At 46.6% G+C, this 70,795-nt stretch overlaps 4 protein-coding genes and 1 long non-coding RNA gene across 6 annotated transcripts; 2 read left to right on the forward strand and 3 right to left on the reverse strand.

The window, feature by feature from the left end:
- Positions 1-4,386: 4,386 nt before the first annotated feature.
- Positions 4,387-7,246, reverse strand: CCL11 (chemokine (C-C motif) ligand 11). Its single transcript, NM_001322432.1, is given in 3 exon segments — positions 4,387-5,232; positions 5,627-5,735; positions 6,865-7,246. Coding segments are annotated over 3 exon segments (291 nt in total). The 5' UTR covers positions 6,941-7,246; the 3' UTR covers positions 4,387-5,126.
- A 5,099-nt stretch (positions 7,247-12,345) lies between these two features.
- CCL7 (chemokine (C-C motif) ligand 7) lies at positions 12,346-14,142 on the reverse strand. Its single transcript, NM_001297482.1, is given in 3 exon segments — positions 12,346-12,656; positions 13,055-13,172; positions 14,012-14,142. Coding segments are annotated over 3 exon segments (300 nt in total). The 5' UTR covers positions 14,088-14,142; the 3' UTR covers positions 12,346-12,550.
- Positions 14,143-23,575: 9,433 nt separating this feature from the next.
- CCL2 (chemokine (C-C motif) ligand 2) lies at positions 23,576-26,596 on the reverse strand. 2 transcript variants are annotated; one of them, XM_070059924.1, is made up of 4 exons: positions 26,325-26,596; positions 25,245-25,685; positions 24,424-24,541; positions 23,576-24,073 (listed from the first exon to the last, which is right to left on the reverse strand). In XM_070059924.1, exons 2-4 carry the CDS (start codon positions 25,318-25,320, stop codon positions 23,890-23,892), a joined length of 378 nt encoding a protein of 125 aa, XP_069916025.1. In that variant the 5' UTR covers positions 25,321-25,685; positions 26,325-26,596; the 3' UTR covers positions 23,576-23,889.
- Positions 26,597-28,785: 2,189 nt separating this feature from the next.
- On the forward strand, positions 28,786-53,268 carry LOC127484462 (uncharacterized). The gene is made up of 3 exons (XR_007911469.2): positions 28,786-29,088; positions 29,398-29,505; positions 52,746-53,268. It is a non-coding gene; the product is annotated as an uncharacterized lncRNA (long non-coding RNA).
- Positions 53,269-58,684: 5,416 nt separating this feature from the next.
- LOC127484461 (large ribosomal subunit protein eL33-like) lies at positions 58,685-59,117 on the forward strand. Its single transcript, XM_070061072.1, has one exon. The coding sequence runs from the start codon at positions 58,766-58,768 to the stop codon at positions 59,096-59,098; it is 333 nt and encodes a 110-aa protein (XP_069917173.1). The 5' UTR covers positions 58,685-58,765; the 3' UTR covers positions 59,099-59,117.
- The last annotated feature ends 11,678 nt before the right edge of the window (positions 59,118-70,795 follow it).

The raw sequence follows: 70,795 nt of genomic DNA on the forward strand, positions 1-70,795 counted from the left end.
TTGATATTTTCATTTTCTCCCATGAGTCATGACTGTTCTTAATGACATCTAGAATGGTGACTCCTTTCTAGAAGGTTTTCAATTTGCTTTGTGCAGATCCATCAGAAAAATCACTATCTTGGCAGTAATATCCTCACACAATGTCCTTCTTAAATAATAAGACTTGAAAGTTGAAATTGCTCCTCAATCCATGGCTGCAGAATGGATGCTGTGTTAGCAGGCATGTACACCACGTTAACCTCATTCTACATCTCCATCAGAGCTCTTGGGTGACCAGGTGCACTGTCAATGGGCAGCGATAGTATGAATGGGATCTTTTTTTAAGCAGTGGGTCTCAACAGTGGGGCTGAAACTATTCAGTAAATCATATTATGAATGGATGTTGCATCAACCAGGCTTTGTTTTTTTCCCATTTACAGAGCACAGGCAGAGTAGGTTTAGTTTTTCTTAGGTCCCTAGAGTTTTCTGAATGGTAAATGGCATTGGATTTACCTTCAAGTCACCTGCTGCGTTAGTCCCTAACCCTCAGAGAGTCAGCCTGTCCTTGGCTGCTTGGAAGCCTGGCATTGGTTTCTTTCTTGCTCTGAAAGTCTGGATAGCATCTTCCCGAATATAAGTCTATTGCATCTACATTGCAAATTTCTTGCTTAGTGCACTGATGGTCTCAGCCAGCCCTTCCAGATAACTTGCTGCCTCACCTTGCTCTTTCATGTTTAGAGGTGGCTTCTTAAGCCTCGTGTCTTCTGCTACTTCCTCACCTTTTGCAGCCTTCATAGGATTGGAGACAGCTCGTGGCTTGCTCATATGAGGTATTTCTTAAGGGAATGTTGTGGCTGGTTTCATCTCTTCAGACCACTAAGACTTTCCTCATCAATAAGGATATTTCATTTTTTGGCCATTCATATGTCTGCTGGAGGATCATTTTAAATTTCCTTCAATAACTTTGCCTTTGAATCACAACTTGGCTGTTTGACACAAGAGACCCAGCTTTGGGCCTCAATCAGCTTTTCATATTCCTTCATCATTAAACTTAATCATGTCCAGCCTTTGATTTAAAGTGAGAGATGTGTACCTCTTCCTTTCACTGGAACAGTTAGAGGCCATTGTAGGGTTATAACTTGGCCTACCTTTAAGAGAATTTTCAGAGAATAAGAATGCCAGAGAAGGAGAGAGATGGGCAAAGGGATAGTTGGTAGAACAGTCAAAATATACACATTCATTCAGTTCGTTGACTCATAGAGCCTCAGAACAATTCCAATTGTAACATCAAAGATGACAAATAATAATACAAAGGTGTGCAAAATTATGACACTAGCCACTCAGCGACAGGAAGTGAGTACGTGCTGTTGGACAAATGGTGCCCATAGACTTGCTATGCCAGGATCGTCACAAATCGTTTCCAGAAGGGGTTGATGACAGCATTGATGTCCTCAAGTTCATCTGTAGGAGCTGGGGGAGGGGTGTTATTCACTCCAGTGACTTTCTCCTTGCAATTTCCGGATCACAGAGCTCAACAGAGTCTGAGAGGCTTTCTCTTAGACGCATTCTCTGGATCTCATTACGTAAACACGTGAATTCAAGCGGCACAACGGGTGGGTTTGGTGGAATTTGGAATGCTGCCAAGATTTCTCCCTTTCAGGACTCCAGGACTCCAGGACTCCTTCACCAACTGCTGACAGTGGCTGTGTCATCATACAGTGCTGATAGGCAGCCAAGAACTCTGTGCTGAATTTTCTCTGTGGGACATGCCCTGGACAGAAGTCTCCTGCCTTAGCCAGAGTCAAGTCCTGCTCCAGGGGCAGTCTGCAGTCATGATAGGGTGAGATGAGGGATTAAAAGCATGGCCCTTCATTCCCATTTGGGTTATCCAGTTCTAAAGCTCCCAGTGGGATTGGCTGAGACCTAGGCTGCAACTGTATCACAATACAGGTTCCGCCTCTGCTCAGCCCTGCCTTCCACACTCTCCACTACACTGCCCACAAACATTTCCACTTCAGGGTTTGCTTACCAGAGAGATAAGTTGGTGACATCCATGGTTCCTGGTTGGGATATGTGTGCCATCAGAAAGATTAAATATCTTCAGTGCTGTGTGCCCACAGTTTCATGCTCCAAGGCATTTAAGTTACCAGTTGGAGGTAATTTGAGTTCCAGATGTCTTGAAAAGGAAGAGAGAATATTTGACAAAGGGGATGTGAACAAATTCTGCTCAGACTTTCTTTCTTTCTTCTTCTTTTTTTTTTTTTTTTTTTATAGGCAGAGTGGACTGTGAGAGAGAGAGACAGAGAGAAAGGTCTTCCTTTTTCTATTGGTTCACCCCTCAATGGCTGCTATGGCCGGTGCACTGTGGCTGGGGCACCGTGCTGATCTGAAACCAGGAGCCAGGTACTTATCCTGGTCTCCCATGTGGGTGCAGGGCCCAAGCACTTGGGCCATCCTCCACTGCACTCCTGGGCCACAGCAGAGAGCTGGACTAGAAGAGGAGCAACCAGGACAGAATCCAGCGCCCCAACCAGGCCTAGAACCCCGTGAGCCAGCGCCGCAGGTGGAGGATTAGCCTATTGAGCCACGGAGCCGGCCTGCTTAGACTTTCATAAATGAAAGATTCCTCACTCCTCTACTCTCCTTCACTGACCTCTTCTCCAGGATTTTCCTGGAATCAGAGTCTTGTGATCTCCATGAGCTAGCTGTCCTGAGACCACCCCACAACTGGTACCTGTCCCATATCAGTACCTGGGACCACCCCACAACTGGTACCTGTCCCATATCGGTACCTGGGACCACCCCACAACTGGTACCTGTCCCATATCAGTGCTCTTTCTAATGCTTCATGCTACCAATTATTTGCCTTGTGACATGACCAACACATATTGTGGACCAAAGAGAGTTTAGTATGAATGAATCCTCTTGGAGACCTGCTATGCAATGACCCTGCTGGACATAGAGTGGCACAGTAGGACATCAGCCCTCCAGATAGGCAGATTCAGACTTTCTACAGTTATACCAGTATGGCATCTAGGACCCTTGTCTGCCCCTTGGAGACATAGTTGTTCTCTGTTTCTGGGTACAGGGCTCACAAGGTTGACAGAAGTTCAAGTTGATTTCATCTGCTGAAGGGTGCTGCTTTTAGAGGCTTGGAGGATCCTGTGTATTTTATGGCAGCTCTCAAGCTTGTAAAGATAGGGTATAAGGGGAGAGTGGTAGAGGAAGTGAGTTTTCTGGGATGAGGCAGCTACCTTGTAATTGCAGCCTTGTGGAGTTTGGGTACCCATCTTACTTGTCCCCATCCACAATCGTCACCATTTCACCATGCCGGGGCCTGCTTTTCTTACCATTACCCTTTCCCCTTCCCACCCACCAGTGCTCTAGTTCCATCCCCTGGTGCCTCTTGTGTACACTGTGACAATGCCTAATGGCTTCTCTCTTCCCCTCCCAACCCAGGCACAGCCACCTGGCTACTCTTCCTGCAGAACTTCTAGTCACAGCACTTCTCTTCCCCACTGAATTGAAACTTTCGGTGCCTGTTATTACTGGCGTGACCACACACTCCAGTTTGCCTGGGGCAGTGTTAATTTGATCTGTAGTTCCAAAAATAATTATCAACCATGCCATCTGTTACTTTGCAAAACTTTCTAATTTGGGTGATAAAGAGTTATAGGTTCACCTCTTCCTATTGCTATGTAATAGAGCACTAAATCCACTGACCTTGACAGCTGGCCTTGACCTTCCTCCTGCAAGTCCCTACCACTTGCAACATAAAGGCTATAATTTCCACACATGCCTTGACCCTGACATATCTGAATATGGCTTCCATCCATTTGGTAAGTACATCAAGATCATCACCACAGATAGGCATTTTTCTCAAGCAAGCCCTATCCTCTGCCTCCAACAGGGGCCCTCCACCTGTACATTCACCATGACCAAGTTTACGTTCCACCTTGCTGGAGTCTAAAGCCTTTATATAACCATCTTGCTGAGGGTCCTCTAGCCCTCCTCCGATTGATTATTCAGTGTTAGGTTGGAAGACAAAGAAGTAAGGTCTGGGAGAGGAAGAAGGCCCCGAAGCTGTTGCAAGAGGTCATGGGAGAGACTCGGGATGAGCATGAGGCTGGTGAGGAAAGGAACGGCAGTGAGTCTCCTGCTGGTTGAGTGACCCCAATATGTGGAGTCTTGGGAAGCACAGCTGGGAGCGGGACTCAGAAGGCTGCAGTAGATTTTCTGGTCCTGTCAGTTTCACCCTGAGCCCTGGGGAAGGTCAGCAAAGCCAAAGGGCCATTTCTGAGGAACACAGTCAGTTCCCTGGGACTCTCATTCCCACTGACATTTTTCTCCCTCCCTTATTTGGATCCACCCCCCCCCCCAACACACACACACAAATTACTGATTGTAATAAAATGTGCATTTATTTTATGTATTCCAAAAATATTTACTTCCATTTAACATTAGGAATCACATCTTAGGTTCATAAGAACAAAGCTTTCCTAAAAAGACAAGACATCATAATGTGATTTTCTTCCCCAGGACCCTTAAAGATTCCAGGGAGATGGTGGAGAGGTGCTGCATTGCCCACATTTGGCAGGGGGTTGAAGTGGGGCTCAGACAAGACAAGTCACATACTCAAAGCTTTATATTTTAAAGACAACTAATATTCATGGAAGATGCATTTAAGAACTTCAATAACTTAAAAATAATATTTAAAAATATTAAGTCATTTTCCTTTTGGAATGATAATGGAGTCATCTCAGAATGCATCTTTTCTTTTAAAAATATTTTATTTATTTATTTGAGAGGCAGAATTACAGAAAGAGAGGGAGAGACAGAGAGAAAGGTCGTCCATTTGATGTCTGCAATGGCTGGAGCTGGGTCAGTCCGAAGCCAGGAACTTCTTCCAGGTCTCCCACATGGGTGCAGGAGCCCAAGCACTTGGGACATCTTCCATTGCTTTCCCAGCCCATAAGCAGAGAGCTGGATGGAAAGAGGAGCAGCCGGGACATGAACTGGCACCCATATTGGATGCCACAGGTGAGGCTTAGCTCACTGTGCTGCAGCTCCAGCCCCTCAGAACGCATCTTGAGAAGGAAAATAAGTGAAGCATTTCTCAAACTTCAGTTTGGTCTCAGAATAGGTGACTATGGCTTTGAAGTTTTGGATTTTTGGTCCAGGTATTTTATAGAATCTTGGACCCACTTCTCCTTGGGGTCAGCACAGATCTCCTTGGCCAACTTGGTCTTGAAGCTGTCAGGGAGAGAGAAAGAAAGCAATTAGGAGGATCCTGGTTGAAAATTCTGTCCATTTAACCCCAAATCTTCCAGAACCATTTGCCATGGGGGAAGAGGCTGCTATGGGAGAGAAGGGATTGGAGAGGGGATGGGAACGGACTGCTGCTCCTGATGTCCCAGAAAAGTCATCATTGCTCTTGCCTCAGTGGAACTGGTATGATCTGAACACACTACCAGTCATACCAGACAGGCAGCTGAGAGTGAACATTTCCTATTGTGAGTGTTCATGAATTAGATTATTGAGGTCAAAGTGAGTGAGCCTATGACTCCAAGTAATTCTGACATGCTTCTTCACTTGGCATCCTAGAAATGACTCTTGGGTCTGGAGAGGGTGAGCTTTGTCTACTTACATCACAGCTTTCTGGGGGCATTTGCTGCCACTGATTCTTCTGTAGCTCTCCAGCCGCTGGAGGGGCATCTTCTTGGCCATAGAGAAACAGCAAGTGGTTGGGACAAAAGCTGGATTTGGGGGAAAAAGTTGCAGAAAGGGTGAGCTACTAATGATACACAGATATTTCAAACTCAGCTTTGGAAGGGAGGAAGGAAGTTTGGAGAAAATGAGGATGTGTCAGAGGTAGAGGTAGAATCCATCCAATGAGATGTCTGGGCCTTTGCTTCTGACCTGGCATGCTCCCTGGTGCAGGGGGAACCCATCACCATCGGTGAGGGTAGGGAAGAAGCTTGGCTGATGTGATTACGAGCAGCTATGTGTCCCTGCGATAACCACGGCACTGTTCTCTGCTTCCTGGACACACAGTAAACTAATTCCTCTTGACTACTTTTGTTTGGTTCAGGCAGCTAACTACTACTGAGCAATAAGTGAGGAGACAGAGAGACATGTGTCATTTTTGAGCGAGAGTGTGTTGCCTATGCAAGACCCTCAAGAGCTTTCTCTTCCTTAGTTGCAGTAACTGGCAGTGCTCCTGTGGGCAATAGCTGCGTCAGAACAGAATTCTGAGTATGTGAAGCAGAAACCCAAGCCTAGACATGACCATCATTTGGCACAAGTGAGAAATTAACATGTGTTAATTTCATTTCTTGTGTGAAGCCACTGATCATTTAGGATTGTTTGTAACACAGCATGCTGTAGCATCTTGGGCAGACACACTCCCTAGGCAGAAGGAAGCAAAGGCTGGAAAATGAGTTATAGTACAAATACTTAGATATTTTTTCCTAAGCAGAATCAAAATAAATCACCTCCAGAGATTCCTGTAGGATCCAATCACCTTCTCCTAATCACTGTCTCTGAAAGATGTCCCTGAGGCCAACAGGTTTTTCCTTTTCTCCCCATCTCACAGTAAGAGGAGGGCATTCATTTCTGTGCCCCATCCCCAAACTCTACCCACGAATGCACCCAGCATCTCTCTCAATACTCATGTCAGAGCAAGCGCATGGGGACCCACTGAGATGGCCCAGGCTTCTGGTCCTGGCTTCTCCACTGACTGGATGCAAGATCAGGCCATTTCTCCACCTGCCGCATCTGCTTGCCCCCTTCCCAGTGCGGAGTTTGCAGTGAGTCTCTGAAGACACTTGCTGACCTGAGAGTTTTAGAGGTGGTTGGGTTTCTCTTAGGGAGACAAGGCCTTACCTGGCTGAGCAAGCACCTGGGAGCTGAAAACAGCCGCCGTGACCAGCATGCAGAGAAGTGCTGCAGAGACCTTCATGCTGAGGGCAAGCAGATGAGCGTGGAGCACAAGTTGGAGGCTTCTGGATTGATCTCTGTCTCTGTCACTTTTGATCACTCTGCCTGCCTTTATAGGGAGCAGAGAGGGTGGGCTCTTCCAGGGAAGTCTTTCCTAAGTAAAGTCACTATCAAATCAGATTGGGATGTGGAGAGTGGAGAGCGTATTGAATTGCTGACCAAATTCCAGTTCTTGGGAAGAGATATGAATTAAGGAAGCCAGATGGTGGGTGGGACTTGGCGTCTCTCTCATCTATTCTGGGACTTGGAGTAGGAATGATGGTGGTAGCTTGTGATGAAATGAAATAAAACAAAACATCTGCTGTGGGGAGGGAAGCAAGCGAAGCTCAGGGCATGTTGAGGTGAGCTGATCTAGAGACCTTCCTCAGCGGCAGTGCCCAGAATTGGGAGGCCAGGCAGGGGCCCTGAACCTTCTGCAAGGCTCTCACCCAGAGGCAGAGAGCTCAGCCACTCATCACTGCTTTTCAACTCTGAGAACCAGGAAGGGGAGCAAAGAGGGGCTTACCCCTCTGATTTAACCTTAGTGTCCTGGGAACCTAAGCATCCCAGGATGTCAGAACTGGAGAATTTCTACTGACCTTGACTTCCTGTGCACTTTTAAACTATTTGCTTAACTTCTAACACCCTTTTACAATTAGAATCCAAACAAGCTCCTATACATTGATGACACGTAGGGGAGTGGGTTTGTTTGTAGCAGAACAAGTGGCTCCCTGTGTCCTCACACCCCAAGGATCCAAGGAGAACTCTTGGAAAATCAGCCATCTGGCTTATCCTCAGCTCCTGGACCACATGGCAAAGTGTCTGATAGCTAAAAACATCAAGAGATAGGGCCACCACAACCAACAGGTATCGCCTTGTGCATAGTACTTAAGCCCCCTAGGAGGAGAGAGTGCAAGAGGAGATAAAACCTTCACTTAACTCACTAGGGTGAGTTACAACATTGGTTACTGCTGTGGAAGCATTACATAGTTGTTTCCTGGCTCTTCCTGCACACTCCTACATCAAACTCATGGATTGGCACAGTTTCACAGACAGGTGTGTTAAGAGGGACTCTGAGGACTTAGTTGAAGGCAGTGTCATGGTTGACTGGTCATGTCTCATGGGCACAGGATTAAAGAGTGCCCTTGCTGGCCTGCAAGGTCTCTGAGTGTTCATCCAGAATAATCACCTTCAAAGGGACCAAGTAGGGCCAGGCACCTGTGCCTTCCCTGTTCTTTGCTGCTCAGCTCTAGGTAAGGTGGGCCGATGGAGACTCTAGGCCTAGAATGCCTGAATTTGGGTGATGGCTGTGCCACTGACCAGCTCTGCTACCACAGACAACTTTCTTACCATGCTTTCTCACTAACTTTCTTATCCCATGTTAGGTTAAGATGTGGATGATCATCATGCCTGTCTTAGAGGCTCATGGTGTGAATTAAATGAGTTAATAATATATACAGTGGGGGCCGGCGCTGTGGTGCAGTGGTCTAACACCCTGGCCTGAAGTGCCGACATTCCATATGGGCGCCGGTTTGAGACCCAGTGGCTCCACTTCTGATCCAGCTCTCTGCTGTGGCCTGGGAAAGCAGTGGAAGTTGGCCCAAGTCCTTGGGCCTCTGCACCCGCGTGGGAGACCTGGAAGAAGCTCCTGGCTCCTGGCTTCGGATTGGCACAGCTCCAGCCATTGTGGCCAACTGGGGAGTGAATCAGCGGATGGAAGATTCTCTCTTCGTCTCCTCTCTCTGTGTAACTCTTTCTAATAAATAATTAAGTCTTAAAAAATAATATATACAGTGCTTAGAAGAGTGACCAGATCTCCGTATGTACACAGCAAATGGAAGATAATACTTGTCATTATTAGGAAATGTGGCACATTTCTGTGGACCAGGAGATGCTAGAAAGACACCCCACATCTGGGCAGATGACTTCCTCTGCCGATCCTCCCAAATTCCCCATGATTCCAAGTAAAGATCGGCTACTCTGGAGACAGTTTCCAGGAATTCTCTGGTTACACACATGGGAGAGGTGAAATCTCAGAGACCTTGACAATGCAAGACATTTGGAAGGAATGCTCTTGACCTCAAGGTGCCTTGGCTGCCTTAGTTGAGTGATGTTTCCTGCATAGGAAATACTCTGACAGTCCTGCAGGAAGTTGAGTGGGCCCTATTAGCTAATGACTACATTTATTGTGTTGCCTCCCTCACTTCACAATTATTTCAAACCCAGTAAATCTCAGCAGGGACAAATAAAATAAATCTTCAGACATTCAAGAGAAGCAACGGTTCTATCCATCCAGTTGTTGGCTCTCTCGGGCGAGTGAGGGAATCCTGCTGGCTCACTTTTCCTGTTTTCCTTGGAAGCTCACATCCCAGCATGACCTAAAGCAGCCTGTGATTTGACACCTGATGAATGGGGAGACTTCGTAGGAAGGACCCTGAAAGATGGGCAGAAAATGAGTCCTCTATTATGAAAACAAAATCTTGGCTTCTTAAACATTTTCCAAGGAACAGTGAGGGGTCGGTAGGACAGATGCCAGGGGTCAGGGCTCCTGGCTTTATTTTCTAACTCTGCGCCAGATTTTTTATAAAGCTGTAGAGCATTAGAGAGGCTTTATTTTTTTTTAAAGATTTATTTATTTTACTTGAAAGTCAGAGTTACACAGAGATAGAAGGCAAGACAGAGAGAGAGAGAGAGAGGTCTTCCATCCAATGGTTCATTCCCAATTGGTTGCAACAGCCAGAGCTGTGCCAATCCAAAGCCTGTGGAGCCAGGAGCTTCTTCCAGGTCTCCCATGTGGGTACAGGGGCCCAAGGACTTGGGCCACTTCTACTGCTTTCCCAGGCCACAGCAGAGAGCTGGATAGGAAGTGGAGCAGCTGGGACTCAAACCGGTGCCCATATGGGATGCCGGCACTGCAGGCGGCAGCTTTACCCACTACGCCACAGTACCGGCCCCTAGATAGGCTTTAAAGAGACATGGACACAGTGACATTTATTTTATCCCAACTCTCTCTCTCTCTCTATTTCTCTTTTTTTTTAAGATTGTTTTATTTATTTGAACGTCAGAGTTACACAGAGAGAGGAGAGGCAGAGAGAGAGGTCTTCCATTCGCTAGTTCACTCCCCAACTGGCCGCAACAGCCAGAGCTATGCCGATCTGAAACCAGGAGCAGGAGCTTCTTCCCGGTTTCCCACGTGGGTGCAGGGGCCTGAGGACTTGGGTCATCTTCTATTGCTATCCCAGGCCACAGCAGAGAGCTGGATCAGAAGTGGAGCAGCCTGGACTTGAACCGGTGCCCATATGGGATGTGGCGCTTCAGGCCATGGTGTTAACCCACTGTGCCACAGCACTGGCCCCTCTTCTGGTTTTTAATGGTAGCAATGATTATGGTATCAATCCTTCTATTAATTGGGATTAAACTGGGCTCCAAGCATCAGTGGCTTAACACAACAGACTTATTTATCTCTGTCACAGTTGAAGACAGACCAGATAGCTGTCCTCCAAGTAGTGACCACTGACTTCAGGATATGGACTGCTTCCACCTTGAAGTTGAGCTTTATAGAAGAGTGTCCCCAAAGTTACTGTTAGTGGAAGAAAAGATTGGAAGTGTGAGTTATTTATAGGTGTCAGGGCTGGAAGAGGCTTTCATTACTTCAAACTTCACCTTCACCTAATTGGTTAGTATTCAGCCACATGGCCCCCAGAAAATGCAATTTAGTCTGGGGAATGTAGAGGGGCTCATGGCTATGTGATGGACATTTACGGTTTGTGCTACTTCAGGGCTAGTGCATGTCCAACAGCCAAGCTTCAGAGACGAGAAAGTTTAAACAGAAGTCACTCTTTGTGTGCAAGCCAGAGGGCCCAGGCCAAGTTAAAAAACTACACTAGTCCGCAGGCGAGAAAATCAGGGTGCCTCTAAGTCTATCCTGTGACTGGTCCCAGACACAGCTGAGGACCAGTGAAAAAGGAGGAAGGGGCCTCTCCCCACACAATACTCCCTATCAGAACCTTTGGAAGGGAACGTGTTGGGTCACCTGCCAGTCCTCTACCTAACTTCTCCACGCAGGTAGTGTTTGTATTATTCTGGACATCTGTGGGGTTTTTTGGTGTTTGGGTGATGTTGGCACTAGTATGAGAGCTGCTGGTCTACCGCGCAGGCCCAGTCAGCTGAAGTCACTTGCCCAAGTTTACCAGGCACATTAGTGGTGTTCCTGGCTAATCTGTGAATCCCATTGAACTTGGTGCCCAGTACTCCTGTTGTGGTTTGGGATTTCTCTTTAATTCTCCATGCCTATAGGGGACTAAGGGTCCTAGGCCTGCCTAAGGACGAATAAGTTTAAAATTCCTTGAGAACAAAGAGACACAGCTTGACAAAGATAACTGGAGCCAATTCTGTTGGTGCTTAGGCACATGGAGCTCTTCTCTCCTTCTTGTCCTACTCTGATACTCTGCTTGATACTGGCCTGCATCAGTGGGCTTGCTGCATCTCATTAAGATGCAGCGTGTACTCATATCCCCTACTACTACTCCTGGCATGTCTGCTTCCCATTTGTTCTCTCTGTAATCTGAGATTAAGCTCTTCACTGGTGTTTGAGGACAGACCAAAGGCAGAAGCAGGGGCAGAAAATACTGTTGGACACAGCCTGGGCACTAAATGATCACCAGTAAATTGTCTGCTTGCCACAAACGTGTCTGATTCCTCTTGACATCTGGAGAAGTCTACCTAGGGCTTTGATGGAAATTCTGTCTCTAAGAAGATAGCCTGAAGCTATATCAACGGTTTGTCAGGGTCGCACATTGAGTGCAGGATCCACACCTTCCTCCTTCTTCCCTAACTTGTCAAGATGGACATTTTTTTTAAAGACTCCTGGTTTTCTGCTCCGTAAGGGAGTTGCAGAATCATCTGTGGGTTCTTTCCTGGTTTCTCAGTGCAGATGGTATTTGCATTACTCTGGATTAGAGGATTGATGAAGAGAAACACTAACCAGCCATGAGGTTGACATAATAGATGAAGGCAGACACTTTGGGGTAGGGTATGTGATGGTGATGAATAACTTTGCAAAGAAAGAGAGGTCCTTGCACAAGTGTCTGCAGCTCATGTCGCACGTGGGGCCGCGCAGCGGGCTCAGCTTGGCACCGGCCTGCCTGGGACGAAGCCCAGGGTCTGTCTTATGCTTGTCCCTCCTCAATACCAGCCGCACACTCTGCAACTATGCCCCTCTCCCAGCCACTCTGGGGACCCTTCAGTTCCGTTTCATCTTTTAAAAAGTCATCAAAGTCAAGTTTTTTACAAAAATATATTTTATGTAAAAATGCAAGAATAACACATATAAAATAATCAATTCTATAATAAAATGGCACAGTATGTACAAGGCTTTACAGTTCAAACTCCTCCCCCATGCCAGTGCAAGTTAAATTAAGGTGCTAATAACTTAAAAATATTTAAGGAAAACTGTGATTCACACGACTACACAAAGCTCCTATTTCTTAGAATTACAACAAGATAATCTCTGCACAACTCTTGAGTTGAAGCGAGTGGACACAGGTTACTTGCTTCTCAAATCCAGGCTTGGATTTAATGCAGGCAAGACTGCTCAAGGCTTTGAAGTCTGAGTTTTCTTGTTCAGGTAGGCAATGGCATTTTGGGCCCATGGCCACTTGGGGTCAGCACAGACCTCTCGGTGCTGTTTGGTCTTGAAGCTGTGGGGAGAAAGGACGGTTAGACAATGTGCTTAAGAGGATTTAACCGAGGGGTGTAACCTATGCTACGGGAAACCTGTCTGGGCTGGTGGGGCTACCCCAGTGGAGGAGGAGGAAGACAAGACAAAGGAAGAGCCTCAGGGGAAGCAGCGCTCTCGTCGGCCTGGGTGAAGTCTCCTGGGCTCTGGGATGAAGGAACTGAGCTCTGAACTGAAGACCAGCAAGGAAGCTGGAAGCAGGAAGCAGGAAGCCATGTTTTTGCTTGGCTTCAGCTTTCCCACCGGAAAGCTTCCGGGGCTGAGAGTGTCTCTACCCAGGCTGGGCACCGTGGTCCTCTCTGTTACCCTAGAGGAGAGCTCAGGACTGCGGGCTGAGGGTGCTGGCCATGGTCCACTCACATCACAGCTTCCCGGGGACAGTAGCTGATGCTGATGAGTGTGTAGCTCCTCAGCTTCTGCGGGTCCATCCTCCTGTTGTGGAATCTGTAGCAGCAGGTTTTGCCGCTGTTAGTCCCTTCTGCAATGAAACAAGCAGTCTCTTCAGGGTGTTCTCTGGGTCTCCTTATTTGTCAAGGAGGGAATAGTTGGAAGGCAGAACGGGAGAGAAAGGGAGACGGAGGGGGAGAAGCTGCCCACCCCAAGTTCAATGTCTCTGCTCTTTGAGATCTTTCCTTAAACCCTCACTCTCATGGACTATAAGTGGGGCATGAAGCATCACCAGCTGATAGAGGAAGGGTCGTCCAATAATGCAATGCCCTGGGGGCAGGGAGACCCCAGTTACATGCCTCTTTTAGGCTCCAAAAATCCATTGTCTCTGCAGAGCTACTTTGCTGGAGGCTGGGCTAGAAGAAGGTTCTGTTCAAACAAGGTGATTCTGAAGAGGTCATAGGAGGGGCACATGAGCCAATGATCAGGGCCAGAGAATAGCAGCTGGGGACCCCTGTGCCCACTGCCTCTGCAGAAGCTGGGCCAACTAAAGCACAGAGCATTCTGGGTCTCCTCTCCTCCCTTCCATATCTTGGAAGTGCCCTGCACACCCACCACCTGCGGTCCCCTCTTAGATCACCCCCAACTCTGAACCCTACTGACAGCAGCTAGGTGGTGACTGCCTGAGGGTGTTTCCAGTGTTGGAAACCTAGAGGAGCCAGATGTGGGGTTCACCGCTGGAATTGGAGCTCAGGCTCTGCCCGGAGCTGCGGTGTGACTGGGCTCCCTCCTGGCCCATGAGCTACCTTAGCTTGGAAAAGCAGCTGTTCAAGTGAGACTGTGGGGACGCCTCCCGCTGTGGCAGTCCCTGAACACCTGGAGAGGAGATGGAGAGATCTGTGTCTCACGGGGAGGAGGGGGGGACCTCACCTGGCTGGGCAAGCACCTGGGAGCTGAAGGCAGCCACTGTGAGCAGCAGGCACAGAAGTGCTGCAGAGATTTGCATGCTGGAGCGCGAGGAGGCGAGCTTGGAGGGAGAGCTGCAGGTTCCTGTGCTGGCCTCAGCCTCTCTGCTCCTGGGGAGGCTATGCCTCTGCCTATTATATGCAAAAGAATGAGGGGTGGGGCAAGAGAGCTTTGTAAATTCTGAATGAATCACAGGATACAGTCCTAAATCTGCTGAGCCAGAGCCTGGCCCCCTGCCTAGAAAAGAGAAGGAAAGTGTGGGTGTGAATGGAGTGAGCTGTTTTCCCTCTGAGACCAGAACAGGCTGGTGAGGCAGGGGCAGTGTCCGGGCAGAGCACAGCGCTCCACGGCTGTGTTATGAGCTCAACTTCTTTGAAATGGAACACTTTCTTTAGAAAAGCGGAAGGAAGCAGGGACACTGAAGCCAAGGAGACGTCAGAGATGTCCTCACTTTTCCTTGCGGGCAATATCCCCAGGACCCCAGAGTGCAGAAGGAGGCACTGAAATCCAACTGATCTCTAAAGTGCATCGAGAGAGGCTTCACGCTCTTTAAGTCCCGGCAGCTGTCTCAAATCGAGAAAAATAGAGTAACAGAACGTGAGCAGAATGACAGGATTCGGCACTAGAATAATACTACCTGGAACTGTAGGGTCTTTTCTATTCATCTATTTCTGCATAACAACCCATTAGAAACAGGTGTCTTGCATCAATAGCGACCGTTTACTTTGCTCTGAATTACGAGGGTTGACTGGCTTCAGCTAGATGGCATTTGCTCAAGGTCTTTCCTATCTTTGCAGTTGGATGATGGTTAAGATTGGGATCATCGCAAAGCCTTTGCTTAATGTCTGATGTCTGGGCTGAGGACAGGAACAGCAAGGGGTCGGACCAGATGAAGCTCTCCTCTCTCTCTCTCTCTCTCTCTCTCTCTCTCTCTCCTGGCCTCATCACCAACCTCTTCAGGGGTTCATCCACATGGTTAGTTTTTTAAATTAATTATTTAGTTTTAAAGTGATACTTCCCACCCTACCCTCCCTCCCGCCCATGCTGCCACTCTCCTTCCTTTCTTATTCTTTTAATTTTTGCAATCATCTACTTTCAGTTTAGTTTATACTCATAAGATTACCCTTACACTAAGTAAAGGATTCAGCAGCAAATAGTAAGCAGAAATAACACTGTTCCTCAACAGTAGAGACAAGGGCTGTAAACCAATCAGTGAATCTTAAAATGTCAATTTTGTTCATACACTTTGCATTTATTTGTACTCTATTATGTTAGATAATTTACACTGGCTGGCTTCCAGCCCCCCAGGAGCAAGGCTAAGGCATACAGAGCACATCGCTGTGGCACAGCTAGTTAAGTCAGGGCTTGTGATATCGGCATTCCATATTGCAGAGCTGCTTCAAGTCACAGTTGCTCCGCTTCTGATCCAGGTTCCTGCTAATGTGCCTGGGAAGCAGTAGATGATGGCTCAAGTATGACAGTCCCCGCCACCCATGTGGGAAACCAGGATGGATTCCTGTCTCTTGGTTTCAGTCTACTCCAGCCCTGGCCATTGCAGCCATTTGGAGAGTGAACCAGCAGATGGAAGATCTCTCCCTCTCTTTCTGTTACTCTGTCTTTCAAATAAATAAACCTTTTAAAAACAAAAAAGTTGAGTAGTGGACAAACTGGGGAGGGACTCAGGTTGATGCTGGTACCCTTCTGAACAAGTGATTCTAAGTCTGTCCTGTTTGTTCAAAACAGACATCGAAGTGGGGGGCTTCCAGGAAGTACTACGCTGGACATAAAGGTGGAAGGTTAGTATCTCAGTAATGGAGGAGAGAAGAGTTTCTAGAAGTTCTGGGAGATCTCCAGATGTGAAGTATTTTGGGGCTTGATGGAATTTTGACCACTCAGCCCAGGGAGAACATTCTCTGTGTCACCAGCACTCTAGCTTTGGACAATCAGATGTGAGATACAGTGACAAGTGCTGTCTCTGAACAGAAACTAGTAGCCTCTCACCATGGCTGCCCTTCCTCTTAACTATAGGATGGCAGGACCCAGATGAGAGTGCTCTTTCAGCTTGGGTCTTATAATGGAGGAGACCCATGGGCAAGAGACACAGCACAGTTCCAGGACATGGAGCAAGTAGGATTCTAACATTAGAGGAGCTGAGTGAAATATATATGGATTCTCACTGTACTATTTTTGCAACTTTTCTGTGAGATTAAAATTTGCCCAAAAATAAAAATCTGAAAAACACACCACTCCAAAACCCTGGGATGTAGAGAAAGCAATGTGAAGAGGGAAGTTGATAGGGATAAATGTTTAATTAAAAAAGAAGAAAGATCTCAAATCAGCACTTTAATATAACACTTGAGAAACTAGAAAAAGAACAAACTAAGTAAACCCAAAACTAGCTGTAGAAGGAAGAAAACAAAACTAGAGCAGAGATCAATTAAGCAGGGCATTTTTAAAAATAGAAAAAGCAATCAATGACATTGAGAGTTGGTTTGTTGAAATCATCAACAAACTCTTAGATTAACTGAAGAGAAAAAGGAGAAGGCTCAAATCACTAAAATATGAAATAAAAGAGGGGACATTACAATTAATGTCACAGAAGAAAGGATTATAAGACAGTACTCTGAATAATTACATGTGAGTATACTGGATAACCTAAGGGGAAAACAAGTAAAATCCTAGTAATACACAATCATGAAGAAACAGAAAATCTGAACAGATCTATAGCTAGTGAGGAAATTATATTCCTAGTCAAAAGCCTCCCAACAAGAGTAGGCGCTTGGTGCAGCAGTTAAGATACCAATTGGTTAGTTCGTATCCTATATGGAGTGCTTGGGTTGGCACCTTTGCTCTGTTTCTGATTCTGGCTTCCTGCTAATGTGCACCCTGGGAGGCAGCAGGTGATGGCTAACATAGATGGGTCCCTGCCACCCTTGTAGGAGATCTGGCTTGAATTCAAGGCTCCTGGCTTCAACCCGGCCCAATTTTGCCTTTTGTAGACATTTGGGGAATGAACCAGTAGATTGATGAAAAATCTCTCTTTGTCCATCTTGGTCTCAGTCTCCATCTCTCTGTCTTTCAAGTAAATAAAAATTTAAAACAAATGTCTCCCAACAGAGAAAAGCCCAGTATCAGATGGCTTTACTGGAGAATTTTATCAGACATCTAAAGAAGAATTAACACTGACCCTCCTCAAATTCTTCCAAGTATTGAAGAGGGGTAAAGACTTTCAAACTCACTCTATGAGACTAGGATCAGCCTGATATCAAAGCCATTCAAAGACACTACAAAAAAGGAAACTATAGACAAATATTCATAATGAATATTGATGCAAAAACCCTCAACAAAATATTAGCAAACTGAATTCAACAGCACATTTAAAGGATTATGTACTTGTATTAAGTAGATTTATTCCTGGAATATAAGGATGGTTGAACACACAGGAATCAGTAAATATAATCAACCACATTGACAGGTGAGGGACAAAAGTCACACTATTATCTCAATTGATGCTAAAAAAGCATTTGAAAAAATTCAACATCTTTTCATGATAAGAATACTCAACAAATGAGAAAAGTATTTTTGGAAATAGAAGGACACTATCTCAATTTAATAAAGACGATGTTTGAGAAACCCACAGCTGACAGCCTACTCAACTGGGCAAGACTAAAGGCACTATTTCTAAGACAAGAATGCCTGCTCTTGCCATTTCTAGTCAACCCAGTCCTAAAAGTCCTAGCTGCAACAAACAAGGAGGAATAAATAAAAACCACCCACATCAAAGAGGAAGGCATAAAACTATCTCTTTCTGTAAGTGATGTGTCCTTATTTGTAGGAAACCCTGAAGATTGTACCCCTAAAATACCTGTTACAACTAATAAAAGAATGTAGCAAAATAACAGTATACAAAATCAATAATTGTATTTCTATACACTTACAGTGAAAAAATCTGAAAAGAAAATGTTTATGGATTGGATGGCTTAATACTGGTAAGTTGTTAATAGTACTTAAAGCAATCTTCAGGGACAGGCATTTAGCCTAGAAGTCAAGATGCTGGTTAAGATGTCTGATTCCCGTATCAGAATACCTGGATTTGGTCACTGGCTCTGGTTCCTGACTCCAGCTTCCTGCAAGTACAGGCTTTGGGAGGCAGTGAGATGGCTCAAGTAATTCAGTTGGTACCTCCCATGTGGGAGACCTAGACTGAATACCCAGCTACCAGCTTCAGCTCAGCCTGCCCTCAGCTGTTGCATTTGAGGAGTCACCCAGAAGATCTCTGTCTCTCGCTCCCTCTTCCTCTCTCTTCTTCTCCCTCTCCCTGTCCCTCTCCCTTCTTCTCTGTCTCACTGTCTTTCTCTATCTCTGCCTCTTCAAAATATAAAAATTTTAAAAGTGATCTATAGAGTCAGTGCAATCCTTATATAAAAATTCCAATGACGAGCCGGCGCCGTGGCTCAATAGGCTAATCCTCCACCTTGCGGCGCCGGCACACCGGGTTCTAGTCCCGGTCGGGGCACCGGATTCTGTCCCGGTTGCCCCTCTTCCAGGCCAGCTCTCTGCTATGGCCAGGGAGTGCAGTGGAGGATGGCCCAGGTGCTTGGGCCCTGCACCCCATGGGAGACCAGGAAAAGCACCTGGATCCTGGCTCCTGCCATCGGATCAGCGCGGTGCACCGGCTGCAGCGGCGGCCATTGGAGGGTGAACCAACGGCAAAAGGAAGACCTTTCTCTCTCTGTCTCTCTCTCTCACTGTCCACTCTGCCCATCAAAAAAAAAAAAAAAATTCCAATGACAACTTTTGCAGAAGTAAAAAGATTCCATCTTAAAATTTGTCTAGAATATCAAGGTACCCCAAATAGTCAAAATAATCTTGATAAAGCTTAAGCTAGAAGGTCTCACACTTCCTGATTTGAAAATAGATTACAAATATATGGTAATCAAGCTACTATGCTATTAGTATAAAGATAGGTTAATAGGATAGAAAGGAAAGATAGAATAGGAGAGCCAAAAGATAAAAAAAACCGTTATACGTATGGTCAAACAATCTTTGAAAAGACAGTATCTTCCACAAATTATGTTGGAAAGACTGGATATCCAAGTGCAAAGATTGAAACTGTACCTTTATCTTACACCAGATACGAAATTTAACTCAAAATTGGTCAAAGATCTAAATGCAAGATCTTAAACTATAACTCCCAAGAAGAAACATAGGGAAAAACCTTCATAACATTAGATTTGGTAATGTATATTTGTACATGATACAAAAAGCACATGCAACAAAAGCAAAACTAGGGACCAGTGTTGTGGCATAACATGTTAAGTCGCTGTCTGTGACACTAGCATCTCATATGGGCTCTGGTTCGTGTCCCTGCTGCTCCACTTCCAATCTAGCTCCCTGCTAATGTAACTAGGAAAGCAGCAGAAGATGACCCAACTGCTTGGGCCCCTGCACCCACTTAGGGGATCCAAATGAAACTGATAGAACAAAGAAAACAGAAGAGTGGGTTTCCAGGGGTTTGGCAAAGCAGGAAATGGAGAATCGTTTGATGGGTACAGGGTTTTGCAAGATGAAGAGGTTCTGGAGACCCAATGCACAAGAATGTGAAGTTTATTAACACCAGAACTCCAGAGTTACACCTTAAAAAGATAGATATAGTCAATTTTATGTTCTTTTTTTAGCCACAATCTTTAAAAATTGAAAAGCTTTAAAAAGATAATGAAGGCTTATAAAAGTGAATTTTATATCTTTTGAATAAAAGACTGATGATAGCTTAAAAAAAAAGTCTGCTCCTGACACACCCATCCACAAGGTGAAACAGCAATTAGGCAATTGCAGTAAACGCTGTCACTGGCAAAGGCCAGACTGGGAACCAGCAGCAGCGACCAATGCACAGCTGTCCTGATACAGACCTGGGTAGGTTTAGGGAGAGCCCTTTTCTGGAAAGGGGTTTTATTCTGCTCTGGGTGCGGGGGAGCTTCCTTTCCCAGAGCCCCTGGGCCCCCTCTGGGGGACTCTTGCTTCACCATTTCTTCGCCTTGGCTGCCCTGGAAGTGGAATTGCGGACTTGCTGTCCCTGGCCTCCCTCATCACCACCTCTGGCTTATGGGAGATTCGGAAGTTGTTTTATAGCCAGAACGACCAAAGCCTTTCTCTTGGCTTCTGACTTTCTTGGCAGCATAGCTCCTTCAGAAGCTAGTCGCATTTTCCTGGTCTACCAGAAATGCTATGTCAAAACCCTCCCTAAATGTAGCTCCTGACTAATTTCTCTGCCTCTTCTACATCTGACTCACAGCTGGCTCTGAGACAGAGGCTCTCTGGCTTCAGTGGTTTGAATGCCATGTTTTTTACCTGTCCACCTAAAATGTTTTATGGATACTCTATCATTCAAAGCCTTTATAAAAAATTCCTTGGGATGATAAAACATCTGGCATTTTGTACTCCATAAGGTCCTAAATTTCTGAACTCTTTCATTCCTGATTCCAAATTGGCCAAGTCTAGGTCACAGCAAAAGACAACATGAAAACCGAAGCCAGAGATTGCAGGACTGGCTGTGAACTCCAATAAGAAGAACATGAGAGAAACACAGAGCACAGGGTCCCAAATTCATCTGTGTACCAGGATCTTCTGGGGATCTCATACAAGATACCAATGGGAAGGGGACCTTCCCCCATTCTAAAATCCTACATTAGAATTGCTGGGATGTTCTGGTGTTTTATAGGCACCTCTGGTGATTTTGATGCACAATGCAAGTCTGTAAGTTATGGAGCTGCAAATGAAAGGTGACTTGCACAGGATCATCAGAATTAAGTCACCAAACCAGATCCAGATTTCAAAGGCAAGGCTGCAGTGCCCAGATAACTAACATAAGATTTTGGCTTGTCTCTAGCTGTAGTCTGAATAATGCACCCTCCCAAAGATGTCCACATTGTAACACACAGTCCCTGGAATGTGTGCATTTTACATAATATGGCCAAAGGAATTTCGTAGATGTGATTTACTTAAAGATCTCCAGGTGGGGATGTTATCATGGTGAGCTCAATAAAAATCAAAAGGGTTAAAATGAAGGCAAGAAGAACAGAGTAGGAGACAAGATATGGGTGTAGAATCAGAGAGGAAGTAGGGAGCGCGCGCGCCCGCAAGAGAGAGAGAGAGAGAGAGAGAGAGAGAGAGAAAATTTCAGGATACAGGAAGGGACCCTGAGCTAAGGATTGCAAGGCAACTTTTATAAGTTGGAAAAGGCAAGAAAAGGAATCATCCTGCAAACCTGCCTGAAGGAATGCAGCCTACTGACTTATTAGAGATTTCTCACCTCCAGAACTGTAGATACTACTTCTGTGTTGTTTTAAGTCTCTGAGTTTATAGTCATTTGTTACAATAGCAATCAGAAACAAATACAAACTCAGCTATCTATCTAGAAGTGCAGTAATATCATAAACATGTAAAAATTTAGAAATGGCTTTGCCCTTGGGGAATGAGCAGGGATGGGAAGAATTCTGTACACGATAGAAAAATTCTCAATTTCCTGGAACAGACTGTTGGCAGCAACAGGACATGGATGCATTACAGTTGGCGTTGCCTCCTAAAACATAGCGTGAGCATTGCCAGTGCTTTATGCTGGCTTTCATGATGAGAGAAGTAAGGAATCCCATGCTTGGCTGGAATAAAATATGGATTCAAGATTTCCTGAAAAGAATACAGAGGGCCTGGAAGGCGCACGTGAGTGGATGATTTGGGTTGAACACATGGATGCCCCCTCCCCTTGCTTCTCTTCCTCCAGAGACTCTGCTTAAAATATGCCTGGCATCAGAGGACTTATTGTGTAGCAGTTCTCATCAGTTTTCACCTAACTCCTCCTCTGCCTCTTGGCATCCACGACAATCTGAGATTTCTTTCCTCACTGGTGGTCAGATCTGAGGAAGCAGGGCTGATGGATCTGCAATGAAGGTCAGTGAGTCCCATGAACAGGTGTCAATGAACCATTGGCTGACAGATGTATCAGGACATCTGGGGCATTGGCAGAATCCCTTGAACTGAATCAGAACCCTGGACTGGCTCAAGAATGGAGGAGCTGTGGCCCCTCTTCTTCTCCAACTCCAGCTGGTAGAGATGGGAGTTTTCCAAGAGACTTTCCTCCACATCTGGAAGGGAAACTAGGTTTTTCTGTGATCCTGTTTGTAACACATTATCACCCACATGTTACTGATGGAGACTCAGAGAGTGTGGTAGAGAGTGGGTGCTGGTTCTGGGATTAGAATCCAAGTGCTCTCCTTTAGAACCAGTCAGAGTCCCCTCCAGCATCTTCTGCTGAGAAGGCACTGCCTGGGGTGAGTGCCCAGGTGGGCCAAATGCCTCATCAGTGGGTCAAATGCCATGCCAGGGAAAACAGGCCTTAGGTTGACATAGAGGATGATCCCCAGCTCCTGGGACTGGGGGGAGGGAGGTAGCGATAGAGGGAAATGCATTCTGGTTTCAGGGAAGCTGTCCCCCTAAAGTGTGGGCTGAAGAAGAGGCTTCTATATCTTAAGGTCCTGCTCCTCTGCCTGCCGCACTCAGCATTTCTCCCTGCCCAGCTCCTTCTTCTCAAGTGTTGTCTCTTTGACTCCATATGCATGCCCTCGTCTTCTCCTGCCTGGATCACAGCAATCATCTCTCACCTGTCTCCACTTCTCCATGTCTGCATGAAGCCAGGAGTTTACATTCCCTGAACCTCACCACTGAGCCCCTGTACATGGCACATCTTGGCTCACTGGACCAAAGATTTTTAGCATTTCTCTGGGACCTACACAGTTGAGTACTAACTTTTTGTCTTCAAGTTCAAAATCCTTTACTCAATCTTCTCTTCTAAAATTCTTACCACATCACATAGATTTGGACCCCATTGCCCAAGAGGCTTTCTCCCTCTTTCTTGTACACATTTTTTTCTTTTCTACTTCCAGGTATTTTCCCACATATCTCTCTCCTTTTCTCAATGATCCTGCATTTTCTAAAAACATCTTTTACATTTATCAAGGGTAAGTTTAAGTCTTTCCTTTCCTATGAAATCTTAATCTAGCTATCTTATTCATGCTTATTAAGTCCCTTGTCCTTTCAACCCCCAATTCCCAAACACTCACAGTGTCTGTATTACTCCAGTTTAGAGGATTCATTGGAGGGAGGGTACAGATTGGAGTTGGGTAGCCCAGTCAAAGGTCAGTTGAGTAGATTATAAAAGGGTTGTGGGCAGGGGTCATGGACTGTGAGTAAAAGAATGAGAGTAAGGCTGTTGCTAAGCAACTGAGTAGGGCCATTTGGATTAGAGCAGAGAGTGGACACTGGACTGATTGTGCTGAAATGCCCAATGGGGCCCTGCCTTAAAAGTTCTTCTGTAGACATCAGTTGAGACTGCCCAGTGAAGACCAGGGCCAATCTACATTCCAAAACATTCTTCCAAAACATGAGCCCCACCCTCTGAAATCATACTCATCCCTCATCACCAAGCCCATACTCCCAGCTTTGTCATTTCCCTCAAGAAAATAACCAAAAGTCAGGTTTTGTACAAAAATATATATTTTGTTCAATAGTTATATATAATATTCATTTCCACAATAATAACTTTAGCAATATCTTGGGGTTTAAAACAAAATATGCATGCATTCATGATCCTTGCAAGAACCCTCAAAATATTCCAGGTATAGAACTGGGGTTCACAGAGGAAAAGCACATATGCCCAAATTTCCATTCTAACAAAAACCATTAGTATTCATGGAAGATAAAATTAAAACAAAACATCAATAACTTAAATAAGATTAACATTACTTAAGGCCTTGTGTTTCATATATCAATAAAGTTCAAACTTTTTGCAGTTACAATGAAGTAGTAGTAGAGGGTGTCCGGGTGGAAGATAAATTAGTCGTGTGTTCTTGGGTTGTGGAATAAGAGGTCAAAGTCTTTGGTGTCTGCATTTTCTTGTCCAGGTTGGCAATGGCATCCTGGACCCACTTCTGCTTGGGGTCAGCACAGATCCCCTTGGCCAGTTTGGTCATGAAGCTGTGGGGAGAGAGGGGGCACAGTTAGATGAAGTACCTGGCAGTCACAACCTAGGGGTACAGCCCTTCTTGCAACAAGGGGTTGCCATGGGAGCTGGAAGGAAAGCAGGTGGAAGGAGGGAACGCAGAGCCAGCTGCTTCTCCAGGGGTCCCAGGTGAAGCCGTCCTTACTTCAGACTAAAGATGGAGATGATCTAAGTACTAATGGAGAGTGGCATTGGGAGTTGCTTTTTCCCTCTTAGCCCCCGTTTTCTCTATTGGATTAGTTGGTGTAGTTCTCTAAGTTTGTAAGGATTGTGCCTTGGTTCCCCAAGAACTCTGGGCCAGGGAGGGCTGGTGTGCTCAACTCACATCACAGCTTCTTTGGGACACTTGGTGCTGTTGATTCTTCTATAGCTCATTAGCCTCTTCACTGAGATGTTCTTGTTGGTGAATGTATAGCAGCAGGTGACTGGGGAATTCACGGCATCTGGGAAATCAACCACAAAGAGAGATATTTCTTAATCAGAGCAGAAACGTGTTGAGAGAAGAGATCAAAGGGAAGGCAGGAGGACAGGCAGGATCTGTTAAATCCAATTTCAGAGCCAGAGTGTGATCTTTGACACACTGACTCAGTTTTCCGGGCTTTAAAATAGATGTGCAAAGTTGATAATGGACAGAGAGAAGGGGGCTGTTAAAGTGAGGTAACTATTAGGAGGAGCTAGTAAGCCAATGATCAAAGCCAGGGAAAAGCAGCTGGGGACTCCAGCTACGGACCTTCTTTCAGGTCCCCCAAATCTGTGTATGGGCGTGAGCATCCCTGATGTCCACCGCCTCTGCAGAGCTGCTTATCGGGAAACTGGGATGAATGAAGCGCTGACCACTCTGAGCCGCCTCCTTTTCCCTCCTGCATATCTGGAGGTGCCCTGCACACCCACCAACTAAGGCCCCCTCTTAGATCACCACAAACTGGAGACCTGGAAATGGGGTCCCCAGCTGGGACTGGAGCTCAGGCTCTGCCCAGGAGAATCTGTGTGACTGGGTCCCTCTTTGTATTTCTCTAAGCTGCCTTAGCTCCCACAACCAGCTGTTTAAGTAAGACTGTGGGGACCCTCCCACTGTGATGGTCCCTGGTCCCTGATCACCTGGGGACGAGCTGATCTGTGCTTCCAGGGGAGGAGGTAGGGACTTACCTGGCTGGGCAAGCACATGGGAGCTGAAGGCGACTGCTATGAGCAGCAGGCACAGAAGCGTTGCAGAGACCTTCATGCTGGAGGGTGAGAGCCGAGCGTCAGTGGGAGACGGCAGCTTCTGAGTTGGTCTCAGCTTCTCTGTGCTTCTGGAGGCTTTGTCTCCGCCTTTTATAGGAAGTCAGGACAGTTGAGCTGGGTGGGAGGGCTTGGCCCATGGCAGTGCCCTTCCTCAAGGAATGATGTAACAGAGTCTGGAGTTTGCTGAGTAAGTGGAGTTCTGGGCTGTTTCCAGGAAGTAAGAGAAGGAAGCTGTAGACTGGACACTTTATCCTTCTGCCACTGAGACCAAACCATGCGGGGGCAGGATGGGGGCCACCAGGCCTTGAGTGACCACAGATGTGAGTGATTCTTACGAATTCCACTTTCTCCAAAGTGAAACTTCTGCAGAAAAGGAAGGAAACAAGAAAGGAAATTGAGACCGTAAGAGAGATGACCACATATGTATCCAGGCCCCTGGCCAACCTTCAGGCCACAGGCCAAGGGGCCTTTGGGAATGGAAGCTTTGGCGGGGTCCCCAACCATCAGCTGCCCTTGCTCTACAGATGTAGGATCACAGCACAGTGGAAGCCCGGCACAACTGTAGGATTTTATCAACATTGCCTTGCATTCTGAGAGCCGTGGGATTTCATTCTTGGAAGAAACCAGACGGATCATATTCCCATATGATCCACCACAGGACAAATTCCCATATGATACTCAGTGCCAGGAATGTTCAGAACCCTTTAGAGATGTTCTGTCTTCAAATTCCCCATCACCAGTTAGTAGGCATCATTAAATCCCATTCTATAGATCAGGCAGCTGAGGCACAGAGGCTAATGCATCCAGATCAGGGTCCCCTCTGTTGCAATGTGCTTCAGGAAGGAAACACGCACGAGCCCTCCCACCGGCTGCCGAGCTCCCCTCTCTGCCGAGCATCTTCCAAACTAGCAGACAGCTAATGAGCGAGAGCGGGGTGGGGGGGTGGAAGGGTGAGCGGTTGGAAGAGGGTGGCTTTAGAAACATTCCCTGTGGCGGACTCACCGCGAATGTGGAGCCTGCGGTTGGCCCAGCAGGCAGCAGGGCCAAGATGTGCATGTCTGTTTCAGTGGCCGTTCTCCCAGCTTCTTTCTGCATTTCCAGGCAGCATAAGAGAGCAGAGCAAGAGTATTTCGGGAACCGGAACTGTAGTTCTGCCTCTGATAGCCTCAGAACTAAAAGATCTTAGAAGTCATTTCGGTGAACTCCTGCTTGCATAAATATGATGGGATTCCACGAGAGATGTCAATGGTTAATCAGGGCACACAATTCATGTCTCTTGTCCAGTCTGCTGGTCGTCTTTCTGAGCCTCACGGTGCCCTTGCCCAGCAGGCATGGCGTGGAAGGACCTGGTAACTGACTCTACTTCCATGAAGAGTCGCTGACACAAGATCTACAAATGCTTAGAGCTTCTGGGAAGAGAATACTTGCCAATGTCTATGTTTGTATTGAGAAATAGCTCTTGTGAGCAGATGGCTGTGTCTGGTTCCCAGCCAGTGGCCAGTGTTGGAGTTAGTGAGGGCTTCCAGGAACCAGGTGCTGTGCTAATGTGCATCCCAGCACTGGCTCACCATTCCTTCCATCCACCTGCCTTTCCTTAGGTTCAGACTGAAGTTGAGTCGCCTGTTCAGGATCTCACAGGTCATAGATTCTCCCCCACCACCCCTGCCGGGACGCTCTGATTCCACAATCCCTCTTCCTAGGCACCAGACTTGGTGTCTCATGGTGGCTACTAATTTCCCAGTGAATCCTAGAGCAGGTGTTGTCTGGGGAGACCACTGCAGACTCTGGGTAGAATCATGAAAATGCAGAATGAAGAGTGAATGCATCAACACGTGCGCTCTTGACTTGCACCTCTCTCAGAGCCTTACTTTCTTTTTTTTTTTTTTTTTTCTTTTTTTTACAGGCAGAGTTAGACAGTGGGAGAGACAGGGACAGAGAAAGGTCTTCCTTCCGTTGGTTCACCCTCCCAAATGGCTGCTACGGCCGGCACGCTGCGCCGTTCTGAATCCAGGAGTCAGGTGCTTCCTCCTGGTCTCCCATGTGGGTACAGGGCCCAAGCACTTGGGCCATCCTCCACTGCCTTCCAGGGCCACAGCAGAGAGCTGGACTGAAAGAAGAGCAACAAGGGAAGAATCTGGCACCCCAACCCAGACTAGAACCTGGGGTGCTGGCGCCACAGGTGGAGGATTAGCCAAGTGAGCCGTGGCACCGGCCATCAGAGCCTTACTTTCAATTGGTCTGACTCTTGCTAGTTATCCCTTTCCTCCCCCACTGGAGGTGAGACTCAGTAATTTGCCCATGGCTTAACCCATTCTTATCAAATGAGTAACATATTTCCAGGATTGAAAAATGGTCAACTTCACACAGTCATTGCTATCAAGAGCATTTCATTTAACTTCCAAGAAGTTAGCCCTCCAACCGACAACACCCTCACTCTTTTTTTTTTTTTTTTTGACAGGCAGAGTGGACAGTGAGAGAGAGAGACAGAGAGAAAGGTCTTCCTTTGCCGTTGGTTCACCCTCCAATGGCCGCCGCGGCCGGCGTGCTGCGGCCGGCTTACCGCGCTGATCCGATGGCAGGAGCCAGGAGCCAGGTGCTTTTCCTGGTCTCCCATGGGGTGCAGGGCCCAAGCACTTGGGCCATCCTCCACTGCACTCCCTGGCCACAGCAGAGGGCTGGCCTGGAAGAGGGGCAACCGGGACAGAATCCGGCGCCCCGACCGGGACTAGAACCTGGTGTGCCGGCGCCGCTAGGCGGAGGATTAGCCTAGTGAGCCACGGCGCCGGCCCTACACCCTCACTCTTCTACCGGGAAATGCTTTTGGGGGACTCAGAGGCCTGCCTCCCACTTTCCTGTGGGATCCCACCATTCCTGGGGTCTTCTCTAGGTTAGCAAGTTGAATGATGCCAAGATTTTAGACTACTCTATGTTTCCACTGCACATCGCTATCAATCCTAGGACCAAAGGGCCTTGGGAGATTGTATGCTACAACCTCCTCTTCCTATGTGAGGGGCACACCTGTTCCAGAGAAGGAGGCCAACCAGCTATGGTCCTAGGGAAAAGCCTCCTCACTCTGCTGAGAGTTTGGACAGACTTCTCAGCATCAGCAGCTATGTTTCTGCCTCAGGGAAGGGGTTTGCCTGAAGCATTTTTAGAAAGTGATTTGGCTAAGCCAAGTTACCAGACAATATGCACACGGAAGACGAAAGGGTGTGAATCAGGAAAGAAAGTTCTGGAAAGTGATAGTGTCTCCCTCCCTGCGCTGTCAAGAGGAGATGCTCTTGGCAGCTGAAAGAGCAGTCATGGGGTGGAGGCTGGGGGCTGTGTGTGGAAATTCCCACTCTGAGGCAGCTTTGGAAGTTCCCAGATCCCCTGGAAGAGCTGTGCTTGACTGGAGCCTGCATTCCAGATGCTGGGCCTGCAGCCAGGGAGCTGTCACGTGGGGCTGTGCTGGGAACATCTTAGCGTAAGTCTGGGTCAAGCGCCTGCTTGGAGGTGCACGAGAGAAAGGCCTGGGGATAGTGGGGGAGGGAGAAGTGAGGATTGTGTTTTTGTGCCCCCAGAATCCTCAGTGCCTCTGGGGCCCCCTCCCCATTAGCTCACAGATGAGGAATGGAAAATTCTCCTGGTGAATAATCCTTCCTTCCTTCCTCCTGCTGGATGGACATCTGGCCTGAATCCTCCACGTGTGGTTTGGTCATCGCCGCAGACTCCCACTCAGTCTTGTTTGAAAGAAAGGAGAAATGAAAGTGAACTTTTCAGAAAGGTGAGAAGCCAGTGCTTGCTCCCTTGCTTGGGCCACTTCTCAAGATCACTCTGGCCCTTCCCTGCTCTGCACCTCTCCAGATGGCTCAGGGTCCCTGCCTGTGCGACTCAGCATTTCCAATGAGAGGCACATTGGTTCTGCACCTGCTACACCCTTCTAGACCCTTCTCTGGGGCCTCCCCTCCAGCTTCTCCCTTCCACTCCCCTCCTGGTTGTCTCTTGGCTCCAGGTGGAGCAGAACCACTTTTGGTGGGGCTTCTACTTTGTCATTTCCTTTCAAGGACCATGGTCCTTTTCTATGTTTTCACAGAACATCACATAAGACATTATCCTTGGACATCATCCACCTGTTTCTCTGAAGGCCAAGAACAAGCCAGGACCAAGGTGACACTGAAGACTAATGGCAGTGGTTGTGCAGGTTTGTTCCTTTCTAGGCTCTTAGTGTGGTGCCCTTTCTCAGGATTTGCACAACCTCTTGGCCATAACATTCCTATAGTCAGCATCTGCCCTATGCAGAGAACCAGGTGGAGGCTGTTGTAGAGAGATAAGTGAGCCAGATGTGAAGCTCGCTTTCCAGAAGAGACACAGAAGGAAGAAGCCTGGGGGAGCAGGGCTGAGCTTAGGAAGAGGGCCGAGCAGAGCTCACTCCAGGCTCCCAGCATCTCAGCATCTCCTGTGACCTGGGATGGATCTGCTCCATGTCTATTTGTGTGAGGAGCCAAGGGTGCACCTGCGCATGGGAGGAAGAGGTAAGGGCCATAGCAGATGGGAATATTCATGTGCAATGGCCTGGGTTGGTTGAGGGGAGGGATCATGCCTGAGCCCAGCAGGGGGCTTGTCACTTAGATCATCTTCTGGGCAAATCCTCCTGGGCCAGCACTTGAGCTCTAAGGGGAGGGTGCTGCCTTGAGTGAGGAGAAGAGCCAAGTCAAGAGTTAGGTTGATAACGGTGTGAGCCACTCAGCAGTACCCTTGGGTTGCACAACTGGGGGATAGCTTCTTTCTTCATGTAGGTCTTGCATTACATAAGATAGCTTGAGCTATGTGACCAGGAGTGTTTGAGGGAGAGGTAGGGGACAGGTGAGCATCCCTGTGAAGGTGCTGAACTCAGGGCTGGATGTGGTGAGGACTCTTCGGGAAGCAGAGATGGTGAAGAGCAGGTGCAGCAGAGACAGAAGCAGCCTTGACAGCCTTTTGTTGAAGCCTTTGTCCCTGGTGCTGGGGTCACCTGAGGGGAACTCAAGGGATGCACAGAATGACTGCATCAACCAGAGAGACATGGGGCCTTCAGGGTGCCCCCCAGGGGCCCAGAGAAGGCTGCTGGTGGTACATTTGGGAAGGGTTGGGCAGGTTTTGAACCTTGGAGGATTATTGGGTGGAGGAGGGGTCACATTTTAGAACAAATTAAAAAGAAATACTGTAAATTCCCTTAGGAACTTGCTAAAGTACAGATTGCAATTCTGTAAGTTTGGGTGGTGCTGACCGGCTCCCAGATGGGTGATGCTGATGATGCTGGTGCCTGGCTCTATTAGAACCACCTTAAGAGGGCTGAGGATGGGAAATGCTGGTCAAGTGTGGGGAACGGTGAGCAATTCATTTTGCCTACACCGAGGCTCTTGACTGTGGTTCCCACATAGGCTTCAGGAACCAACCTTAGTCATCATCCATGTTCATGGAAAGAGTCCCTGTCTTCTTAGCTTAGCAAAGGCAACCATGATCTCCAAATACTTAAGTTCCACTGAACCTCTCAGAAGCAGAGTTATGGTGCAGGCGTCTTGTCTAGCATGTAAGACACTGGCTAAGATGCAGTATCCCACATTGGAGCACCGCGTTTCAATTCCTGGCTCTGGATTCTGATTTCAGCTTCCTGCTGGTGCACACCCTGGGAGGCAGCAGTGATGGTTCAAGTGATTGGTTTATGCCACTCATGTGGGAGACTTGGATTGAGTTCTCAGCTCTGTTGCAGACATCTGGGGAAGTGCATCAGCAGACGGGAGCACTGTTCTCTCTCTCTCTCTGCTTTCAAATAAAAACAACTTAATAAAGTAGAGTTCTGGGTTTCACCCCAGACTGGTTGAATCACTCTACATTTTTTCTAAGCTCTCCCCAACCCTCAGATGATTGCCAGTCTGCATTCAGGAACTCAGAGCCAGGGCTGGCGCGCAGCTCACTAGGCTAATCCTCCACCTGCGGCGCCGGCACCCCAGGTTCTAGTCCCAGTTGGGGCGCCAAGTACTAGTCCCGGTTGCTCCTCTTCCAGTCTAGCTCTCTGTTGTGGCCCGGGAAGGCAGTGGAGGATGGCCCAAGTGCTTGGGTCCCTGCACTCGCATGGGAGACTGGGAGGAAGCACCTGTCTCCTGGCTTCGGATCGGCGCAGCGCCGGCCGTGGCGGCCATTAGGGGAGTGAACCAACGGAAGGAAGACCTTTCTCTCTGTCTCTATCACTGTCTATAACTCTACCTGTCAAATAAAAAAAAAGGAACTCAGATAAAGCAGAAGGTGCCTGAAGCCAAGGCTGTACTGGCTGGGCAGAATGGCACCGATAGGAGTGAGCCACAGACACAAAGTAGGAAAGAGATAGGAGGAGAGGGAGGAGTATGAGGAGGTGACTGGGATACCAGAAAGAGCCCCAGGTAGTGTCAGAACACTCAGGCCAGAGACCTGGCCCTGCTTCTGGGTAGCTGTGCAGCCTAGACCAAGTCTCTGGACTTCTCTGGGCATTTTCTGTACAAGGTGTTTAGTAAGGCAGCAGTTTCTAATATTGTCATGAGACTTGTGTGAAGAAATACTTGTGACAAGAGCGCTTTGTAAGCACTGGATAAAGAGCTGTGTCAGACTAAGGGCTGGTGAGCTGCAGGCTTGGAGGGAGGCTTGGGCACATGGCTGGCTCCAGATAGCGCATCTGTGTATTGCTGGCATCCCAGGCAAGCCTGCATTCTTAGTTGTTGCTGTGAACATATACTGGTCCCCTTTATCATATAAGGCAGTTTTATTATACAAAGCATTTCCATAGCTCTTCATCCCTGTTTTCCCATCTGCCTATAAGAGAAGGCTTTGAGGGTCAGAGAGGGCTACCCCACAGTCAAGTCCTAGCACCTCACAGAGTGGCAGCTCTCACAGGAAGTTTGCCTCCTGCTGGGCCTTGTCTTCCTGCTCATCTCCTGAGGTTCACCTCCTGTCACTCTCAGCCTCATTCTCCATTTCTCAAACTCCCGTCCTCTACCCTACAGCATGGCCTTTGCCCACTCTGGATCCCAGCACCCGCTGCAGTATCTTTCCTGTAGCAGATTCTCAATAATTATTGCTTGAATCAATTATTGACAGTCCAGGAATCTCAAATCATTTTTCCAGATACCTAAGCTTGTGGGATGATTTAATATCAGGGAAACTGGTGAAGAAGCAAGACATTTTGGTTTTCTGCATTCCCTGCTTCTTCACTTTGAGGAAGAGCCAGTGGCAGGGCTGTGGGGAGCCACAGGGAGGGAGAGTGATTTTCAAGGGCTGCACAGGTCCTTCTCTGAGCTTGATCTGTTTCTGGTGCTTGCGAAATGCCTCCTGCTGAAAAAGGGAAACTTCCGCTGTCCCAAAGCCGCTGCTTTGTTCGTGCTTGCAGCTGGGCCATTGGTGGAACCCCACATTGCAGAGCCCTGGCTCCCTCCAGAAGCTCTTGTTGTCTTTCCTGTAAGACATCTGGAGAGAGAATCTGAATGAAAACGAAACTTGTATTTGTCCAAGTGGGGAGGAGAGTCAGGGGACTTGATTTGCCAAAGTGTACACATCTCTTCTGCCTTAAATGCAAGGACGTAAAAACAAAACACTACCAAATAATTCAACTCTATAACTCACTTACTACTCAGAGGGAATGAGAGAAATGGTCCTCTTTCTGTTTGGGTGGCCTGAGGTGCAAGGCACAAGGGAGGAGAGGGACCTATGGCTGTCTAGTTCATTGCTAGCATTAGCCCCCAGCAGTAAGGGCTTAACAAATACATGAAAAATGAATGCATGAGGGACAAATCAGAGCTGGAAGTGTTACAGAAATCCCACAGTGAAGAGAATCCCTGTACTGCTTAATTTGAAGTAGAGAAACACAATTGCCCAGGATTATAGAGTGTCTACCAAAGCTAGGGACAGACAAGGTATGTGTGTGTGTGTGTGTGTGCACGCACACATGCTTGTGTGTGCATATATGCGCCTGATGATATGGATCTTAACATTTTCCAGCAAGACTACCAGCTACGTTTTTCTCTATGCTTTTCTCTTTGTTTAGAGAAATCTTGAAGTACAAGTGGACACTTAATATGGCAGAGGCAAAGAATGGAAAAGAGCTTGGCTTGCCCATGGACAAGGAAACTGGGAAGCAAAGGGCTAGGGGTTAAATCCAGGTGTTCTTATTCCAAGGCCAGTCTTCTCTGTGCCCTACCAGGCTGCTATGGGAGTGCTTCTTCCTTGAAATTCAGTCTTTTCTTTCTACTTGTTGTTCTCTGCTACCCTTATCTTGAGGTTCACCAGTCAACAACACCTCTACCCAGCCTGTAAATGGAAGGCTTAGTAAAGAAGTGGAAGGTTAAGCAAAGGGAAGGCTGAGGGGAATGTAAGCTTCCCCACTTCCTCTAAGTCCCTTAAAATGAATCAATCATCACCTTATTTCAGCCCTTTCACCATGGCCCCTCTTTGGACTCTGTCATCCTCCTGGACTTCTCCATTTCATAATATTTAACTTAGTCACCCATTTCTCTGACCACAGTCTTCTACTTCCTTGCACTTCAGCAACTCTGTGGCTACTGCATCAGCTCCTCCAGTTCTCTCAGCCCCTACCTGACTTCTTTCCTCTGCAGCCCAGCCTGGGGTAGACTGCTCTCCCACCAGCTTACAGGGCTCTCGTTTGTATGATTCTATATATTCCCAGCTGCCAGTGCCCAAACCCAGGTCACTGATGACCTGATCATCCCCTGTGTTATTATGTGACCACTGCTAGACTGCTGGGTTTTTCTGGGAGACCTTGCTGACCAAGATTCAGCTCATGCTACAGACTTTTCCATGCCACCTGTGATCCTGCAGCATCTCCATAGTTTGTGTCACCCGTGCACCACAGCAGCACTGCAAACCTTCACCATCCTCTTCATAATCTGTGCTTTATCACTCCCAGGAGACAACATACTATGCCCGAAACAAAGCTTAATTCCATCTTCTCGTTGTTACATCTCTTCCTCCTGTCCCTAGAAAGCCGGTCACTCTTGTTGAAGGTCATGTCTTCTGAATCTTGGATTCCCTGCCACTTCTTCTGGAAATGAGTGCTCTCTGTTGGCTACCTGCCTTTTCTATCTCCCTCTTCTCACTCCTTCCTTCCCTTCTTCCAGCCCATGTGCCCATGTCTTCTTCATTGTAAAAAGGATACATTTTCCTTAACTCTGTCATCCCTCAAGCTTCTGCCTTCTCTTTCTTTCCATGGGAAACGTTTTTGAATGATTGATTCCCATAGGTGATCTCTGTCCTCTCACCTCCAATTAATTTCTTGAGTCATCACCATGTGTCCCCCACATCCGGGTTTCAACTGAAATTCTTATGGTCTCACCAATGACGTCTCATTGCCCAGTAGGAAGACCTCTCCAGAGCTGTAAGCCAACTTGGAATCAGTGCCAAGTGAACATTTTCTATCTTCCTCTGTGTCTGGGCTTCTGCTCTCTCCTCAGAGGATCCATGCCTCTCCTTTCTGTGTGATATTCACAGATTTCTCTTCTCTGTTCATCCATCCTTTTTTTAATTAAAGATTTATTTACTTACTTGAAGGTCAGAGTTACACAGAGATAGGAGAGAGAGAGAGAGAGAGAGAGAGAGAGAGAGAGAGAGAGAGAGAGGTCTTCCATCTGCTGGTTCACTCCCCAGTTGGCTGCAATGACTGGAACTGTGCCATTCCGAAGCCAGGAGCCAGGAGCTTCTTCCAGGTCTCCCATGTGGGTTCAGGGGCCCAAGAACTTGGGCCATCTTCTACTGCTTTCCCAGGCCATAGCAGAGAGCTGGATCGGGAGTGGAACAGCAGGGACTAGAACAGGCACTTATATGGGATGCTGGCGTTCAGGCCAGGGCGTTAACCTGTTGTGCCACAGCTTCAGCCCCTTCTCTGTTCATCCTTAAATGCTGCTCATCTCCAGGAAGCCATATTTTCATTCTCACTCTTCACAGGAGTTGGCAAACTCTTGGCCCCTGCCCAGTTCTGGCCTGCAGGCATGTGCTGTTCCAAATAGAATCAACTGGAAGTACTTAAAATTAGGAGATTGTTGACTTTAAAATCTAGGTTTCTGGTTTGCTTGGATAGACTCGTATTTAACAATGCTGAGCCCAGATTCCTTCATAGCAACAGCGCATGCAAACAGAGTTGTAACTGTCCCTCTTCACAGGTCCCCAGAGACTCCCCTTCCCACTCCCAGTGTCTCTGTGATCTCACACTTGGTCATCTGTTGTAGTTGAGTGTAAAACCATTTCTCTGTAACTTCCACATTTAAGGCTTTTGTAATTCAAGGAGGTGATCTTTGCATGAGCTCTAGACATGGATTTCAGTCAGCCTGCTGGGCATTTCCCCTTGGATGTCGCTCAACTTCAATGAGTTCATCCTTTCTTCTTTGCATCTCTTCTTTCCCTCCCCCTCTCTTCTTGCTTTTTTTTAAGCACAATATAATAAAGCTACATGGCAGATATAACACTTCTGCTTTAGAAGGCCTTGGGAAATCATTTTGGGTGGAAGATATGGTATGGGACTGCTGTTGAGGGTGTATTACACAGGAAATAACCCAGGTTTCCTTGTTTTGTGTATTCATTTGGGATGACTTGGGGTTGGAGAGCCTATGGAGAAATTTTTATTTGAGAGAGAAAGAGAGAGAGAGAGAGAGAGATCCCATCTGCCAATTCACTCCTCAAATGTCCACATTGGCCAGGGATTCTGATGCCAAGAGCTGGGAATTCAGGTCTCCCACCTGAGTGGCAGAAATGCAATCATTTGAGCCATCACCATGCCCCCCAGTATATGCATTGGCAGGAAGCTGGAATTGGGGGCAGGAAGAAGGTAGGTATGGAGACCAGGAACTCTGACAGAGGACATGGACATCCTAACCAGTAGCTTAATTGGTAGGTCTAACATTCTTCCACAGAGAAAGTTTGAGGAGGGGTCTTAAAGTCCTCAAACCATCCTTTGACGCCATCATTGTGAGTGCCTACTGTGCCAGACACCATGCTGGCTGAAAGGAAGGCAGATAAATATCACACATCATGCTATTCCCAGATCTGACTCCCCTACCATATGTTCACATCCTATCCACCCAGATAGCCAAGGTAGAAAGCGTATGGCTGCTTTTGATTTGCCCCTCCACCTCCTCTCACATCTAATTAGTCACTCAGATCTGTCCATTCCACTTTTTGACACTTGAATGAGGTGTCCCTTGCACTGATTATCTTTTCGTTCCCAACGACCCTGCCTTTGTGCTCTATTAAGACAGTTCAACATCATTTCTTGCCAAGAGAAACACCACCATGCAGTCTACCCTTTTTACTGATGGCAAATTTACCTTCCCAAGACCTCCAACCTCATCTGCTCAAAATGCCTCAGGAGCATTCCATGTCTACCTGCTAGAGCCTTGTCAAGGATGCAGTGAAGGGGCCCAACCTCCCCAGGATTCCTTTCAGGCCACATCTCACCAATCACTCCTTTTGAACTCCCTGTGCTATAGTGACACCATGTTTCTCATCTTTTCCAGAACAGGGCCCTTCTGTGTACTCTTTCCCTTGCTTGCAAATGCAGCAGGGCTTTTTTTGAGAAGTCTTTTCAGACACACACATTTTTGTGTGCCCTTAACACATTGCAATTTCCTTTGCATAACACTTTACTGTACACTACCTTTTAAGGATCATTTATGTATATGTCTTCTCTACCATGTAGACAAGGATGCTTCCAAAGTTTCATGGGCAAATGGAGTTAGAATATAAATGCAAATTTCCCAGGAACTTTAGGATAGACAGGGACTATCTACTCATCTTTCAACCTATCCTAGCATCTCAGCCAGGGCCTGATATTTATTTACCACTCATTCATTCATTTATCACTCATTCATTTAACGGGCAATAACAAAGTAGCTTCTCTGTGCTGGTCATGAATGCCATTCCTGGCACATGTCTGCTGAATGAATTAATTGATGGGTTGGGGATGGTTAGACCTCACTAAATAAAAGATCAACAGCTGGAAATGGCTGCTGCACTTTCAGTGGCCCTGCACCACACTGGACCTTGACCCAGCAGAGTTAACCCTCCTGATGAATCACCATGCGACCTCAGCTGAGTGGCTGTCTTGGGCCCTCATGTGCAGAAGGGAAATGATAAAACTCTGATTCTCTTTAGAGCTCTGAGTATCATTTTTCCATCCCCTTTTCACACTCAAGGCGGCTGTCAAGGAAGGAAATACAACAGTTCTAGTGATTTCTTACTGGCATTAAACATGAGACTTTGTGCCCAGGACATAGTATTTAGCATCATTTTAATTTATACCCCTAACAACCCTGTATGATGAACATGACAGGGTCTATGGTGGCATTCCACAGAGAGGTCAAGGACCCTGCCCACATCACAGTGCAGGAATGTGGTGGACAAGGATGGGAAGCCAGGTCTTCTGCATCCATGGCCAGCACATGTTGTACTCCCCATAACTGCTTGGCCAGGCTTCTTGGTGAGAAAGTGGGTCTGAACACCCAGATTAGAAACCTGATGTGGTCCACAGTAGGGTCTGCTCTTGCATCTTGGCCAACAGCACATCCTCCGCTTCCTCATTTTTTGGATATGTTTTGCAATAATTTTTTTTATCTTGGCATCTCTAGGCAAAACATCAAGACTCTAGTTCCTTTTTAGGTCGTTAGTTTCTACCGCCTATTTTTGATTAGTTATTTCTTCCAGTTCCCCATATCTCTTTCTCTCACTTCATTTTATCTCTTTGGAAATTGTCAGCAACGTGCCAGTTTCGGTGACATCAGACACTCCCTTTTGAGGGATATCACAGATTTTTCCAGGCTAATACTAGTTTCTAGGCCTTCTAGGAAAATATTTCAGTAAATCACCCTCTTTCCTCAAATTACTTGCATTTTATAAAATAAGCAGTTCTCCCACATTGCTGGGCCAGCTGGATTCCTAGCTGGGCTCTCAAGGAAATCCAGAGTTAACTCTGGCTCCGGACCCTCATCCTTTGCTTGTGGCCTTTTCTCCAAGTTGAACAGAGCTCAGCGTTCCTAACATCCTATAAGATGAGAGATTGCCCCTCTGCCAGTGAATATAGTCATTAGGTAAATGTTGACATGAGCAAGGCATCACATCCAAGCCTCATTTAAGCATAGAGAAAGCACTGAATTGCCCAAGGATACACAGAAAATTACTGGCTTGGGCTGGAAGGTAGTTCTCTGACTCCTTGTCTGGTAAGGGATCTTTCCTTCACTACAGGGTGCTGGGAGCATCAGGAGCCACTGGTAAGTGATTTGCAAAATCTCTAAGTGTAGGCTCTCTCTATTGCTGTCATTCTTCCTTCATACTCCTAACCCTTAGAGAAGATGTCTAGCAGAGGTAATACCTCTGCATCACATACTGATCACAGGAAGCAAAGCTCTTACATGACATGATTTCAGCCATAGGAAGCATTCATGGGTCACAGACATTGAGGCATGGCCATGTTAGTTGTTGATTATTCACATATCTATTTCAAAGCTGCAGAGACTCCTGTCCAGGCTCATAAAACTCTCTAAGGTCACCAAACAATATATCTACAAAGAAGAGCAACATCAAGCTCCTTTTTCCATCATGACTATTATAATGGCAATTATAATTACTTAGAGGTATGTTGCACGTTACAGGTGATTAAACTCAGTCACATACATTCTCATTTTTTCACAATGGCAGCACTACAAAAGTCACTTCTCCCCAGCCCCCGCCAATTTTACAGTTGAGAAACTAAGGTTCACAGAAGTTAAACACTTAGCCCAGGTCATACAGATGGAAATTAACAGAATCCGGTCTACAGATCCCAGGCAACTTTGCTATATGGCTCTCAAATACAGATGCACAATAATTAAATGTACCTGTAATTAGCAACTTCAATAGTCTTTCTTCTTTAGATCCTTATAGAAATCTTGTGATGTTCATCCCAATTTTTCCAGAAAAGAAAATCAAGATTTGGGTGATTAAGTTGCCTGTCTTGCCTCCTATGGGGAAATACTCCACTGAGCCCAGGAAGCCCAGCAGGCAGATGGCTAAGGACCCTGTTTCCTATTCAGAACTCGCTTTCCTTTCCTATTCCTGCTGGGTCTCTCTGAAGGAAGGAAGGGGACTTTCTAGCATGAGTGAATTAGAGGATTCAGTACTCTTGATGTCTTAGGGCCTCCAGTGTCCCTAGAGGAAAGCTGAGACAGGATGTAGCAGTCAGCACTGACTAGACATCAGTAATGTCCTGAGAGGCCAATTCCTTCACTCACTTGCTCATGCATCCACCCACCCATCTTTTAGCAAAGTTTTTTTTTAAAGATTTATTTATTTATTTGAAAGTCAGAATTACACAGAGAGAGGAGAGGCAGAGAGAGAGAGAGAGGTCTTCCATCTGATGGTCACTTCCCAATTGGCCACAACGGCCAGAGCTGCGCTTATCCAAAGCCAGGAGTCAGGAGCTTCTTCCAGGTCTCCCACACGGGTGCAGGGGCCCAAGGGCTTGGGCCATCTTCTACTGCTTTCCCAGGCCATAGCAGAGAGCTGGATCAGAAGAGGAGCAGCCGGGACTAGAACCGACGCCCATATGGGATGCCGGTGTTTCAGGCCAGAGTGTTAACCTGCTGCGCCACAGCGCTGGCCCCTTAGCAAAGTTTTATCAAAGATGTTTTCCATGGAAGACATTATACTAGCTGATGAGATACCAGGACAGAAGAAAACATAGCTTGTGACTCCCAGGAGTTGCATGTTGGCTCCACAGATTGAGTAGGAAAGAGACCCCCTGGACCCTTCCGTCTGCCTTCTGCTCCCCCATCCTCATCATACTGAGTGGCATCACTTTCCTTGAATTTTTAAAACTCTTCCCAGAGATGTCAGGCTCCCAGAAGGGCGCTTTACCTATAACCTCACACCTCTCATCCACTCTCCACCTTGCTGCCAAAGACTCTGAAAAGCCAATCTGATTGTGTGTCTTCCCTGCTGAAAATCCTCTATGGTCTGCCCTCTGTACTCAGCAGACCTTCCCAGAGTGCCATCAGAGCATGGCCCCTGCTCCTCTCTCCAGCCTCCACTGGCCTCTCCTCCTTCAGGCACCCTGCCTCCAGAAAGGTCAAGCTAATCCTAGTCCTCCCCACGTCACCAAAGGCACACTTCTGGGGCTTGGCATGAGTGATTTCATTTTCCCAGTAGTCTTCTCTTTACCAGGTCAATGTCTACTCATCCCACAAAACCCAGAGAGCCCTTTCCTCTTGGAAGCCATGGCTGGAAAAGATGCCATTTGTAACGGATAATTTTATGTCTCAACTTGTCTGGGCTTAGGGATGTCCAGATAACTAGTAAAACATTATTTCCAGGTGTGTCTGTGAGGCTGGTTCCAGAAGAAATGAGCACTTAATTTGATAAACTAATCAAAGAAGATTGCCCTTACTAGTAAGTATGGGTCCAGATAGTAAGCATTGAGGGTCCAGATAGAACCAAATGATGGGACAAAGGCAAATCCAGTCTCTCTTCTGGAGACAGGCTATCTCTCTTCTCCTGCCCTTGGACGTCAGAGCCCCTGGTTCAGACGCAGGCTGAGTTATACCACCCAGTTTCCCTAGCCCCCTGAATCATGTGAGTCAACTGCTTGTAATGAATCTCTCTCTCTCTCTCTCTCTCTCTCTCTCACACACACACACACACACACACACGGTTCTGTTTCTCTGCAGAATCCTGACTAGTGCATCCATTTCCTATATTTCTATAGCATAAATGTTGACCCGAAACAAGTGATTATCCATTATATTGAAATTGTTGGTCCTTCTTGTCTCCCCAACTTTTCTGTGGGTCTGGGGCTTGGCCCAAGAAGGTACTTACCAACGTCTTTTAAGCACATACAGGAGAAAATCCAGAGAAAAACTCTATTCTGTGGCCCACAACAGCTGCCAAAGCACAGCCAACCTGGCCCACTCTCGGGGGAGCTGGGCCCCAAGCAGAAGGAATGTGTTTGGTTTTCTGGAGACAAAAGGGGTCCCTATCAGTCCCACGGATGTTGAAGAATGCAACAGCAGCTGTGAGTCACTGTGACTGGGAAAGCCCACATGCCTTTTCCTTTCTATTGGCCCTTGGACATGTTCCAAGAGGAAAATAACAAGCAATCTGACCTTTTTTGTCTTGATAGCTAGTATTTCTTCTCTCTGTTCTATGGTAAGGGTTTCAACCCAGAATCTTCTGTTCTCCCCATAAAGGGACAAACTGGCAAGACCGCAGCTTGGAGAACTAGAGGGCTGGCCCTGTACACAGGTATCTTGCTGGACCCAGGAACTGGGACCCACCCACCTGCCAACTTCTAAGTCTCATGGGACCTACAGAGAACCCCTGAATCCTCAACTAGCTTCCCCTGCTAAGGATCCATCTTCATTACAAAAAGGTGCAGATGCCAGAAATAGAGGGAATGACAGTGGTCATTTTCAGAAATCTCCAATATGTAGGATCTTTCTGCTGGACACTTTTATATATTATCATTCACATCACTGGGAACTTACCATGGGGTGGATATTGGGTCTACACTAACTCCACATTCACAAACACGGTTCCAGCTTCACCAATGTCCACTCTGAATTCTCTCAGTAGCTTTATGGGCTGAGAGGTATTACCCAACCTCGCCCTCATGCAGACGAGAAAACTGAGGTCTGGGGAAATGCTGGAGGTCATGAGTGGGCTGAAATCAGAATTCGGGGCACGTGACATCCCTGTGCCAGTTACAATGACTCACGGCTGCTCCTACATTCTTCAGCAGGTCCTTCAGTCTTATCAGCTGCCCAGAAGAGGAGTTTGATGGCATGGCTCCAGGACAACCCTGGAGCTGAGATTTGAGGAAATATAAAAAAATGGCTCAAATCACAAAAGACCCAAATGTCCCATCCTCCAGTCCATTGCAGGGCCTAGGGTTCCCACGATGCTGCTGAGTCTTTTGACTAAAGCACACTCTCATTTTGTCATTCTACCTTTGTGATTTTTTTAGCAAGTGTTTGTCACACAACTCCTTTATATCCTGAGCAGATTTCCTGAAAATGACTTTTTTCCTTTTACTTAACTCATTTTGAAGGAAACATTTTGTAATTACTAGAAATTTGAAATCAATATAATCAGAACAAATGATTTTTAATTTGAACTTGAGGTAGCTGTCTACCTGGTGTATTGCTCACTGGAGAGAGAGGGTAGTAAACACTGAGGTTTTCTTCTTGATGGAATCAGAAAGATGCAAAGATGATTGAATACAGAATGCCTTTCTCTACAAGTGGTTCCCAGTCTGAGATAGCAATGGCCTGGGCTACCACACCATAGATGTTCATGGCCAGGGAGTATTCAGCAGAGCAACTCTCGTCTATTAGCACACACAGGGCTTTGTGGCGCTGATGCCCTCGTACCAGACCTTCTGAAGATACACACACTGTGCTGAGGGCAGCTGGCATCAGGCCAGGCCACCTGAACCTCGCTAGCATGAGTGGCATGGGCAGAGTTGGAGGGTAGTGGACTGCAGGTAGCATGTTCTGGAGCACCAGAGTAATCACAGGCAGTGATGGGGAAGCCCCAAGAACAAGTTGACTGCCTTCCTGTCCTGCCCAGCCTTGGCTCTGGGCAGAGACTGGGGCATGGTGAGAGCGGGAGTTGATTGCTATCCCCTAGAAGAACTGAGAAGGAGAAGCCTGGTCGGAGGCCCTCTGTATGGCCGGGCAGAGATCCTCATATGAGTCTGGGGAAAGGCTAGGGAAAGGCCCCTTGGGCTGGAGGGCTTCCTCTTAGCAGGACAGGGTAGCCCTATTTGCAGCCCATTTCATAAAATCAACAGGAAACTTCTCAGAAGGCTACATGGGATGAGCTGATGGTGGGCAGAGGAGACAAGGAGAGGGCACTTCAAGCAGCAGGTGAAGCCAGGCCGGGGTCTGGGGTAGAGAAGGGAGCCACAAGCACACACTGATGGGACTCCACTTGCCAGCCGCAGGGGCAGGGATGTGACCAGCACCAGCCACTGTCAGTCATCACTGCTCTGCCCATGAGGAAATGAAAGCCCAGAGAGGCTAAGCATGGATGAGGATTGCACAGTTGGGGAGAGCTCACCCCAAGAGGCTCAGACCTTCGGTTTCTGGTTGGGGGTAAAGGGTGGTCTAGTTGCCCACATGGTCAGGACCTCCCTCTGAGCAGATGAGGTATGGGTAAGGCAAGGCTGCTGCTTCTAACAAGGTCTAGGTTCATGGTCAGCCCTATGCCCCTGATTCCTGCTCTGCATACAGTCTTATTCACAAATCTGAGAAGTCACTGCCTTCTCCCTTTCAGGGGTGTGGAAACAATGTCAAGGTGAGGTTCATCCACTGAGGTCACTGAGGCATCCCTCTGTTCTAGTAGAAGTCCAGGCCTCCTGCAGCACCTGGGGTGGGTCCGTTCACTCCCACTGAGTGGGGGAGAATTCCCTGGGATTTCCCAGATGACTGGAGGCATGGCTGGGCCCAGACTGGGAGGGGTGGGAGTGGCTAGTGGCCTCCCTCTGGCCACTGGACAGCTCCAGAATGGGGCCAGAGTATGACCTGCTCTCAGGGCTGAGAGTTCATCTCTGTAAACAGGTGCCCATGCTGCCCGTTGGGGACACTCAATGGAGCTGGGAATTTCCCACTGTCAGGATCTGGGAGGGAATTCCAGGCGTTATCGTGAAGCCCTAGAGCAGGAAGAGATCCTGGCCACGTGGAGATAGGGCTGTCCATGTCTGACCCTGCCATTTCCCTACCTGATCTCCTTGGTTTGGCTTGGCTTGGCTGTGCCTCTTTCTACAGAAAGCCCAGCTAAGAAGTCAAAAGAGCAGACCCAAAGCTTCAGTGGGAGAGAACTGACCAAAAAAAAAACATATTTGTTTTGTTTTTTCAAGATCTATTTGTTTATTTGAAAGAGTTAGAGATAAAGGGAGGGACAGAAAGAGAGAGAGAGAGAGAGAGATTTTCCAGCCTCTGGATCATTCCCCAGATGGCCACAATGACCATGGCTGTGCTGGGCCAAAGCCAGGAGTCAGGAGTTTCACTGGGTCTTCATGTGGGTACAAGGGCCCAAGCACTTGGGCCATCTTCTGCTGCTTTTCCCAGGCACATTAGCAGGGAGCTGGATCAGAAATACTGCAGCTGGGACAAAAACTAGTGCTGATATGGGACACTGTCATTGCCAGCAGCAGCTTTACCCACTGTGGGACAATGCTGATCTCCCTCCACCAAAAGGATATTTGGATGCATTTCAATTAAATATTTAGTGAATGTCCACAAGATACACAGAACTATCCTGGACTCTGTGAGGGAGTTAGATACTGAATAAAGAGAAGGAAATGTCTGGGGTTCTAGATGAAAAGAGGGAGAGGAACTCAAGTTCACAGACCTATGCATCATATTAGGTGTGAGGTCTTTAGCCTGTTTCATGTAACCCTTATAATGCCCATATTGAATGTGTGCTACTATTGTTCTCATTTTACAGACAATAAGCCTGAGACTCCATGAGGTTAAACAACTTGCCCAATGCAATCAGGCTAGCAGGGGACAGATTTGAGTTTTGATGCAAGAGTCCATAAATCTCTCCCCCTACCACTCTTCCTGCCCAGACGTTTTGCAGACTGGGACCCTTTAGCCAGAACTTTCTGTATATACAGTTCCATTTTAATACCAGGAACCTCAGAATCACAGGAGCATCAGTCAGAAAATCATTTCAGTGCATTCGGTACTGGAGGCTTGGGTTTGAACAGAGAACAGAATTGCACTGCATCGTTAGGAACAGGGGCTGGCAAAACAAGTGTGCCCTGACTCATGCTCTGGCTGTGGTTGTCACCAGCTAACCTCAGAAATGGGGCTTCAACTGGAATCCTAGGTTTGCTTTCCTTCTGATTTTGTAATGCAAGTTGCGGAGCCATAGCAGCCTTTAATTCACCGCACATATCTCTTTAGCCACTGCTAGGTCTGGCTTGGTTTACTGGTTTCCAGATGCCTGAGGCTACTTAAAATAATGAGGTCACAAGAGTCAATTTAGCTTAAACCACATCGTTGGGTCTGTGAGACATAACTTATTTATGCTGATTATTCATGCATTTAGTAAAAAGTTAAGGGCTTGGGCTTCCACATGCATGCGAACTGCTGTATCTCCTTGCATCTTGGCAATGGTTTCTTTTTATTATTATTATTTTTTTATTTTTTGACAGGCAGAGTGGACAGTGAGAGAGAGAGAGACAGAGAGAAAGGTCTTTCTTTGCCGTTGGTTCACCCTCCAATGGCCGCCGCGGCCGGCGCGCTGCGGCTGGCGCACCGCGGCCGGCGCACCGCACTGATCTGATGGCAGGAGCCAGGTACTTCTCCTGGTCTCCCATGGGGTGCAGGGCCCAAGGACTTGGGCCATCCTCCACTGCACTCCCTGGCCACAGCAGAGAGCTGGCCTGGAAGAGGGGCAACCGGGACAGAATCCGGTGCCCCAACCGGGACTAGAACCCGGTGCGCCTGCGCCGCAAGGCGGAGGATTAGCCTAGTGAGCCGCGGCGCTGGCCGGCAATGGTTTCTAATGGGTGAGTTGGGTCTCACAAGCACTGGCATTGCTTCCTTCCGTCCTTCTTTCAATCACTCATTTATTTGGCACCAATTTTATTGACAGCCTCCTATGCTCTTGATATTGCAGTGATGAATAAGATAAAGGCCCTGCCATCAAGGACTTCAGAGCTCTTGATCCCAGAGAAAACCCATTCAACTCCCCCATTGCACCTGCTGCTGGTGTAGAGGATGCGTAGCATGAAACATCTAGATTTTCCATAAGACGAGTTTCCATTTTGAATTTTCAGAAACTTGATACTGCCTTTGCTACATAAGAGTTTGCCTTGGGATTCAGTTCTTTTCTTTAGAATCAGGAGAATTTCAGGGTATCACCCCCATAAGCCCACTAGCCAGGAACAGGCAGTGCATTGGGATGGGGCTATATGTGTTGGGAGTAGCAGACTGTCTTCTTGAACTGAAATAGGACTTTGGGTGGAGCTTCACGTGGCTTCAGAGAGGGTAGGGGCCAATTTTTCTAGGTATGGGTCATGAGGTGCATCAAATTTCCAGCCTTAGCTTTAAAGGTTATCTTGGGACTATGTGGTTTATTCTGATCACGTGATGCTGTGATTTCAAAGCTGGACAGGAACCATCTCATCTCCACCCTCTACTCACTTTCTGCCAGAGTCTGCTAGAGCCCTGGGCAGTTTCAGGGAAAGGATGACTCACCATAATGACCATTCATGCAGAAACAGTGAGCCATGAAACGGGCACCATGAAGGTGAAGAGGGAGACCAAGTACTTCCTAACAACACCCATTCTTCAGCACCAGTTTCAAGAGCAGGGGGTTGGGACTCTCTTGGTGCCACTGACGTACAAGTGCGCATGTATCTGCGTGAACACCTGTGGATCGGAGTGGAGACTGCTACATAATAGGAGCCACTAGAGTCTTGCAAAAAAGCAGAGAAATAAGAATCATTGGAGACCGGTTCTTCTAGTTGGCAGGTTCCTGCTTTCCAGTACTGAGAGTTGAGATAAACTCACAGACCCACACATACTTTCCCACCCCCTAAAAGGTGTATGTTGCTATTTGCTTTCATTTAACTTCAAATTCTATCCTAGCCCAAGGCTAATTCTCTGACTCTGTATGGACAGACAAGATGATAGAGATGAAAGCTAAATCATCTTTGAGCCTTGCTGTTGTAACAGATAACATACTTGGTGTGAATCCAAGATTTGTGACTTCTGTGACAATCAGCTTATCAAAGTGCTCTGAGATTGAGTTCATGCTCTGGAAATTAAATTTACCACCTGCAAGAAAGCACAGTTACCACAATGGTCTTTACAGGATGTGCTTAGTTTTAATTTTCCATACCACAAGAAGAAATGGGGAAAGGGTATGGCATGAAAATCATGCATTATGGGCAAAAAAATTGCTAGTTGTAGTCCTTTACAAAACTCTTTGGGCCACAAAAATAATTCCCAGCATGTGTCCCAGGACTTATTCCTTCCAGGAAACTCTTATTTTTCATAACTACCTGAAAGCTTTCTAAAAAATGCAGATTTCTGGGCTCTACCTACCAAGATTCATTCAATCTGTGTATGAGTCAGCGAAAGCAAACCTTAAACCAAACAGCTCCGTGGTTTCAATGGCTGAATAGGACAAAAAGCTCGTTTTTCATGCTACAGTCCATTTATGGATCCATTAAGGCAGAGTTCTGCATTTCACACCTGGTTATCTGGGACCCAACCTCCACTCCCACCCCTTTCGACCGCCCCCCCTCCCCATAATATCTCTGTCATTCCCCATGGCCACAGAGTCCTTTCCAGGGTCTTCTGTGTCCATCCCACAAATGAGGACATGGAGTACAGCTACGGAAATGCATCTGCTCTTAATTGCTGTAGCTGGGACAGCCATGTCTCTTCCACTCATATCTCATGGGTAAGAATTTGGCCATGGTCCCATGCAGGGGCCTGGGAAATGTACTCTGTGTGCTGAGGAAGAAAAGGCAACGTGGTGAAAAATTAAGCAGCATAGCCATGGTTGGGATGGGGACACAAATATGTATGTATGTATGTATATATTTTATTGTGCATATTTGAGGTTGCAAATATTATTTGATTGCAAGCATCTTTGGTAATTCCACCAAGGATGAAGCCCCTTTTCTTGAGAAATTCCTACCTGAAGGAATGCATATGGTTATCAGCAAGTGGGTGCTAATCCACTCTCATATCATACAGATTGCCTTACAGCAACATAAATGGAAACACACAAGGCAAACACCCACTAGTCTCCTATAGTTTCTTGTTTGTGGCCATAGCTTTGCCAGTTGCAGCCCAACCCTGCAATTCTACAATCCAAGAAATGAAGGATCAGCAATTAAGAAGGCTCATTCCACCTATCTGGGAGTCAATTCTCCATCCATAACATAGGAATTTTCACCAAAAAAGCTAGTTGAAGTGTCTATCACATTGCCTGCCACATATTAGGTATGCGATAAGTGTTGAAAAGTACTTAACAGAAGGCTGAGTTTTTAGGATCTCAGATCATGATGGGATTCACAGTCCAGAGATAGAGTGGACCTTGCTACTCTAAGTGTACTCTATAGATCGGCAATCTCTGTGTCTTCTGAGGTTATGAGAAATGCACTCTCAAGTCTCACTCCAGGACTACTGGCGAGAATTTACACTTAACAAGATCTAAATATGATTCAACCACAGAACAAGATCTTCCTATTCAGGTTTCAAATTCCCCAAGATGGAGGTATGTCCAATGTCATCACCACAAGCTCCTGTACTTGAGGGGCATAGAGAAAGGGCAGAGAGTGATGGTCAGGGCCAGTGCACCATACTCTGGCAGAGAAAAAATGATGATAGTCCTGTTGGGGAGGCATCATTTCCATGTCCTGACAGGACTCTTGCTGTCCTGATTTTCTAATTAAAAGTCCCTCCTTGAAGCTACTCCTCTCCTCTGCTGCTCATTCAGGTTTTTGGTCCACATCCTGCTGTAGCTGCTCTTGTTGTTTCTTAGAAAGATGCCTGCTTTTGTCATTTTTGAGGGCTATTCAAGGACAGACATGGGACATGCACAGAGTAATGGAGCTTTTAGGTCCAAACTTGTGATTCCAGAGGTAAAGAGAAGATTGTGTGGCATGCAGGTGGTCATGGTGATGGAGTGACTGAAAACAGACTGGACAAGATGTTAAAGTAATGGGAAAACCTCACGGTATATATCTGTGAGGAAGCTATTGCCTACCTCCATGGAGCTGAAAGACAGCTGCAAGTCAACAATTGCAATAATAGCATATTCTCTCTCTCTGTGTTATCTAATTCTGGTACCAAACATAAAAACAAATAAAATGATAACCTTTTATTTTTATAGACATTTATGATCTATATAAATTTTTCAATATATTTATTTATTTGAAAGGGAGAGTGACAGAGAGAGAGAAAGAGAACTTTCATCTTCTGATTCACTCCTCAAATGACTCAACAGCTAAGGCTAAGGAGCCTGGCACTCCATCCAGGTTTTTGACATGGGTGGTAGGGGCCCAAGTATTTGGACCAACTTCTATTGCTTTCCCAGGTGTAGTAGCAGAAGCGGAGCAGCCAGGACTTGAACTGGCACTCGTTTTGGATGCCAGCTTCCCAGGCAGTGGTTAACCCACTGTGCCATGGTGCTGGCACCTATATAACACTGTTTAGGCATTTGTTGATTTAGTGCATATTTATTGAGTATGTGTAATATATCGGAAACCAGGCCAACCACTAGGATTACAATGGTGAAAAAGACAGACATTGGCACATTGTATATGGAATTTACACTGTAGTGTGTTTGGCTAATTCTCATTGGTGTCTGCCCGGTGCCAATCACTGTGCTTCCAAGGACTCTTCATTAGTGATTCTCTGAGGTTGGTACATTTACTCAGAGGGAGTTGATAGGAGTTCCCAAGCCTCAACAGTGAAGGTGGCTGTCCAAGGAAATTTAGAGCTGCTGGTGGATGAGCCAACTTCTTGGCTCTGACACGATCACCCATCATGACCTTCCATTCCTGGCCCTCGGGGCTGCATAGAATCTGACAAGGATAGTGGTGCTCAGTAGGCTTGGGAGGCAGAGAACATTCTAGGAAGTAGAGCTTGAGTAGGTAAGAAGCTGATGAGACAGTGATGAGAGGACAGGGTGCCCCTTGCGGAAAGGACCATTTCTGGAATTAGAGCTGAGGCCAGAGGGTTAAGGGGGCTTTGCAAAAGGACAGATGTTGCTTATTATAGATAGAGTCCAGGCTTGGCAGTCATGGAAGAGAGGCACAATGGGGATGGCCAAGTAGGCTGGGACCAGACAATGGTGGGACATGGCTAGTCCTTTATCCTTTAGGCAACACGGAACCCTCAACACACGCAGGAGTTCTGTTTAAGTAAGGTCACTGACGCAGGAAGATGGGATTTGAATCGAGCACAGTTTGTCTAGGATGATGAGCTCTGCAAAAAATGGGTCAGAAAGCAGTCACTGTCTCCATCCCCAGCCTCCCTTCCCTGATGGATAGTTCATCACAAGTTCTCAAACTTTAATGTGTATTTCACAGGGTGGGGGTGGGGGGACTTGTTAAAATGCAAATTCTGATTAAATAGCTCTGGGGCAGGGCCCAAGACTGCATTTCTAACAAGCTTCCAGGTAAAGCAGATGCTGACTCTCTAAGGACCATACTGTGTAGCAAGATGCAGAGAATGATTACAATGTGCACAGAGCATCTTCGCCATGCTGGCGCTTGGCTGAACTCTTTGCGTATACATTTCATTCAGCACAACAATGAAGAGGCAGCTAGGATTATTATCCCTATCAGAAAGAAACTGGATTTCAGAGAGGTTAGGCAATTTGTTCAAAGCTACATAGACATTTTAGCCCAGTCTCTTTGAATCTTTCATGCCATGCAGTACAAATAAAATGCAGTCAGATAGTCAATGGCCTTCTCATTAGATTTCAGATCCTGCCTGCGGACACCCTGTTGTTATATTTTAACCACGAGAAAGAGTCAATCATTACTCATATCCAGAAAGGAAGGAAGAAGCAGTTTTCTCTTCATCTCGTGATCAGGAGGGATGCTTTTAAGGAAGAAGCATGCATGGTGCCGGGTAGAGGGAGGGAAGTCCATGAGAACAGTGAAGCAAGCATCATTTCGTGCCACTGTTGGATGTGGCATTTCAGCGTGAGGGGCTGGGGGAGGAAGTGTCTGTGGGCCGAGGCAGGTGCAGGAGTCGTTTGTTTCTTCTTCTTAAGACAAAGCATGGCAGGCAGCCCAGAAATGTCTCACTGCCACTGCTGGGGATTTTGGGATGGAGAGAATGCTCCGGAGGTTATGTAAGCCAGCATTGCGACATCCTGGCCTGGGGTTTCCCATTCTCTCTGCCCCAGAAGAAGGTGAGGTTTAGACTCAAAGCTGAGAAAGCCCATGGGATCAATGAGAGGCGGTAGCTGAGGAGGGCTTTGATGGACTCCCTCTTGCCCTCAGGACAGTCTGGCTGTCCTTGTGAGTATTAGGTTCACGTGGCAATACATGAAAACTGATTCTTGTGGCCAGGAGCTGGGGTGGCAGGGCTGGTGTTTTATGTGAGTTATCGACCCCAGCCTCACCTACCACCTCTTTTTAAAGGTGCTCAAGCCTTCTCCTAGACCCACTGAATCAGAATTTGTAGGGTCAAGGATGGGCTTTCATTTTTAATAAGTTTCCAGGTGATTCCAAGGACTCTATTAGCAACATGAAAAACCTGGTCAAGACAGAAAAGAAAGAATGCAGGCTCTGAAGTCAGACAAGCTTCAGACTTGTGCCTCCTCCAAGTGGCTTGTTAGCTGTGTGACCTTGTGCAAATCACTTGACCTCACTGCCTCGAATCTGTAAAAGGTGTTTGTAATGGCCTGTACAGAGGGCTGTTTTGAGGATCACTAATAGGACTGAGTCTGTGAGTGCTCGCTGCTTATCAGTACTTAGTAGGTATTTGTGTGCTTAAATTCAGGGTCTTCCAGGCCCCAGTCTTGTTTCTTATTGAAACTGTCTCAGGTGCTTATCTGAGGACATTTTAGTTGGTGGATGGAAGGCCCTGGGAGGTGGAGAGAATGCTGTAGTAGGATTTGCTTTCATTATATTTGCGACATATAGGCTTTGAGAAGGGTGTAGAGAATCATGGCTTCATTAGCCTGGGGTAGTGTTCTGATTTCAACAAGAAGTATTTTAATGAGGATGAGACAGATATTAACCTTGTATTCCACAAATTTAGGCACACACATGAGGCCCAGGTTGGTCTCATGATGTGACATAAGTAACAGAAAAGTGAAGTTGATCTAGGGTGCACTTAAAAAGGTGTATGCTTCGGAATGAAACAGTGAGGACTCATTGTTCCTTTCCTGCTGGCCAGAGCAGCCTGCAGACCACACACTACCTGCTGTGGGGTGGGAGAGGAGTAGGTCTCACCTTTCAGAGGAGAAAACATAGGGTGGTAAGCGAGTCAAGACCACATAGTTGAAAAGTTTTTATAGGGAGTGGAGTGGTTTAATTTAAGTGGAAAGAGGCAACTGCTGTGGCTGCATGCAATTGTCTGGAAGCAGGAATTGGGGAAGTGGGCAGAAAGAGTAGAATTAGGACCCTGCAGTGGAATGTTCCAAAACACAGACTTAAGTTGCTTATATAGAACTTCAATAACAGCTACTACTATTAGACTTTTCTGTCTCATTCCTTGGATTGCCTTATGTCATCAGTCTTCTAGCAGTCTTGCCTGGCAGGCATTTTCCCCTCTACTTTTCAGATGATGCAACAGGTTCAGAGAGAGGAAATGACTTGTCAAAGTCACATCAAAAGGGTTGGGTTCAAGATCTAAATCTGAACTCCAATGACTGCTCACTCCTTGTGTTGGGCTCTCTACCTAGAAGCAGAGGAACCTGTGGAGGGGATGAGTTGCCTTGGAAAGTGATCCCTGTTGCTGAAGAAGACCATTTGTCAAGGAGTCCATGGAAAGCACTGAAAAAAAGCAGCTTGGTTTAGGAGTTAAAAGCTGAGATATCACCTTAGTAACACAGTTGCTGAGGTTTTATTGGTGGTGGTGGGTTGTTCTCAAGAGTTTGGTCCTGGGCTACATCCCTGCAGTGAGCACTCGGTAACTGTCAGCTCAGTATCCCATATGGGCACCAGTTGTGTCCCGGCTGCTCCTCTTCTGATCCAGCTCTCTGCTAGTGTCCTGGGACAGTAGTGGAAGATGGCTCAAGTGCCTGGGCTCCTGTGCCCACATGGGAGTCCTGGAGGAGGCTCCTGGCTCCTGGCTCCTGGCTCCTGGTTTCAGATCGGCTCAGACCCAGTCGTTGTGGCCATTTGGGGAGTGGACCAGGGGACTAAGACGACCTCTCCCTCTGTCTCTCCTCTCTGTTTGTAATGCTACCTATCAAATAAATAAAATCTTTTAAAAAAAAGGCTTTGGTCATCTAGTCTCGATAATGCTCAGACAATTGTCCCCTCTTACGCTCTACTGTTAGACACTTTCAATCCCAAACCCAGTGAAGAATTCCGTGCTGGGTTGCAGCCAGTATCCCAGTGAGCATAGAAGAGGAACACTCATGGGAACTGCATGGGTCTTCTTCTTGGAGCTGAAAGGGCATAACTTTAGATTTGAATCTAGTGCCTCTCACTACTTGATAATTTTGAGCAAGTCACTTAACAGCTTTAAGCCTCAGTTCGGGAGTCACTGAGTAGATTATAAACACCCTACTAAACACCCTACAAACTAGAAGTCCGTGTACACATTCAGAAAGGCCCAGAAGCTCCCACCTCTGGCTTACTTTGAAGCACTGAGAAAGAAAGAAGCGAAAGCTAAGGTGGCATTGTCAAAAGCCCAGGTGATGTTGAAGATGAGCCCCAACATACATACAGAGCCCCTCGGCAAAGACTGGGAGTGTTTCGATTTCAGACACCTGAGAGAATCTCTTTCCAATCAAAGTTGACCACTAAGCATACTGAGAAGAGACTTTGGTGATTGCACATGCCAAAAAAAAAAAAAAATGCAGACTTTACAGATTACATCAGAAAGATCATTAAATGAACAAGTAGAAAGCAACAACAGAGCTTGATAGAGAATCTGATTTTCAGACTTGCCACATTATATTATTTAAAATGTTCAGTTTCCTACTAAAATTTTGAGACATGAAAAGAAACAAGGAGATAAACACATAAACAAACATAGCAGAGGAAGTCAGTATAAACTCTCCTTGAAGAAGTCCAGATGTTGGATTTACTATCTCAAATTTAAAAAAATTTAACCTTGCATTAAAAAAAAAACTTCAAACAGAAGAGAATACCAAGCACAAACTGAGCAGAAATAAGGAAATAATGACGATAAGGTCGGATAAAAATGCATACAATAGAAAATAGAAAAACAATGGAGAAAATAAACAAAAGTTGTTTTTTTTAAAAGATTAACAGTTGAAGAACATTAACTAGAATAACCAAGGAAAAGTAATGTTCAAATGATCTAAATTGAGGATAAAAGAATTAATATTATTATTACTTGCATTTAAGAAATGAGAAAGATTATAAGGGAATACCATCAACGAAAGCATGAACAACTGCGTCATACACTGGGTGGGAGAGGAAAATCTCTTCCCATAATATCAGGAAAAAGATAAAGATGTCTATTCCCAATACTCCTACACAACACTGTGCTAGTGGTTCTTCCAGGGAAATTGGGCAAAGAAAAGAAATAGAGCAAGGGGCTGGTACTATGGCCTCTGCCTGGAGCACCACCATTCCATATGGGTGCCGGTTCATGACCTGGCTGCTCCACTTCTGATCCAGCTCTCTGCTATGGCCTGGGAAAGCAGTAGAAGATGGCCCAGATGCTTGGGCTCCTTCCCCCATGTGAGAGACCTGGAAGAAGCTCCAGGCTCCTGGCTTCGGATCAGCCCTGCTCCAGCTGTGGCAGCCATTTGGGGAGTGAACCATCAGATGGAAGACCTTTCTCCCTGTCTCTCCCTATCTATGTCTGTAACTCTGCCTCTCAAGCAAATATATAAATAAATAACATTTAAAAAAAGAAATATAACAAATTCAGACTAGAAAAACTATATTTAGAGATGACATGATCTTGAAAAAGAAAACTCTAAGGAATCCACACACCAAACACCATGCTGATCAAAATACTAGTGCTGTTCTCATAGAAATTAATATGATGATCTCAACGTTTATATTAAGGTTCAAGGGACCAGAATATTCAAAAAAGTCCTGAGAAAGAGGAACTAAGTTGGAAGACTCACAATTCACAATTTCCATACTCTCTATAAGGCTACATTCACAAAGACCACGTGGTGCTAGCATATGGATCAATGAACTGGAAGTGAGTTCAGAAAAAGCCCACACACCAATGGTCAGTTGATTCCGAACACGGGACAGAGGAATGAATATTCACTAAATGTACTACTGAGGCAACTGGATAGCCACATACAAATGAATGAAGCTGGATCTCTACCTCACACCACACACTAAAATGAACTCAAAACAAAGTTCTACATGTAAGAGATAAAGCTATTTTTTTTAAAAAAGGCATACATCTTTGTGACCTTGGATTACAACATGATTACTTTAGCTATGACATTAAAACAGATGCAACAAAAGAAAAAACATGTAAACTTTATCAAAATAAAAAGTGCTTGCACCTCACAGGACCCTATTAAGAAAGTGAAAAGACAGTCTGAAAAATGAGAGACTGTAATTACAAATCATATGTCTATTATAGGTCCAGTATCCAGGACACATAAAGAACAATTACAGTGCAATAATGAAAAGGCAAGTAATCCAATTTCTTAAAGTGTGAACATGACTTGAGTAGACATTTCATCAAGGAAGATATACAAATGACCACTAAGCACATGGAAACATCTGAACATCCTTATTCATTAGAGAAATGCAAGTCACAACCACAGTGATATACCCCTTGGTACCCACAGGATGGCCGCAGCAGAGCAGACAGCCATCGGTGAACATTGGTGAGAATACAGAGAGATTAGCATCATCAGCCAATGCTGGAGAGAGATGAAGGGGCCACCAGGGAGACAATTCTGGCGGTTTCTCAGAAAGCCAGGCAGAGAATTACCACATTGCCCTGCAATTCTACCCTCGCTACTTATCTCAGAGTGCACGTGTAGTACTTACAGGAGCCAGATCATGGTGCAACCCTGTGCCGTGCCGCAGCAGCCCCGTGCAGCCTGTGCCCACCTGACACATCAGGAGGCTGTGCTGAGGGGTTGGCGTACGTATGTCATCCAGGCGTGAGTGAGCGCACTCTGGGGGCTTGCCTGGCAGCATGGTCGCTGTGTTTCTCAGGACCACCCTGTCCTTGGGTGATGATGGCTGCTCTGATACTTGCAACCACATGGATGGCATTTGAGTACATCATGCTAAATGGAACACGCCACAGAACCGCACCAGTTGTGGGTGAAGAGGCCCAAATTAGGAGAGATAACAACATAGACCTGTGGGCTGGGAAGAGGCAGAGTGGCCACTCATAGCTATGGGGTTGTTTGGTTTGTGGCCCTGGGATAATGAGATGTACCGGAATTAAGCACTGGGGATGCTTGCATGACTTGGAAAGCCTACAAAAACCACAGACTATACACATTAGAAGAATGAATAGTACAGTGTGGATTCTGTATTGGATCTCCATTTCCAAAGGGCTGTGATAGAATAGATATATAGCCCTGAATACTGCTTGGCACACAGAGGATAGGCAGTGACTGTTTATTTTATTTTTACTGTTTCTTCGTCCGTTGAGCTCCTTAAAAGGTCAGCCTGGGCTGCTTGCTGGGGACCTTGGCTTATCAGGCTGGCTGTCCTGTCACGTCTCAGCTGCCTGTGGGCCTGATGTGTCTTTAGCCTCAAATTCCCTTTCACCATAGAGGGGTCAATCTCTGACCTCTTGGAAGTCACTCTTTGCCTCTGTGGCTTTTCCCCAGCCTGCAAGCAGCAATAGGCGGGTACTGCCTCCTGGACTAGGTGTGACGAGCTCAGGCCAGACACAGAACCAAGCTCCTGCCTGGGCCTGAGCTCCCACGTCTGACTTCCCTGGCTGTCTTTCCTCATCTGCCTTCCCATCTGGTCTTCCAGGATCACTCAGGGCCACATCCAGAGGTGGTTTGGGGAGTGGGGCCGGGGGCCCAACGATGCCGGGAGGGCCTGTGGAGTCTGTGCCTTTGCGAATGTGCAATGTGCGTGTGGTGACCCGAAGGGAAAATGCTGCTGACAACAAACGGCTGCCATCGTCCAGTTCACGGAACGAGGAAGGAAGCTGCAGCTCCACTGGGAAAATGCTTTCAGGGTGCCTCGTGCTCAGCAGTTTCAGATCTCTAAGCCTTTCGTGGAAGGGAGTGGAGAGGAACAAAGAGCCCGCTTCTCCATGTGAGAAAGGGGCGAGGAACCTCCTTGCGCAGAACTTCCTGATGGAGACACTTGTTTCCATTAGCGGGTGGAAGGTCACGGCCGCCGGGACCCCGGGGCAGGAGGGAACAGGCGATGGAGGAGGGATTCGGTTCTGAGGATGAACTCCAGGGTGTGGGGGCAGGCTGGGGCCTGAGAGGACAACCGACTTCCCCGTGGATGCTGGGGCTCAGTGTTCAGTGGTTTTCTCCTCTGCATGGGGGTCTGAACCTTCTCCAAGCAACATCACCCAGCCTCGAGCTGGCAGTGCAGCCGGGGATGGCCTGGGAGGGTGGATGTGAAGTTCCCATTTGGGGTGCGGAAGTGGCTAGGGGTGGGAGGGAAGGCACAGAGCAGTAACACCTCCGGGACCCTGGGCCGCCTGGCAGCTGGCTGGACCAACGTCCTCAGTGTGAGACGGGGCCACAAGGGAGGGCAGATGGGAAGGGAAGAGTGACCTTGGACTGCTGGAAGTTGGAAACAGCAAAGCAGTGGTGGGGACTGGACTCTGCTGGAGCCTCAGAGGCTACATGCCGGTGGTGGTGGTGGTGGGGGTGATTACCAACTGAACCGGGGGTGTGAGTGGAGGGGAGGCACAGACAAGCCTCAGGGTCCAGCTTGTGCCTGGGGTTTAATGGGACGATGGAAGGGCACACAGCTTCCTCAGGAGGCACTGGCTGTGCTGTGGGGAGGTGACATGCTGGAACAGGGTACTCAGAGCCCACGACAGGCTAAGTGGGAGGGGAAGGGTGAGGATGGGGCACCACTGGCCTTAGGGAGATGTTTGCAGATGGACTTGGCAGGGGCAGGGGACGTGCGTCTCCACTCTGCATGTGATGGCCGTCCAGAGGGCAGTGTGCAGGCAGTGTGGTTGTACCTCAACGTCCGGTAGCAATTTTAATGAAGCAACTCTTTTGGGCTTTAAATTTGTGATTGATCAATTCACTTGAGAGGCAGAGAGAAAGAGACAGACAGACAACACTTCCACCCACCCGTTGACTCCCCAGATGCCTGCAACAGCCAGGGCTGGGCCAGGCTGCAGCTGGGAGTCAGGAGCTCCATCCTGCTCTTCGGCTGGGAGGCAGAGAACTAAGTATTTGAGCCGTCACTGCTGCTCCCCAGAGCGTGCAGTAGCAGGAAGCTGGAGACAGGCGTTGGGGATGGCTGTTGAGCCCAGGCACTCTGACATGGGATGTGGGCATCTTGATCAAATGCCTGCCCCTCTTTTAGCTTGACCTGGAGTTCCTTAAGGCCTCACACATCATCCTCCTTTAGGAGCTGAGTCAGGAGGTTTCTCTGAATGACAGACGTCAGGCTCTGAGAATCCCACAGGAATCTCAAAAAGTCACAGATCACCACTTACCTGGAAAGGAAATGAACTGTGGAAACTCCACAGTAAGACATTGAGTTAAAAAGTTACCACTAGTGCTCTATTTCCGCCATCTTGGAGCCTGTGGAGGCCTGCAGGGAGCAGGACTTCTAGAAGGCAGCTATGTCTGGAAGACTGTGGTGCAAGGCCATTTTTGCTGGCTATAAGCGAGGTCTCCGGAACCAAAGGGAACACACGGCACTGCTTAAAATTGAAGGTGCTTATGCTCGGGATGAAACTGAATTCTACTTGGGCAAGAGGTGTGCTTATGTGTACAAAGCAAAGAACAACACAGTGACTCCTGGCGGCAAACCTAACAAAACCAGAGTCATCTGGGGAAAGGTAACTCATGCTCACGGAAACAGTGGCATGGTTCATGACAAATTCCGAAGCAACCTTCCTGCGAAGGCCATTGGACACAGAATCTGTGTGATGCTGTACCCCTCAATGATTTAAGCTATTGAAAAGTAAATAAATAAAAGTGGAAAAAAAGTTACCACTAGCCACAAATAAAAGTAAAGTGGAGTTATAAGTCAGGAGCTGAGGCAATGCCTAACGGCTGTTAGGGAGACGCTCCTAATCATACCAAGCAGACATCTCTGGTCAGTCAGATAACAGTGCGCTATGGACAATACCTTTCTACCCATGCTGACTGGACTGTTAAAACATAAGTAAGGTGGGAACAGTATTGACTGGACTGTTCAACTGCAAGCAAGGAAGAAACATTGATTGGACAACAGGTTGGAGGATGGCAAGCTGGAGGACTGCTGGAAAATGAGGATAAAAAGGGGAGCCCTTGCACCACTCTCCATCCTCTTGGGGATCATGGCCCGGTGTGTGTAAACCTCTGGATCTCCATACATCTGGAGCTAAAGAGGCAGCCTGCTACTCTGCATGGAGCAGGTAGCTGCACAAGCCGACCTGCAGAGCTTTCCCTGAGCTGTAACCCCACTGTCTCTGTGTGTGTGTGTGTGTGTGCCTAGTGCGTGTGAACCTCTGGATCTCCTCATACTTGGAGCCGAAGAGCCAGCCCGCTAGCATTTGCTATGCGGCACAAGGCGACAACGGGATTAAGAGGCCAGCGGGGCTGCTGCGTTGCTCTCCTGCCACCGTGCCGGACCAGCCAAGATGCCGCCTCACCACCCTGCCTGGACCCCTTATCAGCCTACTGCCAGACCTGACCACAGAGCCAGACCAGGCCTCTCAGCAGGGGACCTCTCCAACTTCTTGCCTGGCCATCCACCTGGGAACTTTGAGCCTACTGCCCAGCGTTCCCACGACGTCCTGCCTGTAAGTGACTGATCCAAGATCTGTCTCTGCCAAGACATGGAGCTCTGGACCTTGAACACTGACACTCTTTTTCGTGATCGTGACATGAACTTTGAAAATGCAGCTTTTATAAATAATGTTAGTCATTATTTGCTTTGACCCTATGTTTTGACCCCTATGCAAGGTATCTGTAAATAATGCTGGAGACCTTGATGTACATATACTATTATAATTGGATAACCCTCAAAATTACTTTAACACTGTATACTGTGATCTGTGGATTAATGAATAAGTTCAAATAGTATTATTGCTATTGATATTAATGGTATTGATTCCCGTAGTCCTTTAGTCATTAAGGAAATAGTGTTACTCTGATAGTTAAGTATTATAGTAAGTAAGTTAAGTAGAAGGTAAGTAGTTACATTAAGCTAAGTAGCTAAGTTAAGTAGTTAAGTCATGATTAAGTAGTGGTGCTAAATTTATTGATAAGTGTATTAAATAGTATAGATTGATAAGTATATTGGTATTGATAAGTGTATTGACCTCAGTGAGCATGCTGATGAGTAGTGTGATAAAAAAACCCTGGTGTGTAAGCAATAAAATCTCTCATTGGAAAGACAGTCCTGTGTCTTTGTGTTCCTTTCTTCCTTGTGACTGACAAGTCATACGTTGCACTTGCTACTGTCGAGCTGCACGACTGTAGGTGCTCGCGACAGAGGCACGCCAGAGACACAGGTGCTTAGCTGACTCTCCATCTGCTCCTCAGCTTCCCAGCCCCCTTGCTGATGGGGCTGAGCGATGGGTCCTCACCAACAATATCACTTCCGGCAAACACGCGCACAGGAGGCCAGCCCTTGCCCTGATTTTGTGCTGATCTGCAGCCTGCATCTCCAGCCACACCCAAGAGCTGGAGGGAGACATTTCCATTTCCTTTCTGGAGGGCTCCCTACCCCCAGCCTACCCCAGAGCCTTCCCAGTGCCTCGGGTGTGGCATTAATGCCCAGACCTCCCTCCCTCCCTTTCAGAGTTTAGATGACCAAGACGGGGGCCACCCTGATTCCCGTCAGCCTCTAGGAAAAACAGATGCCTCTGAGTTCACAAGCCAGGTGTGATCCTCAACTCTCCACACTTCTAAAGTCTGAGAATGCATCTCCAATATTTGTTTAGAGACGCTGAGTGTTTTAGTACAGGCACATCTTTCAGGGAAGAAGCCTGCGTGTTTTCATCAACCTGGAAGATACCTCAGAGGAAGCTAAGCATCTCTTGGACTTAGCCAGCATGGATTTTGCTACACTCAGGATATAAAGGTACCGCACCACAGTAAGAATGTGGACATTGGGGCCAGTGCTGTGGCTTAGTAGGTTAAGCAGCCACCTGTGGCACTGGCATCCCATATTGACATGGGTTCGAGTCCTGACTGCTCCACTTCTTATCCAGCTACCTGCTAAAGTGCTTGGGAAAGCAGAGGAAAATGACCTCTGCTTTCCCAAGTGCTTGGGCCCCGGCACTCATGTAGGAGACCCAGAAGAAGCCCCTGGCTTTAGATTGGCCCAGCTCTGGTGGTTGTGGCCATTTGAGGAGTGAACCAGAGGATGGAAGATCTTTCTCTCCTCTGTCTCTCCCTCTAGCTCTCTCTTTGTAACTCTGCCTTTCAAATAAATAAATAAATCATAAAAAATTTTTCCTTGTTCTCTACAGTGGATAAGCCATTAAAAATCATTAGTTTAAAATTAATAATAATAATAATAAAGACTGTGAAATTGGGCTGATCAGGCTGTATGGCTTCAGAGGCTAGCTCTGAGTTTAGGCCAGATAGCCTTCCTTCTCCTCCACGAACCAGAGACGTCAATGGCACAGACCTCTGGTGCCCTTGGGTGGACTGCATGAGGTCACAGGCGCTAGGCACTCAGTGCTGGCCACACAGGAGCCTGCAGCATGGCCCGGCTGTCTTCTACCCTGTGGGATCCTCGGTTCCAATCCTCTCTGCCCATGCTGACCTCCCAGACACTTGCTGCTTCTGCACCTACTTCCCAGACGCCATCTGAAGCTATCAGTGCACAAAGTACATGGAAGAGCCCTCATCTGAGCCTCTGAGACCCTCCACAAAACGCTCCCACCCAACCCTTTGAGACTAAATTCCAGCCAGGACACCCATGCTAACCTCTGTTTTCCCTAAAGCCCCCTACTCATGCCAAGGTTGTATCCCCCATCTCTTCCTGCCTCTCTTGCCCTTTGAGGCTCACTGCTCCTGGAAGCCCCCCCTGACATGGCAGAAATTCTGTGCCACCCACATGACAATTAGTCACGGGCAGAATCAGCTCTCTGTGGGCTGGGTTTCGCCTCGGATGCCCACAGCCCTGCCCCATTGGCACGAGAGCTTTGCGAGCAACAGCAGTGCACTTCTGTAGTTAATGTGTGCATTCAGCCATTGCTCCATACGTGGGGGATAGTCACAGCTGGTGGGAGACTCCTCAGGGCTGGAGGGAGTCCCCGGCTGCCCCCCGGGACCCCAGGGGACCTAGAGGAGGGAGAGGCCATTCTTCCCCACCTCTGGCAGTTTGGGTGGGGCTGGGAGGGGTGGACTGGCATGCTCTCTTCAGCCAGTAGCCTCCAGGACCTTTTCTACAAGACTTGTCGACATGATCGCTCAACAGACTACTCTAGTTCAGGCCCAAGCTTCAGAGTCAGACCCTGGGCTTCAACAGTGGTGCCAGCTTTTGCTAAGGGTATGCCCCTTGCAGATTCAGTACCCTCACACATCCTAATTTCACACCCCACCTTTACCCATGGGAGCAGAGACAGTCCCAACCTCATCCAGTTGTGGAGATTAAATGAGATAATGCAGTGGAGCATACTGTTTCAATGGACACCAAGAAATATTCTCTATGTTGATCGTGTGGCCTGTAGGTTTGCAGGGTGTTATATGGGAAGAAAGATCATACTCAAACCTTGTCTGTACCACTGCTAAAGCTCAGTCGTGGGCACATATTCTCCCTCTGCAAACCTATGCTTGCTGATCTTTAAAATAAAGAGAATCATGCCCATGACACAGAGTTGAGGTGGAAATGAACAACCTCATTGAATTGAATCAAATATAATTAAATACTGATTATTAAGCCTGAGGAACAGTGACTGCCACATATAGGGATCAAGGGTGTCCTCCCATTCTCTTCCATTTAAGTCTCCCTTTTCTGTATAGCATTTGGAGCAAACAGCTGCAAGAACATTCAATTTCTGGCTTTAAAGCTAAGTTTGGTGGGGGTCTGCTGCCACCTGCTGGATTAGGAAGACATGACCTCACTCGCGCTCTCTGCTGCCACCTTGTGGTAGGAGAGGTTTGCAACAGGAGAGCATAGTCCTGCCTTGGCACACACTCCTCCCAGTACACCTGCACTAACCCACCTCTTCTCAAACTCTAGGTATGGAGCACTTAACAACGTGTCAGGGATCGCATGAACAAGCGAGGCAGAAGCAATCTGGGAGAGAAAAGCAGTGCTCACTTTTTAATGGACCTAAGACATATTTTATATGCAGAGATGCATGTAATGTATTTACATACAATAAAACGCGTGCTTCTTAACTGCACATTTTGATGAATTTTGACAAAGCTATATACACGTGGAAACACTGCCCCAGTCAAGCCAGAGAACATTTCTATTATTCCAGAGGGTCTCCTCCCAGTGCTTCACAGCCATCTCCATCACCTTCTAATGCAGGCAATTGTATTGGCTTATTTTTTTTTCACTTGTTTGTCACTAGTAAACAGAATTACAATTGAGAGCTATAATTTGATCTTATATCCTGAGTTCTTGCTAAACTCATTGATTTATCCCAGTATTTTATAGATTCCTCAGGATTTTATACTTTAAAAATAATGTTATTTGTGAGCAAAGGCAGTTTATTTCTCCCTTTACAATCTGTGTACTTTTTATTTCCTTATCTTGATTTATTGTGCTGGCTAGGATAACCAACATAATATTTTACAGAAGGAGTTAGAGCAAGTATCTCTGCTTTGGTATCAGTCTTTCATGGAAAGTATTTGCTACATTATTATTCTGTATATTTTGTTACTTGTAAATTTTTCTACACTTTAAAAATCAGCAATAATGTTATGCATTTCTGTCACATTTTTACTAACTCACAGGATTCATAGTGACAAAACATTTTACTAACTTGATTGCAAAACCATTTGGATAAATATTAATCTTAATATTACAAAAATATTTTTTAAATCACAGAATTTATTCTGCACTAGGCAAAATGAATGTCATATTTTCTTTTCAGGTTATAATTATCAGTGTGTTATTACAATTTTGTATATCAGAATCTGAAGTGTTGCAGGCACAAAAAATATTAGTAGCCAAATGAATAAGTCTAGCTGAATCTCTGCTACATGCAAAGAAAATACAAAATCTCTTGTGGTTTTTGCTTTATCTATATTGCACTACATAGAAAAGACTAAAGATTGGATTAAACATTTAATCAGGTTAATGTCTGAATGTTTCTGTTTTGTCTTGTTTGCACATGGATGCTGGTGTGGTGTGGTGCAGGCAGTTACGCCACCACTTGTAATGCCGGCCTCCCGTAACAGTGCTGGTTCAAGACCTGGCTTTGCTGCTTCCCACACTGCTCCCTGCTGATGCACCTCATAAGGCCACAGAAGATGGCCCAAGTGCTTGAGCCCTGGCCACCTACGTGGGAGATCAGGATGGACTTCCTGGCTTCTGGCTTCAGACTAGCCCAGCCCTGGCTGTTGCGATCATTTGGGGAATGGAGTGAAACAATGGATGGAACATTTTTCTTTCTCTGTCACTCTGCTTTTCAAATAAATAAATAAATAAAGGTATGCACATATATCACATAGATTATTTTTGAATTCATACTTTCAATATATTTATAGAACAAATTCAGTGGATTTTTTTTTTAAAGATAATACTGGGACCCAGTGCTGAGCCAGGTAAGGCAACATTGCCCTTTATTTATTTATTTTTAAAGATTTACTTTTTTAATTTATTTGAAAGGCAGAGTTACAGAGAGGCAGAGCCAGAGAGAGAGAGAAGTCTTCTATCTGCTAGTCCACTTCCCAAATGACCACAAATGGCTGGAGCTGGGATGATCTGAAGCCAGGAGCCTCTCCCAGGTCTCCCACACGGGTGCAGGGGCCCAAGGACTTGGGCCATCTTCCACTGCTTTCTCAGGCCACAGCAGAGAGCTGGGATCGAACTAGCACCCATATGGGATCCCAGCACTGTAGGTGGTGGCTTTACCTGCTACGCCACATGGCCAGTCCCTCAGTGGACTCTTTCAAAAACAAAAACATGTATTGCCTACTTTTTAAAAAAGATTTAAAACTTTTTCAATTATTTGAAAGCCAGACACAGGGACAGGTTTCCCATCCACGGTATGCTCCCCAAATGCCTGCAGCAGCTAGAAAGCAGGTAAGAAAGTAGGAGCCAGGAGCTCAGTCTGGGTCTCCCATGTGGGTGGCGGGACCCAACCACTTGAGCTGTCGTCTGTGCCCCCCGAGTGTGCATGAGCAGGAAGCTGGAGTTGGGAGTGGAACCGGAACTCTAGCTCAGGCAATTGAAGATGGTATGTGGGCATTCCAGTGTCTTAACTTAGTCCAGATGCCTGCACCTAAAATTGATCTTCAAATTATCGTTGTCTTTGGTCAGACTGAGATGTTCTTTCTTATTCTTAGTTTACTGATGTGTTTGTCAGTATTATGAGTATTGAGTCCATCAAATGAACTTTTCTGTATGTTTTGACATAACGATCACATGATCTTGCTCCCTTTTTTATTCAAGTGAGTAATCAGATTATCTTATTTTCAGGTGTTGCAACACCCAACATTTTGAGGAAAACTCTCAGCTGATTGCACTACATTGTCATTTGTAGGTATTGCTGTTTTCAATTTGCTTTTATTTTTGAGAGTGTTTATGTCTGTATTCATGGGTAATATCATATTTTTATTGCTTACAGGGCTCTTGACAGGCTTTGGTATCAAGTTCTGGCTGGTGTTGTGAAATGATCCAGGCAAGTATTTCTTCTTCCTTGCTTTTCTGGATGAACTTGGAAGACAGAGTTACAGAAGGTCAAGCCCTGCACTCAGAAGATGGAGAGCCATCCGGCTTTGGACAACGAATGTCAGCTCTCTGGATCTTTGCACTCTCACCTAAACAGTATCACCTTAACAGTGATGCCTGAAAATCTGCCTGGCAGTGCAGCCGGTGGGCCCTTGACATATGGCAGGTGTTTTGTTAGTTAGTTTGGTTACTACCACGTCACTACTGGGACAGGAAGATGAACCTCAAGGTCCTCGGGATTGTAAACTTCCATTACTCTTTTCTCTCTTGCTTACAGTTGGGTCACGTTTGCAGAGCTTTAAAAATGGATTTTAACTGTTTTCTCCTGCGATGCCACGGTAGCCTCCAATGCCGCCAACACTGATCTAATTCTTTCTTTAACAGATGAGGAAGCTGAGGTCAGCCAGCTGGGCAACTTGCCCAAGGCAACACGGAGGACTGGTTGCCATCACCCACAGAGAAGCCAGAGTTTCAGGTGAGGGAGCAATAGGGCTGGAGAGTTGTTGGCTCTCCCAGGGCCATGGACACTGCAAGCCATGTTCACACCATGTGGGGGTCCCTTCAGGGAAGGGCAGCTTCAAAAGCTTTGGGCAGGAAGAGTCAGGTCATGCAGTCAGCTGCCTCCTAGGCTCAGGTGTGCAGCCTCAACAAGGCTTCGACCTCACTGAGCCTTGGATACCGATCTGGAAAATGGTGAGATCCATACGCCTGCCTGGCGAGAGCTGCCCTGCAGAATTGCACGCAGGATGGGTTCATCCTCCCAACAATGCTGCAAGGTTAGGGCATTCGTTGCAGGTGGGGAGAGCGAAGTTCACAGAGATTGAGTAAGTCCCTCATCCAGGATTGAATCCCAGGTACAACTGGTTCTCCTTTCCATGTTAAACTGATCAAACTGCACACTTTAAGTATATTCAGTTTATTGGAAGTCAGTTATACCTCAATAAAACTGTTTCTTTAAAAGGATTATCCAGAATCAGATATAACAGTTGCAGAGAATAACCTGAAAGTAATTATATCCACTGGCATATCTATGTGTCAGAACTCATTCAGATGCACAGTTAGGACTTGAGAATTTTACTGCATGTAAAATGCACACAAATAAAGTACTGCTGGTTTGTTTGCTTGCTTTTTTTTTTTTTTTTTGAAAAAAGCAATTAGACCTAAAATCGTAATTCTCAGATGTCACCTGGATCTCTTATTGGGAGAAAAACAGCCCCAGACCATATACAAAATAAATCATTCTTTCAACAACAGCTCACTCCTAAGAATGCAGGTTTTTTTCTCATTATAAAAGCAGTATGTGTTTATACTAGGAAAATTAGAAAATACAGATGAGCAAAAATATAAAAATAAAGCAGAGTCTTGCTCTGATGTCTCAGCATCTTACACTCTGGTATATTTCTTCTCACTGCGTTTCGGCGTGTGTTTATGGACACATATTACAATATATATAGTGCATGGAACATTTTAAAAAAGAAGATCTTGTTCTAAAAGTGATTTTATCATCTATTCTTGACACTTAAAAATATGCTGCGAAGGGTTACTATGCAGTGAGCGGTCATCTACAGTAAGAGTTTTACACTAAATTCTCGGATGGTTTTAGGCCCTTGGGAAGTATTTCTGGTGCTGGGGCCAGGGCAGGGGAGAAGAGGAGGGTGAGATTTTTTAATGTTTTAAATTTTTCATTGAAGTGCAACATACACAAAAGAGCACACACATTGTGAGTGAATGGCCTGAGAAATGGTCACAAACTGACCCTGTGTACCTAATCCATGGTCAGACCCAGAAACAGGCTACTGCCAGGGCCCCAGGGCCCCCACTCACCACTGAGAACTCTTCCATCTGCTACTACCTCCAAGGGTGATGCTGATCAAGATCTGCTTTGGAGCTGGCACTGTGGTATAGTGGGTAAAGCTGCCACCTGAAGCGCCGGCATCCCATATGGGCGCCAGTTTGGGTCCCAGCTGCTCCACTTCCAATCCACCCTCTGCTATGTCCTGGGAAAGCAGTAGAAGATGGCCCAAGTCCTTGGGCCCCTGCACCCACGTGGGAGACCAGGAGGAAGCTCCTGACTTTGAATCAGCGCAGCTCTGGCTGTTGCAGTCATTTGGGGAGTGAATCAGTGAATGGAAGACCTCTCTGTGTCTCTCTCTCTCTCTCTCTCTCTCTCTCTCTGCCTCTCCTCTCCTCTCCTCTCCTCCCCTCCCCTCCCCTCCCCTCCCCTCCTCTCCTCTCCTCTCCTCTCTCTCTGTAACTCTTTCAAATAAATAAGTAAATCTTTAAAAAAAATCTGCTTTGATTGGTTTCGAGCTTTAAGTAATGAAGATAATATTGCCCTCATTCCTTTTTTACTTGATTTCTTTTCATCTACTTGAAAGGCAGAGCAAGAGAGAGAGAATTCTTGCATCCACTAGTTCACTCACTAAATGCTCACAACAACTGCTGGACCAGACCAAAGCCAAGAGCCCAGAACTCAATCCAGGTCTCCCACCTGGGTGGCAGGGATCCAAATACTAGAGCCATTGTCCCGTCTCCAAAGATGCTGGAAGCTGGATTGGAAGTGGAGTAGCAAGGACCTTAACAGGCATTCTGACTCGGGATGTAGATGTCCCAAGTGGCTTAACACTCTGTGTCGAATTACCCTTCTTAGCCTTCCTCTTTTTTTTCTGTCTTCTATTCAACTTTACATTTGTGAGAATCACCTGTATCATTGAATATATTGAACTACTGTTGTGTCATATTCCTTTGTGTAAAAACATCACAATTCATTTATTTATTCTACTGTTGACTTTTATTTGGGTAGTTTCCAGTCCCAAAGCTATTGCAAATAACAATGCTATGCTACAAACATTCTAATATTATATGTGAATACATGTATGCAACTCATTCGTGAGCATATGCACTTCTATCCAGTCTAATTTTAAGGAGGTAGTAGCAAATCATAGATTTTCTATGAGTATATGTTCTGTTTTAATAGTACTGTCATAAAGTTTTCCAGGGAGGTTGTAGTAATTTGTACTCCTACCAGCAGTGCATAAGAGTTTTGGTTACCTATACTTTCGCTGACATATAGTATGTTTAGTGGGTTTTGTCTTTAACCATTCTGATATGCAGAGTATTGAGGTTTCAATTCCTATTTCCTTGATGACTCATTAGGCTGAAAACATTTTGTAGCTCTATTAATCATTTATATTTCTGGCCGGCGCCGCGGCTCAATAGGCTAATCCTCCACCTAGCGGTGCCAGCACACCGGGTTCTAGTCCCAGTTGGGGCGCCAGATTCTTTCCCGGTTGCCCCTCTTCCAGGCCAGCTCTCTGCTGTGGCCCGGGAAGGCAGTGGAGGATGGCCCAAGTGCTTGGGCCCTGCACCCCATGGGAGACCAGGAGAAGCACCTGGCTCCTGCCTTCGGATCAGCGCGGTGCGCTGGTTGCAGCGCGCCAGCCGTGGCGGCCATGGGAGGGTGAACCAACGGCAAAAGGAAGATCTTTCTCTCTGTCTCTCTCTCTCACTATCCACTCTGCCTGTCCAAAAAAAAAAAAAAAATCATTTATATTTCTCTTCTAAGCCATCTATTCAAGTCTTTCACCTTCTTTTCTTATTTTATTGTTATTTGTATATACTTTATAAAGCTGATTTGTAGAGGGTCTTCATATATTTAGAATTTGTGTTCATTGCTAGGTATGTATATTACAAATGCAATCTCTAACTTGCTGTGTTACCTTTTCAATCATTTGTGTCTTTTGATGACACCTCTCAAATTTTTAATGTAATGTAATATATTACGTTTTTCTTTTATGGTTCGTGCTTTTGGTAATAAGTTTAAGAAATCCTTGCCTTCTCAAATATCACAAACAGATTTTCTTATACAACTTTAATGGTTTTATTTATTTATTTTTTTGACAGGCAGAGTTAGACAGTGAGAGACAGAGAGACAGAGAGAAAGGTCTTCCTTTTTCCGTTGGTTCACCCCCCAAGTGGCCGCTATGGTCAGTGTGTTGCGGCCGGCGTGCTGCGCCTATCCGAACCCAGGAGTCAGGTGCTTCCTCCTGGTCTCCCATGCGGGTGCAGGACCCAAGGACCTGGGCCATCTTCCACTGCACTCCCGGGCCACAGCAGAGAGCTGGACTGAAAGAGGAGTAACTGGGACAGAATCCGGCGCCCCAACCGGGACTAGAACCCAGGGTGCTGGCGCCGCAGGCAGAGGAATAGCCTAGTGAGCCGTGGTGCTGGCCTAATGGTTTTATTCTTCACATTTAGATATGCAATCCATCGGCAGTTGATTTTTGTGTATAATGTGAAGTAGAGGACAACATATTTTTCTAATTGGATACCCAATTGACCCATAGCTAACTGTTGAAATTATTGCATTGGAGATTCATAGCTCACAAAGGAATATTACATAGTAGCAAGCATGAATGATTTAAATCTATATTCAACTATTAGGTTGAATTGTCCAAACATAAAGTTAAATGGAAGAAGATAAACCAAAAGGGGGTAGATTATGATTTGTTACCCATCATAAATCAGGGCATTGGGGCCAGCACTGTGTCATAGCAGGTTACACTGCTGTTTGTGATGCCAGCATCCTTCATGGAAGTGTCAGTTCAGTCCCAGCTCCACTTATGATCCAGCTCCCTGCTAATGGGCCTGGGAAGGCAGTGAATAATGGCCCAAGTGTTTGGGCCCCTGCCACCTATATGGAAGACCCAGATAGAGTTCCTGGCTCCTGGCTTTGTCTAGGCCCACGTTTGGCTATTTTGGCCATTTGAGGAGTAAGCCAGCAGGTGGAGGACCAACC

Source organism: Oryctolagus cuniculus, chromosome 17 (genome assembly GCF_964237555.1).
Source record: "Oryctolagus cuniculus chromosome 17, mOryCun1.1, whole genome shotgun sequence".
Lineage (NCBI taxonomy): Eukaryota > Metazoa > Chordata > Mammalia > Lagomorpha > Leporidae > Oryctolagus > Oryctolagus cuniculus.

Bases quoted from the DNA above. Each gene is read 5' to 3' on its own strand.
- CCL2 (XM_070059924.1), bottom strand. From the start codon at position 25,320: ATGAAGGTCTCTGCAACGCTTCTGTGCCTGCTGCTCATAGCAGTCGCC. The intron at 24,542-25,244 runs GTAAGTCCCTAC...TTGATTTCCCAG, and splicing joins CCATGTGCTTGCCCAGCCAG to ATGCCGTGAATTCCCCAGTC. The intron at 24,074-24,423 runs GTGAGTTGAGCA...CTCTCCCCACAG, and splicing joins TGTCCCAAAGAAGCTGTGAT to CTTCATGACCAAACTGGCCA.
- LOC127484461 (XM_070061072.1), top strand. From the start codon at position 58,766: ATGTCTGGAAGACTGTGGTGCAAGGCCATTTTTGCTGGCTATAAGCGA.